The sequence below is a fragment of the Papio anubis genome, chromosome 12 (assembly GCF_008728515.1).
Source record: "Papio anubis isolate 15944 chromosome 12, Panubis1.0, whole genome shotgun sequence".
Taxonomy (NCBI): Eukaryota; Metazoa; Chordata; class Mammalia; order Primates; family Cercopithecidae; genus Papio; species Papio anubis.
In genome coordinates, this window is record NC_044987.1 from 63,448,857 (window position 1) to 63,515,664 (window position 66,808).

At 40.3% G+C, this 66,808-nt stretch overlaps 1 protein-coding gene across 3 annotated transcripts; it reads left to right on the forward strand.

Moving 5' to 3' along the window:
* The first annotated feature begins 9,368 nt into the window (after nucleotides 1-9,368).
* Nucleotides 9,369-30,544, forward strand: LOC101015199 (olfactory receptor 51E1). Of its 3 annotated transcripts, XM_017948695.3 has the most exons (3): nucleotides 9,369-12,431; nucleotides 14,732-14,823; nucleotides 27,528-30,544. In XM_017948695.3, the coding sequence occupies exons 1-3, from the start codon at nucleotides 12,410-12,412 to the stop codon at nucleotides 28,521-28,523; spliced, it is 1,110 nt and encodes a 369-aa protein (XP_017804184.3). In that variant the 5' UTR covers nucleotides 9,369-12,409; the 3' UTR covers nucleotides 28,524-30,544. The 3 variants fall into 3 exon arrangements, with proteins under 3 accessions (XP_017804184.3, XP_021781897.1, XP_003910371.1); XM_021926205.2 differs by lacking the exon at nucleotides 9,369-12,431 and having other exon boundaries at nucleotides 14,025-14,823; XM_003910322.5 differs by lacking the exons at nucleotides 9,369-12,431; nucleotides 14,732-14,823 and adding an exon at nucleotides 17,477-18,979.
* The last annotated feature ends 36,264 nt before the right edge of the window (nucleotides 30,545-66,808 follow it).

Genomic DNA, 66,808 nt, shown 5'->3' on the forward strand with positions numbered 1-66,808 from the left:
ATAAAGTGTTTGTAAAAGGTAGACCCTCTGGTAAAGTAGGCTTCCTGTTTTTCTTTTCAGAGCTATCCATGAGTCTACACATAGAGAATGCTTGGTTTTCTCTATTCCTTAAATGGGCGTCACCCTAAATGCAGTAATTTTAGGTAAAAAACAGAAGCTGAGTTAAAATGACCACCTATGGAACAAAATCAGTCTCCAAAATATACCTTTATGGCATTTGGGTGGCTATTTTGAAATGCTTTTGAAAAGAAATTTACATCTCTAAAGGAACTGTCCATTTGTGAGGGTGTCTGCCTCTGTACACCAAAGAGAGGAAGGACTGAGTCACTAGAAATTCTTACCATTGATTTTCGTTTACATAACAAGTCTTACTTTTGTTTAAGGTGCTTTTCCTGGCTATCTTGTCTTAAGTGGGCTTTTACCTACATGCTTTTTCTTTGGTTTGAGGAAATGATGGTAGGATATTTAGGTCTGAAGTCTCAGCTCCATACTTTTAAGATATAAATTTCCCACCTTGTTTCACCTAGAAGTTATCCCTTTAGAAGTGCAGATTTAGGACTGCCTAGGTAACAGTTGCTTAGGGCAACGAACAGGCCATTGAAAGACTGATAGTCTGAATGGGGAAAATAAAAACTGTTTGGAAGCTGACAAATGAAAAATCTTAATGAAAGCTATAAGATGTGCCTCTGTCTGTTTATATGATATTTCTATGTGATTTAAGATAACATAGAGTAAATAAAACTAGCTTTAAAATTATTGTTAAATTTTGTTAAAATTCCTATTTAGGAATGTCTTCAGAATTGTCAGTATTAAAAGTAATTGAGACAACTTTGCTTAGGTTTACTAGTCAGATAGGCTTATGCTGATCCTCTCCCTTCTCACACCCCAAACCCTCCAACAGGCCCCAGTGTGTGTTGTTTCCCCCATATATCCATGTGTTCTCATCGTTTAGCTCCTACTTATAAGATAGAATATGTGGTATTTGGTTTTCTACTCCTGCATTAGTTTGCTAAGGATAGTGGCCTCCAGTTCCATCCATGTTCCTGCAAAGGACATGATCTCATTTCTTTTTATGGCTATATCATATTCCATGGTGTCTATGTGCCACATTTACTTTATCCAACCCACTGTTGATGGACATTTAGGTTGAATCCATGTCTTTATTATTGTGAATAGTGCTGCAATGAACATATGCGTGCATGTGTCTTTATGATAGAATGATTTCTATTCCTTTGGGTATATGCCCAGTAATGAGATTGCTGGGTTGAATGACATTTCTGCCTGTAGGTCTTTGAGAAATTGCCACACTGTCTTCCACAATAGTTGAACTAATTTACACTCCCACTGACAGCATGAAAGTGTTCCTTTTCTTCACAACCTCGCCAGCATCTGTTGTTTTTTAATATCTTATTGATAGCCATTCTGACTGGTGTGAGATAGTATCTCACTGTGGTTTTGATTTGCATTCCTCTAATGATCAGTGATGTTGAGCTTCTTTTCATATGTTGTTGGCCACATGTATGTTTTCTTTCGAGAAGTATCTGTTCATGTCCTTTGCCCACTTTTTGATGGGGGGGGGTTGTTTGTTTTTTTCTTGTAAATTTGTTTAAGTTTCTTATGGATGCTCAATATTAGATCTTTGTCAGATGGATAGCTTGCAAAAGTTTTCTCCCATTCTGTAAGTCGTTTGTTTACTCTGTTGATGATTTGTTTTGCTGTGCAGAAGCTCTTTAGTTTAATTAGATCCCATTTGTCAATTTTTGCTGTTGTTGCAATGCTTTTGGCATTTGCATGAAATCGTTGCCCATGCCTGTCTCATGAATGGTATTACCTTGGTTTTCTTCTGAGGTTTTTATAGTTTTGGGTTTCACATTTAAGTCTTTAATTCACCTTGAGTTGATTTTTGTATATAGTAATAACAAAGGGGTCCTGTTTCAATTTTCTGCATATGGCTAGCTAGTTGTCCCAGCACCATTTATTAAAAAGGGAATCATTTCCGCATTGCTTGTTTTTGTCAGGTTTGTCAAAGATCTGATGGTTGTAGCTTTACAGTTTTATTTCTGGAATCTCTATTCTGTTCCATTGTGCTTTACAGACAACCAAATGCTGAGGGATTTCGTCACAACCTGGCCTGCCTTAAAAGAGTTTCTGAAGGAAGCACCAAATATGGAAAGGAAAAACTGGTACCAGCCTGCAAAAATATACCAAAATGTAAAGACCAATGACACTATGAAGAAACTGCATCAACTAATGTGCAAAATAAGCAGCTAGCATCATGATGCCAGGATCAAATTCACACATAACAATATGAACCTTAAATGTAAATGGGCTAAATGCCCCAATTAAATGACACAGACTGGCAAATTGGATAAACCCATCAGTGTGCTGTATTCAGGAGACCTGTTTCCTGTGCAAAGACACACATAGGTTCAAAATAAAGGGATGGAGGGATATTACCAAGCAAAGGGAAAGAAAAACAAACAAACAAACAGGGATTGCAATCCTAGTCTCTGATAAAACAGACTTTAAACCAACAAAGATAAAAAAAAAAAAAAAAGAAAGGAATTACATAATGGTAAAGGGATCAATGCAACAAGAAGAGCTAACTATCATAAATGTATATGAACCCAATACAGGAGCATCCAGATTCATAAAGCAAGTTCTTAGAGACCTACAAAGAGACTTAGACTCCCGCACAATAATAGTGGGAAACTTTAATACCCCACTGTCAATATTGGACAAATCAATGATTTGTCCAGAAAATTAACAAGGATATTCAGGACTTTAACTCAGCTCTGGACCAAGCAGACCTAATAGACATCTACACAACTCTCCACCCCAAATCAACAGAATATACATTCTTCTCAGCACCACATAGCACTTATTCTAAAATCGACCACGTAAGTGGAAGTAAAACACTCCTCCGCAAATGCAAAAGAATGGCTGGCTCAACATACACAAATCAATAAATGCAATCCAGCACATAAACAGAACCAGTGACAAAAACAATAGATGCAGAAATAGATCTCAATAGATGCAGAAAAGGCCTTTGATAAAATTCAACATCCCTTCATGCTAAAAACTCTTAATAAACTAGGTATTGATGGGACATATCTCAAAATAGTAAGAGCTATTTATGACAAACCAATAGCCAATATCATACGGAATGGGCAAATGGTGGAAGCATTCCCTTTGAAAACTGGTACACGAGAAGGATACCCTCTCTCGCCACTCATATTCAACATAGTATTGGAAGTTCTGGCTGGGGCAATCAGGCAAGAAAAAGAAATAAAAGATATACAAATAGGAAGAGAAGAAGTCAAATTGTCTCTGTTTGCAGATGACACGATTGCATATTTAGAAAACCCCATCGTCTCAGCCCCAAAACTCCTTAAGCTAATAAGCAACTTCAGCAAAGTCTCAGGATACAAAATCAATGTGCAAAAATCACTAGCATGCCTATGCACCAATAATAGACAAACAGAGAGCCAAATCATGAGTGAACTCCCATTCACGATTGCTACAAGGAGAATAAAATACCTAGGAATACAACTTACAAGGAACCTGAAGGACTGATTCAAGGAGAGCTACAAACCACTGCTCAAGGAAATACGAGAGGATAGAAACAAATGGAAAAAAATTCTAGGCTCATGGATAGGAAGAATCAATATCATGAAAATGGTCATACTGCCCAAAGGAATTTATAGATTCAATGCTATTCCCATCAAGCTACCTTTGGCTTTCTTCACAGAACTAGAAAAACGACTTTAAATTTCATATGGAACCAAAAAAGAGCCTGGATAGCCAAGGCAATCCTAAGCAAAAAGAACAAAGCTGGAGGTATCATGCTACCTGACTTCAAACTATATTATAAGGCTACAGTAACCAAAACAGCATGGCACTGGTACCAAAACAGGTATTTAGACCAATGGAACTGAATAGAGGCCATAGAAATAACACCACACATCTACAACCAACTGATTGTCGACAAACTTGATGAAAACAAGCAATGGGGAAATGACTCCCTACTTAATAAATGGTGCTGGGAAAATTGGCTAGCCATATGCAGAAAACTGAAACTGTACCCCTTTCTTACACCTTATACAAACATTAACTCAAGATGGATTAAAGACTTAAATGTAAAGCCCCAAACCATAAAAACCCTAGAAGAAAACCTAGGCAATACCATTTCAGACATAGGCATGGGCAAAGACTTCATGACTAAAACACCAAAGGCAATTGCAACAAAAGCCAACATTGACAAATGGCATCTAATTAAACTAAGGAACTTCTGCACAGCAAAATAAACTATTATTAGAGTGAACAGGCAACCTGCAGAATAAGAGAAAATTTTTGCAATCTATCCATTTGACAAAGTCTAATATCCAGAATCTACAAGGAACTTAAACAAATTTATAAGAAAAAACAACCCCATCACAAAGTGGACAAAGGATATGAACAGACACGTTTCAAAAGAAGGCATTTATGTGGCCAATAAACATATGGAAAAAAGCTCATCATCTCTGGTCATTAGAGAAATGCAAATCAAAACCACAATGAGATACCATCTCACACCAGTTAGAAGGGTGATCATTAAAAAGTCAGGAAACAACAGATGCTGTAGAGGATGTGGAACACTTCTACATTGTTGATGGTAGTTTAACCATTGTGTAATGGTTTAACCATTGTGGAAAATTAGTTTAACCATTGTGGAAGACAGTGTGGCAATTCCTTAGGGATCTAGAACCAGAAATACTATTTGACCCAGCAATCTCATTACTGGGTATATACCCAAAGGATTATACATCATTCTACTATAAAGACACATGCACATGTATGTTTATTGCAGTGCTGTTCACAATAGTAAACACTTGGAACCAACCCAAATGCCCATCAATGATAGACTGGATAAAGAAAATGTGGCATATGTACACCATGGAATACTATGCAGCCCTAAGAAAGAATGAGTTCATGTCCTTTGCAGGGACATGGATGAAGGTAGAAACCATCATTCTTATTAAACTTGCACAGGAACAGAAAACCAAACACTGCATATTCTCACTCATAAGTGGGAGTTGAACAATGGGAACACATGGACACAGAGAGTAGAGCATCACTCACCTGGGTGTGTCAGTGGGCGCAGGGCAAGGGGAAGGAAAACATTAGTAATACCTAATACATGTGGAGCTTAAAATCTAGATGATGGTTGATGGATGCAGCAAGCCACCATGGCACATGTATACCTATGTAACAAACCTGCATGTTCTGCACATGTATCCCAGAACTTAAAGTTTAATAAAACAAAAAACTACCAAACTATTTTCCAGAATAGTTGTGCCATTTTACAATCTTGCCAGCAATGCATTAGAGGTTGTTTATCTGCATCTTCACTAGCATTTGGAGGTGTCTCTATTTCTTACTTTAGCTGTACTAATTGGTGCATAGCTATAGTCTTCTTTTTTTTTTTGAGACCGAGTTTCACTCTTGTTGCCCAGGCTGGAGCGCAATGGCGCAATCTGGGCTCACAGCAACCTCCGCCTCCCTGGTTCAAGCCATTCTCCTGCCTCAGCCTCCGGAGTAGCTGGGATTACAGGCATGTGCCACCATGCCCGGCTAATTTTGAATTTTTAGTAGAGACGGGGTTTCATCATGTTAGGCTGGTCTCAAACTCTGGACCTCAGGTGATCCACCCGCCTCAGCCTGCCGAAGTGCTGGGATTACAGGCGTGAGCCACCGCATCTGGCCAGTTATCATGATCTTAATTTGCATTTATCTAATGGCTAGAAATGCTGCCTGTTTTTTCTTCTTTTTTTCTTTTTTGTGATGGAACCTTGCTGTGTCACCCAGGTTGGAGGGCAGTGGCGTGATCTTGGCTCACTGCAACATCCACCTCCCAGTTTCAAACGATTCTCCTGCCTCAGTCTCCCAAATAGCTGTGATTACATGCGCCCGCCACCACGCCTGGCTAATTTTTGTATTTTTAGTGGAGACGGGGTTTCACCATGTTGGCCAGGCTGGTCTTGAACTCCTGATCTCAAGTGATCCGCCCACCTTAGCCTCCCAAAGTGCTGAGATTACAGCACTGAGCCACCAAACCCGGCCTTTTCATATGTTTATATGCCATCCATATGTCCTCTTTGATAAAAAAAAAATCTCTTTATGTCTTTCGTCTATTTTCTAATTCCAATTTTTCATCGTTAATTTTTGAGAATTCTTTATTCTAGGTACAAGTTCTTTGCCAGATATAAAATTTGCAAACTCTTTCTCCCAGTCTGTGGCTTATCTTTTCATCCTATTAACAGGGTCTGTCACAGAACAAAAGTGTTTAATTTTGAGGAAGTCAAATTCATCAGTTTTTTTCTTTTCTGGATTATATTTTTGGTGTTAAGTCTAAGAAACTCTTCACCTAGTCTTATATCTCAAAGATTTTCTGTTTTCTTGTAACAATTACACACTTTTACATTTTATATTTAAATCGTAATCCATTTGAGTTAATTCTTACTTAACGTGTGAGGTTCAGGTGGAGCTTGTTTTTGTTTGTTTGTTTTGTCTAAGATGCCCAATCCTCCAGCACTATTAGCTGAAATTTCCCATTTCTGTTCCAAAGTCCATGGGAAATTCAATGGAAATGGCAATTCAATGGAGGAATGGACTGTCTTTCCTCCACTGAATTGCCATTTTTTTTGAATTCAATTTCCATGGAATGCCAACACCACTAAGACAGGGATGGTTTAAGTTTGGCATGAACTAGCACAGTGCTGCTGTCAATGAGTATGTGTTTGAAAAAGAATGTGAGAGGGAGGACTAAGCAGGGGAAGAGGGAAAGATACAGAGAAAAAGAAAGATTAGGCAAAATTTTAGGAGATATAAGTTTCATAATTCATGCTAATACATATGAATTATAATAAATTGGGAAGTAAATTGATGGAAGTTGTTTTTCTCATTTTTTAGAAATGTTTTTGATCTGCAATCAGTTGAATCTGCTGATATGAAACCCGTGGATATGGGATGGAGGGTGGCGAATGTAACGATAACAATAAAACAGAGTGTGCAAATTATATGGGGAAAACTTTCTCCCTGGCCTCTTTCCCATGTAGAAGAATTTCCATTAGAGTAGAGCTCTTGGCTTCTTTCCATTCCCTCTAGCACTGAGTGACATATATAAGTGAGTTTTGGAGAAGGAAGTAGCCATTGTGGCTCAGCGCCGTCCAGGTCCTTCTGTTGAATCTACCTGGTTATAGACGGTATACATTCAGGTCTGTTCCCTGCCATTTCAGGAGGAACTCACCTCTGTGAGGGTGGGGGAGTCCTTGTGATGTTGTACTCTGATTATGACTAGCTGGGTAGGTTAATTTGGATATGAAGAACTGAAAGTCAATGGGTCACATATGAAAACTCTAACCCTCCAAATCAGTATTTTTTTTCAGTTATCACACCTACATTTTTATCTTTATCTGTCTGACTCCTGTGTCAATTGATTCTGGGCCAAAAGAAGGAAGAGGTAAAATATCTTCTTGAATATCTAAAACTTCAATGTGTACATTAAAAACAACAACAACAACAACAAAAACCACTGAATAGAGGCTGAATAGAAGCCAAGTGGGCATTGTCTTTCTGCACAACATTCTGAAAGAATCTCTCAAATTGATCATGCTTAGTTCTTTGTTTTTCAACAAATATATAGAAAGGAGAGAATAGATAAAAGACACAGAGGGCAAATACACATATTCTAGAAGGAAGGAAAGTGGGGATGGGGAAGATGGAATAAAATCAACAGTCAAGAAAATAACTGGTCCGAGACAGGTGGATCACGAGGTCAGGAGATCGAGACCATCCTGGCTAACACGGTGAAACCCGTCTCTACTAAAAAATACAAAAAACTAGCCGGGCGTGGTGGCCCGAGCCTGTAGTCGCTACTGGGAGGCTGAGGCAGGAGAATGGCGTGAACCCGGGGCCCGAGGAGCTTGCAAGTAGGCGAGATCCAGCCACCACACTCCAGCCTGAAGGCGACAGAGACTCAGCCTCAAAAAAAAGAAAATAACTTCAGTAGAAAAGGTCCATGGTTTAGGTCAGGAGTTTTGAGCTGCAAGTGGAGTATGATCAGGCTACTGTACACTAACCCTGGGGGACAGAAATGAGACTCTGTCTCAAAAAAAAAGGAGAAAAGGTTAATAAGCTAAAGACCCAAGTCTTAAGACTTAAGATATGCCATGCTTACTTATTTATAAAATAAAATATCTATTTCTAGATAATTCCTGGTGAAATTTATAAACTACAAGTAAAAAAAACTATCTGGCATGCATCTAGACAGATATACCTACACAGGAAACTAAATCATACTGGCTGGCATGTAAGCTCTACAAAAGCAGGAGTTTTTTTCTGTTCTGTTCATTAAAGTGTTTCCATCACTTAGAAGAGTACCTGCCATATATTAGGCACTCAATAAATATTCATGGATGAATTAACGGCATTAAGAAGTCAATCTTTCCTTGAGGTCATGAAAATATTCTTTTATATTACTTCAGGAAGGCTACTTGGTTTGCCTTTTGTACTTATATGTGCAAACCATGAAGAATTAATTCTTATAAGTAGTGTGAATTTAGGGTTCAAATTTTATTTTCTCCATATGGATATTCAGTTATTGTAGTATCATTTAATAAAAAAATTCTCCTTTTCTGATTGCCTCACAGAATTACCTTTGTCATTTAACAACTGGCTGTGTATGAGTGGGTATGCTTCTGAAATTTTATTTCCATTCATTGGCTCAATTATCTATCCTGAACAAATACCACATATGCATAATTACTATAGTTTTTAAATTTTTGATATTTGGTATATAAAATCTCCCTTTGTCCCATTCTTCTAGAGTTTTGTGGCTAATTTTGGCAATTTACATTTTTATGTATATTTTAATCAAGCTTACCAAATTTTACACAATCACCAATTAGGATATTATTGGGATTGTATTGATTCAATAGAAAAATTTGGGGTCTAATTAAATTCTTCACATTATCGAGTTTTCCAATTAAAAAGAATAGTGTTTTCTTCCATTTATTTAGGTCTTCTTCAGTTTCTTTTAAGGACGCTTTGTGGTTTTCTGTGCAGAGATTCCTCTACATTCTTTGTTAGATTTACTCTTAGACATCTGATTTTTCTGTTATTGTAAATGCTTAAAAAATTTTATAAACAAATATGGTGGAATTTTGTAAGTTGATGTATTCAGCAATCTTTACATACTCATTTTTAATAAGTTATCAATAGAGTCTTTTGGATTTTCTACATATACAATCACTAATCTACAAATAACCACTAATTTCATTTTCTAACTCTCATACCATGTTTCTTTTTCTTGCCTTATAACAGGTTATTAACAAAAGGAATCATTTTATCTTTAGGTACAATTACACTCTTTTTTTCATGGGAGGTAGTAAGGCTTTGTGTGTGACACACATATCATTATCTCGTAACAAAAAACGATGGCATTGGTCATCTGAAAATGAAATTTGGATACTACAGAAACAAGAAAACATCTTCTTACAGGAAAGACTTTCTTATAGAAATAGCACCTAAAACAGAAACTAAAGAAATGTTAGGTTTCAGAGGAGGGAAACAAAGAGGTTGACCATTCCAGATAAAACAAGCATTTGAGCAAATGCTTGGAAGAAAGTGTACAGATAGAGAACTTTAAGGAACTAGGAGGATGCCAACATGGGGCCATATTGAGGGAGAGTTGAGGTGTCATGAGATGGGGCTGTCGAATTAGGCAAGTTCATATCTTTTAGGATCTCCTAAGCCGTGAGTATATGTTTGGCCAAAGCTCTCCATTATCCATTGGCCCTTTTAGCATTCCATTTACATTGAGTGATTTTTCCTCCCTTCTTTCCTTCAAAAAATATTGAAACATAAGTACAGGGAAAATTATTATTTTTAAAGTCATACTGTGGGCCACCCTAATAAGATCTATTCTTAATATCATAAAAAGAGAAAAAAAATGAATGCTTGAAAAGTGCCTGTGGAAATTATGCCAACTAGGTACATAATGTTATTAATATTACTAATAATTTAAGGGGACTGCCCATTAAAAATGCCTCAATTGAAGTAATAGAGTTGTGAGGTATGAGTGCAGATCGACAAGACCAATAATTTTTGCCTTAAGAGTGGATAGAAGAGGACTCTGTACATGTTCCCCTTTATACATACACATTACTGTCCACCATCCCTACAAAGATATGAAGATATGTTCATAAGTATGAAAAATATTATCACAACATTAAATGCTATCAGTAAAACAAAGAGAAAAAGAGTAAAGAGGTCCTGCCAAGATTAGGGGTCAAGAAAAGTCTTTCTAAGCAATGGTGTTTAAACAGAAAAGGCTAAGAATTAAAACTGGGAATGGGATGAATGTTTTTACCAGGGGAAAAATATATGTGAAGGCTGAAGGGTGAGAGAGAGCATGGCACATTGAAGATATGGAAATATTTTGGGTCCAATAGGACTTATGTATGCAAAAAGGGAGGTAAAATGGTTGGAGATGGGGATGGAGAATTGCACTGAGATGGTTTATGGAGTTCCTATTAGCTGGGTTCAGGAGTGTGTTCATTCTACAGGCAATGGGGAATTCAACTGTTCATTCTAAAGGCAATGGAGAATTGCCATGAACTGATTTGTGTTTGGAAGATCACACTGGCCACAGCACAGACAACAGATTGGTAGGAAAGTTCTTCAGTGAGTCTGACCAGTGAACAAGTTATTCTGATGATCTAGGCAAAAGATTGTCTTGGCTTGGAATGAAGAAAAGGTGAAAAAGATGGAGAAAGATAATCAGATTCACAAAATAGATATCTAGTAGATAAAATAAAGAGAACTTGGTGACTGGATGTGGTTGGGGAGGAAGGTGAGAGAGAGATGGGGAGAAGGCAGGGATGATGACTTCTAAATTTTTGACATGGCCAACGGAGTGATTTATATGACAGGGAACATAAAACAGACAGGGAGCGGGGTCCAGACTGAAGACCAGAGATGATGAGCTTAGTTGATAATGAAATCAATGAGCTTAGAAATAATGAGTTAGGTGTTGAGTTTGAGGTGTCTGAAGGACACCTATATCCAATAGACTTCACCATATTTGGAGTTTAGGAGATTGGTCCGGCCTGCTTGGGTGATGAAAGCTATTGGACAAAGTAAGATTACTCATGGTTACTATATAGAGGAGGAAGACAGATTGTCTTCTTGTGCCATAGCTACCAGTAATGTGAGGAGTAAAGGACAAGGACCCTCTCTACCAACTCCATCCTGTTGACATTTAGTCTCTTCTAGTTCCAAAATACACATTTTTAAATCTCTATGGAGCTATAAATCCTCCCAGTATTGTCCATTTCACTCCTCTGTTCACATACAAATATCTTAAAAGGGTTGTCTACATCTACTCTCTTCATATCTTCCTAACACATTCCTCACACTGCTGCATTCAAGATTCCAGCCTCCACCCTGTTATCCAGGTAGACAGTGACCTTTGATTTCAGTCTTTTCACTACTTGATCTCTCAGCAACTTTCTGAACTGCTGACCAATCTTCCTTCTCAATATATTTTTCCTCTGTCTTTTGTGGCACTGTCTACTGGATTGTCTACATCATTGGCTCTTCCATTTGTTTTGACTAATAATAATGAACACAAACATTCACTGGAGACTTGCTAGTATCTCATTTTGCTTTTCACATTAAATACTTTCATGTTAAATGCTTATAGTAGTCATACTAGTAATAAATGGGTGGACCCATGTCTGTTTCCTTCTAGAGCCCCATGTTCAAACAAATATGCCACACAGACTCATTTCTGGAGGGACATCTATGATTAGTGACCCAAGGGGAAGAAAGGGTGGGCTTGAGAGGGTGAGAGGGAGAGCTAAGGGGCAACGTCGAGTAGTGACTGGAAGGAGCTCAGATGCTAGGGTCAGTTGGGTCCTTGGTCCTTAAAGGCATCATCCTCAGAGCCATTGCCCAGGGACGGCCACGAGGCTGCAGATCCCCTATGCGATCACAAGGTGGCAGCATGAAGAAGCGAGAGTCCCTGACACAGCTCCCATCCCCTGGGGTAAGTGTGTTCGGAGCGCTGGTATCCCTGTCTGCGTGCTTTCTGCTGAGTGCCCACCCCTCCATTCCAGCAGCAACTCTCTTCCAGCCCCGTTATTCCTCTTCTCCTTTCCGCCCCGCGACACAGCCTCCCTCTAGTCTCCTGAGCTGGGCTCAGAGGGATAGTGACGGAGCTCAGTCCCTTTGGGCAGGAGTCAAGGCTCAGCTTTCCTTGGGCGTCTGAGTGGAGCGTCAGTGCCAGTGAGACACTACTCGTTCGCTCTCCAGCACTCCTCACACTCCCGAGGGGCCCCAGAGAAGCTATATTTGGGCAGCCTCCATGCGCTGGGGAAGCCTTAATGGTGAGTGCGCCCAGGGAGTGGAGGCAACGGGAAGGTCCGCAGACACAGGCACAGAGGGCTCATTGCGTAAAGAAGCCGGGCCTTGATCGGTCAGCTTGGCTGCTTGGCCAGGACTTCCCGCGTACACCTTTTCCAGCTTACAGTAGCTGGGTTCCTGGACCTTGTTCCTACACAGAGGTATTTCTTCAAGCCTGTGAGACCCATTCCAAGCTTTGCCTATCCTTTGTCCCAGGACAGGACTCCTCAGTTCCTACCTCCTACTCTTCACTTAAGCACGCCAAGGGGAATTACCTTACCAGGAAAAAAAATGTATGAGTGTGTATTTGTGTGTGTATGTGCACGTGTGTGTTGTGGTGGTGGGAGCGTTGGTGGTGATTGATAATGAAGAAGGAAACTGAAGCTGGGCTGGAGAGTTGAGTTAGAGGAACACTGTGAAGGGCCGTCTGCACACTGTGGAATTCTAGTTCTCACTTTTCTGGAAGGCTATGGGAATCACTTGTAACTTGCTCAGCAGGAGCCCAATGTGTCCAGTTTTACTGTTTAGATGGCAGTGGTGTGGAAGGTGGTTTGGAATAGACTAGGTTTTGAGGCAGGGAGGTAAGTTGGAAGGCTCTTTTTATAATCAGGGCAGAGTAGCTAATATAATGAAGTTGGGAGGAGGTGTATTAAGTAAGAGGAATGGCCCTAATAGATTAATTGGAAAAGCTGAATTGCATGTGGGGCAAAAGAGGAGAGGGGTCAAGATGAGACCAGCTGCCCTGACTTGGGTGACCTGGGTCCTGGGCAGTAGCATTCTCTAAGATTAGGAACAGGTTTGAAAGGGGTCCCTGTTAGAGGCAAGAAGAGTGGGAGGCCCATAGGCTATCCAGGCAGAAATATCAAGGAGGCGGTAGATTATATGGCTGAATCTCAGGACACAGGCTTAGAACAGTGTGGTCTGTGGAGAGAAAGAAGTTGAGCCTGGGACGTTGTGTGATCACCAGGGAGAGTAGGTAGAGGGAGGGGTGTGCCTGTGAACACTGGAGTAACAGCAGCAGCACTGGCTGATTTTCTTTTCATGTCTCAGCTGCATCTGATTTCCATGACATGCTCTTCTTGCTGAGCACAAGTTGGGACTGACTCTCACCTGGGGCTTGAGAGATCCTGATGGTAGATGCTGTTTATTGTTCGTTTGGGAGCCGGAAATGGAAATGATAGTCCCTCTTCATTCACCTCCCTGCCCCCAAGAACACCAGAACAACTTTCCCCAAAATTCTCTGATTTAAAGCACAAATTTCCTAGGGGAAAGGGCTTATTTTTTTTTTTTTGTTTGTTTGTTTGATTTGTTTTGTTTTTTTGAGTTGGAGTCTCGCTCTGTCACTCGGAGTCTTGCTGTCACCCAGGCTGGAATGCAGTGGGGTGATCTCGGCTCACTGCAACCTCTGCTGCCCAGGTTCAAACGATTCTCCTGCCTCAGCCTCCTGAGTAGCTGGGATTACAGGCACGCTCCACCACGCCCAGCTAACTTTTGTATTTTTAGTAGAGGCGGGATTTCACCATGTTGGCCTGGCTGGTCTCGAACCCCTGACCTCGTGATCCACCCGCCTCGGCCTTCCAAAGTACTGGGATTACAGGTGTGAGCCACTGTATCCGGCGGGGCTTATTGTTTTTTAAAAAGGTTTCCAAAACCCTGCCCTGGCAATTCTGGTTTTTTGGGCCTGGAGCAGGACCTAGAGGGATGGTGTTTTCAATTACTTTAGATGATTCTATCAGGAAAGTTTGAGAAATGGTATTCAGGCCTAAACACAAACCTCTTTTCAAATCTCATCCCAGACTGAGTCTCTGCTCCCTATCTTAAATTAGATTATAATAGGTCTTAAAGGCAGCTATAGACTGAGCCTCTAAATCTGAACCCAGACCCACCCTAACCTCAGCATACATCAGAAGAGCTGGTCAGTGTGGACCGTTCTAAGCAATCCTACAAGTCTACTCTGATGGGAAGAGGCTAAGAGCAGTGGCCTGGGCAGCAACATCAGCTCTGAAGATGCAGGACTATCTTACATGTTTTACACACTGAGATTCATTGGACAGTAATAGAATCTGCTTGTGCAGCACTGGGGCCTTGGAGGGTCAGGGTAAGGCTCAATGTGTCAAGGAAGTTGTACATAAGGAGAATCAGAGCAGAGAGAGACTAGGGTTCAGAATTACTAGGATGACTTAGTCCTGTTTGCTACTGTCACCACTCCAGTGCTTTTTCCTCATCAGTCCTTTCTCTCCTCTGAGCCACAATTGAATGATGTTTCTACTTTTCCTTTTCCTAGACCTTGGATTTGGGATGCAGAAGCCCCAGCTCTTGGTCCCTGTCATAGCCACTTCAAATGGAACTCTGGTCCACCCTGCATACTTCCTTCTGGTGGGTATTCCTGGCCTGGGGCCCACCATACACTTTTGGCTGGCTTTCCCACTGTGTTTTATGTATGCCTTGGCCACCTTGGGTAACCTGACCATTGTCCTCATCATTCGCGTGGAGAGGTGTCTGCATGAGCCCATGTACCTCTTCCTGACCATGCTTTCCACCATTGACCTAGTCCTCTCCTCTATCACCATGCCCAAGATGGCCAGCCTTTTCCTGATGGGCATCCAGGAGATCGAGTTCAACATTTGCCTGGCCCAGATGTTCCTTATCCATGCCCTGTCAGCCATGGAGTCAGCTGTCCTGCTGGCCATGGCTTTTGACCGCTTTGTGGCCATTTGCCACCCATTGCGCCATGCTTCTCTGCTGACGGGTTGTACTGTGGCCAAGATTGGACTAGTGGCCCTGACCAGAGGGTTTGTATTCTTCTTCCCTCTGCCCTTCATCCTGAAGCGGTTGCCCTACTGCCGAACACATACTGTCACACACTCCTGTCTGCATCAAGATATTATGAAGCTGTCCTGTACTGACACCAGGGTCAATGTGGTTTATGGACTCTTCATCATCCTTTCAGTCATGGGTGTGGACTCCCTCTTCATTGGCTTCTCATACATCCTCATCCTGCGGGCTGTTTTGGAGCTGTCCCCTCGGGGGGCGGCACTCAAGGCTTTCAACACCTGCATCTCCCACCTCTGTGCTGTTCTGGTCTTCTATGTACTCCTGATTGGACTCTCAGTGGTGCATAGGCTGGGTGGTCCCACCTCCCTGCTCCATGTAGTTATGGCTAATACCTACTTGCTGCTACCACCCGTAGTCAACCCCCTTGTCTATGGAGCCAAGACCAAAGAGATCCGTTCAAGGGTCCTCCGTATGTTCTCACAAGGTGGCAAGTGAGACACCCTAGTGTTTCACTTCTACTACTACTACTACGGAAGATGGGAATATTAGGATCCTGTCGAATGCCGTGGTGATAAAGCATCAAACCTATTGTGCTGTCTTCTTCCAGCAATTTAAGTAGGTCATGTATTCTGTCTCCAGGAATGTGTCAGTACTGAACTTATGGCCCTGTCTGGACATCCTGAAGAATGATCGCCCTAGACCCTCTGCTATGGTGGTCTTGCCTTCTCCTTCTCTCTCCACTAGAAAATACATCTAGATTTGACATGGGGAGGCTATAAAGATCACACCTCAAGATTCATTCCAGTCTTGAAGTATGATTTTAATGTTCTTGCCCCCATGTGCCCATGTTGGTGAATTTGCATGGACTATAAAAGTTATTGCAAATACCCTAAAGTGGTTACTCAGCCATAATCAGGGGTTAATGAAGGCATTTGGGGAATAGTAACTGGAGAGACAGCAACAAGACAAGAGGCAGCTCACATGCAATGTTTAAGTTTCTGTATGCAGGAGGGTGTGTTGGCAGATTTCTCAAATTTGCATCTGTGCGACTCTATACGACTATTTGTCCATAAGAGTGCCATGTATTCTGGTTGTGGGTGTGAATCTGTGGGTGTGTTTCTGTGGATACATGTGCTTTTCAGTGTGCGTGTATGTGAGAGAGAGTGCACACATGGAATACATACCGGCTGTGTCCTGGTGAGTGTGGTAGCTATGTCCTGGCACATGTATGTTTCATGAGTCGTGTCTCTGACTGAACATTTGTATTTCTGTGGTATCTGTTAGTTGGTATATATATGTGTCTATGTGAGAATGCTGGTGTCTGTATCTGTATGGTGGGCAGTACCTTTATGTGTATCTGGTAAAAATGCTGCCACTACCTTTTCTTCATATTTGTAATATGTGAATGTAGTGCATGAGTGTGTGGAATGTGTAGTATTGGGATGCATGTATCTTTCAGCGTGTTTGGGCATATGTCTACTGTGCATAATATTTGTGATGTAAAACCATTTTGTGCGGTATCTGTGTTATTAGTTGTAAGTTGGTAAAATGTGTGTCTGAATTCTGTGCGCATATTGTTGGTACTGATGGCATTTTAGTGCATATGTCTGGTATATATGTTTTAAGGCAAACTTTCTTTGTGTGTTGGGTGTGTATTGTGTGATACAAGAGTGGGAACAGCATCTGTATTTCTGAGCATTGATTGATGTGTGGTGTCTGTATGTATCTTGGAATGGAAGAGGGAGACTGAAAAAGTCTGGCAGTGAGCAGCAGAAATAATTTCCAAAGTTGAGAGACACGACTCTAAGATGCCCAGTTTCTCGGCCTGGGGTCAGCCTGGGTGATAGCTCAGTCTGTGGGAATGAAAGGAAACATGGTGCTTCCTCGCTCCACGTTTTCACAGGCCAGACCACACCTTCTTCATCCTGAACACAAAGATTTCAAGGGCTTTTGTTACCTCTTCCCACTTTTCCTGCCTCTGCTATCTGAGGCACTGGCCTCCCTAAACCCTGCCCTCCTGCCTCAATAGCAGGTCGTGGTATCCTCACCTCTCCCTTCCCGTTTTGGCTGGTCTGCCAAGCATGCATAAAAGGCCTCGGTTCCCCATCTGTACTAAAAATACAACAATTAGCTGGATGTGGTAGTGTGTGCCTGTAGTCCTGGCTAGCTGGGAGGCTGAGGCAGGAGAATCACTTGAACCTGGGAGGCGGAGGTTGCAGTGAGCCGAGATCGTGCCACTGCACTCCAGCCTGGTGACAGAGTGAGACTCTGTCTCAGGAAAAAAAGAAAAGAAAAGAAAAAAAAAGCCTTGATTGTAGGGAGTTTCTCCTAATCCCTCTGGGAAAGCAAGGGTGGAGGGGAAGCCAGTCAGTCTCCCTTCTGTTGCCACATGGAAACTCCCTTAAGGCAGGAAGCTGAAAAACTGTAGCGTTCACCTCATTATTCATCTTGTCTCATGTCTCACTGCCCTTCCACATGTCTCACTGTTACTCCATATTGAATGGAAGTAGAAGTCCCTTTGGTATTTTTTAAAGTCTTCGCCATGTCTAAGTTAATGAGGTTAATGGAGGCAGCAGAGATGGCTCCGGGGTTCTGATAGCAAGTGTCAGGCTACAGGCTCTGTAGGCACCAGAAGCTCTTGTCACCAGTAATTTTGCTGTGGTCTGAGTTAGAATGGTCTGGTTTGCCATTATCTATTTTAGCATAGCTTAAGTTAGCATGTCCTGTGTTCTGAATTTAAAACTTACAGTTGTGAAACTGATCAGTAAAAAATGAGAGAGCAACTAAAAATCATGTTGTTCTACTTATAGATGTAGTTTTTACTTATTTCAAAATATGAAGTATTTAGTTTTACATTCAAATTGTTCTCTAACGCTCTAAAATGTTCTCTGACTATTTTTGCCCTTAAGAGACAAACCAGATGTCATTGGTCTTACATGCCTGGTGTTGGGAGTAGGGAGGGTTAAAGAAACCATGTCCTCTGTCCTCAGCCAGAAGTTCAGTAATCCAAGGCCAGAGAGTAGACAGCAGAGGCACTGTCCCTGGGGGCCTTGGTTATAAGTTAGCCAGACCCAGGGATCAGAGCCTGGGAGACAAAAAAAGATGTGGCCCTAGGGCTTTGGGGAAAGGAGGATGGACCCAGTGGATTCCACGCTCAGCAAGGACCTAAACAGGGTCCACCAAAGGAGAGAAGGAAGGACAGAAAGAACACTTCAGGATAGAAATGGACTGACACTTAACCGTGGAGTGTCTCTGCAAACTTCGTTTGCCATTCTCCTGTTTGAGTTTGATAAATCTGAGAAGAGACTTGGAGAAAGACCCTCACGAAGATGCTGGCTACTAATGAGTTTCTTCTAGCTTTTTTCTACTCACTTTCCCTATCTAACTTCACATTGGGAGTTGGCATGAGGATCCCAGTGGCCCATCGGGGAGGACTCTAGAGACCCCTTTCCCCATTGCCCCTCCTCCCCATACCCCCAGGCATATCCTCCCAGGGCACAGAAGCCGAGAAGCAGTCCAGAACCACAGTGGGCTAGTGAGGGGTACCTGCTGATGTACCATTTGGACAGCATTCTGTCCTACCCTGCAGGAAGAAGCAGAAGGAGGGAGGGGGTAAGGCAGAGAATAAATAACCCTGACCAGGGAGGTCCAAGGAAGTAGGCGGAGACAGAGAGGCTGTATTTCAGTGCAGCCTGCCAGACCTCTTCTGGAGGAAGACTGGACAAAGGGGGTCCTACGTTCCTTCCATACAGTTGAGGTGAGTGCAGGAGGCCAGGGGCATGTCCAGGTGCATGGGTTACTTGCAGCTAGGGGTATCCTGTTAGACCTGCTGAGTGCATGAGAAGCCAGGCTGTGAAGAACCAGAAGTGGGAGATGTGTAGGAAGCCCCTGACTCAAAGAACGGGCAGCCTTAGTGATCTCTATGTTTGTGCGATGAACAGAAGCATGTGGGTGTTGGAGGTAGCCTAAGGGTAGTTTTCAAACAGTTTTTCAGCAATTAGTTTACTAGTATGCCCATCTAGAGGCTGGCAGGGACTGATGTGAATGAGGATAGAGGACAGGCTGGGCTGGGGTTAGACTGGGGCTGCATTGGGGTTGGGTTGGGGTTTGGTGTGTGAACAGGGTGAATGTGGTTGAAGCTCAGTCTATGACTGGGGATCAGGCTGCAGCTGGGGTGGAGGTGGGGCTCTGAGTGAGGCTGGGCTTATTCTATGCTGTATATCAGCAGTCAGGCTGTGGCTGAGACTGGGACTTAGTAATCTTCCTGGGGCTCCGATCTCAGCTTGGTCTGTGTCTAGGATCAGGATTCAGTCTTCAGCCCATTTAAGAAGTAGATTAGTGTCCACACGGCAGCACCCCTTGCCTTGTACTCTTTACCCCAGCTACACTAAGTCACTTTCAGCTTTCCAAACAAGATCTGTTCTCTTTCTCTCTGGCTCTTTGTATTAGCCAGGATGTACTTTTAAAAACAAACTAGATCAGGTCTGTTGCTGAAATTCCCCCCGTCACTCAGAATTAAACCAAAGCTCCTTGCCATATTCTGCAAGACCCTGTTACCTGATGAGGTCCTTGCCCTCCTCTCACCTCACCTTCTCAAACTCTCTTGTGCTCTTGATGCTCTGGCCACCTTGACCTTCTTTTCGTTCCATGAATTCCCCAATATCATTCTTACTGGGGGACCCTTTTCTCTTGCTGTCTCCCCCGGTTGGAATGCACTTTCCCTGGATCTTAGAATGGCTGGTGTTTTCTCATCACATGTCACATCCTTAAGAGAGGTTTTTTCTGACCCCTGTCTCCAGTATAAGTGTCCTGCACCCATCTTTCTCTGTCCTATCAGTCTGTCTTGTCTTTCGTGCCCTTATCTTCATCTGAAATTTTATTTGTTTACTTCTCATTATTGGCCTCTTGTTATATGAGCTCCATAAAAGCCATCATCTTGTCTGATTTATCTATTGTTTCTCTCCAGTTTTTGACATTCAATATGCTTTTGTTGTCTAACTGAATGCTGCTGTGCCCCCACCCCATTAACTGCCTGTGCTGTTGCCCCATTACCTGCCTGCAGCAGGTCCTGCAGTCATGGATCAGATGTCACCTCCTCAGGGAAGCCATTGGAGGCTAAAAAGCTCGCTGAGCTATTGTTGTCTTTGCTTCTGAGGCCCTTTTGCTTACCCTTTTCCCAGAATTTATCATAATGTGCTGTGATGGCTGCATATTTGTCTCAATTTCTCCCCACCCTTGGAAGGCTGGAACTATATCTCTAGTACTCAGCGGAGTCTGGCACAGAAGTCTGTCAGTGATTGTTGAAAAAATGAGTGCACTGATCAAAATCCCACTTTGGGCATTTCCCTTGCCTTACATTTGCTTGCAGCCAGAGTAGCTCTAAAGCGAACTGGCAACTAGGCGCAGCTTTGTAGATCTTTAGAACACTTATCTGGTCCTACTCAGGAAGTGGAGGAGCAGAGACCTGAACCCTAGGAACTCTGCCTAGACATGATTTTAGGTGGTCAGGCTGACTTGAGTGAGCAGGGTGGGGTAAGGGCTCACTTTGCTTTCTGGGACTTAGAAATTGCTCTCTCTCATCTTTCCATTTTCATCTTGGCCATTTTAAGAAGAGTAGCCAACACCTTGCAAGAGTTCATCTGCTTTATTAAATACAAGCAAGGTGTGGGGCGCAGTGGATGCAGATAATTTGAGTGGAAGTAATTTTGGGGCTACTACCTTCCAAAATGTTAGGGAAGGGACTCTATTTAAGTATCAATTGACAAGCTCCTCCAGTCCTTGCCAGCCACAGCATTGCCCCTGAGGTCTGCCTTCCCTCTCTGTGCCTGGGAATAGGAGCCAGAGGCTCCCAGGTATGTCTGGGCTTCTCTCCAAGGACATTCTTTTCTAAATATTCCCAGAGGCAGACAGCAGCACCAGAGGCCCCCACTCCATTGCTCTGGGCATGAAACATTCTGTGTGTTTAGCTCAGATAATGACAGTGACAATGAATCTCCTCCTTGTTCTCCTTCCACACTGAACCTTAGTGGGGAGAGCTGGTCATGTGTCCTGAGTCCAAGAGGGGCCCCTGAACTCATGGGTCCTCAGTGTTGGATTCCTGGGAGATTAATATTGAAATAGTGCTTACAAAGCAAAGTCCCTTCTTAAGGAGACATGGAGAGAGGTAGGGCAGTACTTGGCATATTGTAAAGCAATGGATTTAGCACTAAGGGCTCTAACTAACCCTCAACATCCTTATCTGTCAAATGGGATTAATGATATCTGCTTGACAGGTTGATGAGAGGCTCTAATTAGACAACAAGGAAATACTTGGTAGAGGACAAGCCTTTTAATCTCCATTGTGGGGCCTACCCATGTCACAGCCTTTGGAGTTAGGACTGAAAGAGGAGGTGAGTGCCCCAAGTTCCAGGGCAGAAGAGTCCTCTTTGCAGCCCTCTTGGTTTCCCTTCTAAGAGTATACCAGGGCAGCTGTGCTACTTACCAAGCCCTTCTTATATCTCGCCCTTTGGGTGGATTTTATTAGCTTTCAGAAGGTGTAGCAAAATTAAAGGCAGCCTAGAATGAGGGAAAGTGGATAGGCCTTGGTATGAGACTATCTACGTTAAGTTTCTGCATTGCCAGTCACCTGTTAAACTTTGGTTGTGTTATATAATGTCTTGGAGCCTCAGTTTTCTCACCCATAATATAGAAAGGATCCACAGTACTCACCCATAATACAGAGAGGATCCATGGTGCAGCGAGAAGGGATGTTGATGACTTGGCCCTTTGCCTGAAGTTCTAGGTTAATTATGGTTTCTCTGCCTTAAACTTTCCCTTCCTAGCAGATTGAATTAAATACCCTCACCTTCTGCAGAGCTGTCCCAAGCTTAGAGATAATATTTATATAGATGACACTGTATAATTTCTGTCATTTTGTAGGTGCTCAATAATCCATGTTCATATTATAAAAACAAGAAAATCAGGTTTAAAGGTGACCTCATTGTTCTCTTGGGTCAGAAGAGATAGGGCTAATAGGCTAATGGTGCCCCTCTGGAAAACCATCTCACTGAGTTCTGACTACTAACAGCTGCTCAAGCTGGAAGGCCATCTGGAAGTCAGCTGGTCCCTCTGCCTGTCTCGTGGAGGGACTGTGGAACATTGGGACGCTTCAGGGCTGGCCAGTCTGAAGGGTGGCACTTGAGCTCTCTGGCTGGCTCCCTCTCCATCCCCTCATTTCTCTCCTGCTGTCTGGTCTACCACTCTGACTGCTTTTCCATGGGTCTATGAGAAGGAGTTCTAGGGAAGAATGTGAGGATGGGCTGGTGAGGGGGGCTGGGCTGGCATTAGGAGACAGAGTTCTGAAGCCCGGGGGGAAGGAAGGAAGAGGACTGAAGGCCTCCATGTGGATTTCCAGTCTTTACAGCTGGGAGCTCCTGTTCCCCTATTCCGGAGAAAAGGCTGAGATGTCCTTCATAGTTCCCCAAGAAACATTCCTGGAACTTGCTAAAATAGTTCAACTTATTCACAGAAAATCTCAGCACAGGGCTATTTCCTTGGGGATTAGAGCAGTGTGTGGGCTTTCTAAAAAAAAAAAAAAAGTGCTTTGTTAGTTTATTTTTTCTTGATTGTGCCTTACTTTCAAAATAATTTAGTTCCAACTTCCTCCAGAGCTCAAAACCATCTCACTGAGTTTTAATTACTAACAGCTGCTCAAGCTGGAAGGCCATCTGGAAGTCATCTGGTCCCTCTGCCTGTCTCATGGAGGGACTGTTGAACATTGGGACGCTTCAGGGCTTGTCAGTCTGAAGGGTGGCACTTGAGCTCTCTGGCTGTCTCCTTCTCCATCGCTTCATTTCTCTCCTGCTGTAGTCTTCTGGGGTCCAGCCTGATATTTCAGCCTCAGCGATAGCCGCCCATTTTATACTGCCTAGGCACCTCCCTCCCAGGACAGCTGAATCTTCCTTTTTTTGGTTTCTGGTATCTTTATATCAGTGTCCAGTCTTGCTATTGTGAGAAATTGACTGCTAGTAAATATATGTGTGTATGAGTGTGTACATAGAGGCTGAGTGGTGATTAAGGGACAAATTTGGGGAATTAAAAAGTATATGAAATTTCATACATTTTCAGAGACCTTTTTTTTGTGGAAAACAATGCACTACGTGTACTCCGATTTAGTTTTTACAATTCCTTTAGACATGCCTTATCTCATACAATTTCATGGCAGCACTGTGCAGTTATTATTATTCACTACATTTAGCGCCAAGACTTGTGTTCTAAGTCCCAGGATTGTGCTCACCACATCACTCTACCTTCAGAGGCAATATTGTTGCATATGCCCAGCCAGAATGCTTTCCCAGTGTGTTTTCTAAGACAGCACGTTTTTAAAATCCTGAGTATCAACCTGCTCTGCCATGTCTGTTGATGTGAAACTGATGGATGGTATTGATATCTGACCCTCTGGAGTAGCAGAGCCTTCTTGCCAATGTCTCCAGGTGAGGGATCTTAGGTCTATCCTGCTCTTAGGACAAATTGTGCTGCATGTCCACTTTGCATTTATTAGGACCAGGACCTTGCAGCTGCTCGTGTGTGTGTGTGTGTGTGTGTGTGTGTGTGTGTGTGTATACACATACATATATATGTAAAACATTTATTATATTATATATTATAAAAAATATATATATATATATTTCTCTGGCCATCTGGCTCCTTGGGTAAGAAAGGACTTTTCTGTTTGACCCTAAAGATTATTTTTATAAAATTAAAATTACTCTGCACTGACCTTCCAAACATTATCTCATCCTTCTCAAAAGTCTCTCTAGTACAGATAACAGGCAGTCTTATCTATGCCCTTGGCTGTGTTACCCTCACTAGATGTATACTAAGAGATCCTCCTGTTGATAAAACTCATTTTCATCTTCCACAAACATTAACTAAACAATTAATAAATATAATAAGGTTCCTGGTGTTCAGGAGCTCATAATTCAGGGGAAAATATAGCAATAATTATAGTTAGTATTATGAAGAAGGTAAATCAAGAGCCCATGTATATATTTAAAAAGACCTAAATAATGTTCTTTTTGAGCACAGAACAGTAAACATTTAATTATGCCTAGGTAAAAGAGGCTTAGGAAAAGTAGTATAGGAGAGAGACAGTAAGCCAGGATGTGAAAAATGAGTGCGGGAAGTCAGGGAGAAGATCTGTGAGGAACAGTGTTTCTTGACAAAGGGATGAGAAGTAAAAAAGACAGAAAGACACAGAGTCATGGGAATCAAGGCCCTATGTTTGTGAAATAGCATGAACTCCAGTGTGGCTGGATCATAAGGATCATGGTGAGGGAGGAACCCAGGACTGGGTGATGAAAGACAGACCTTTAGCCATGTCATAAGAAGTTTAGTCTTTATTCTAGAATCAACTTGGAGTTTCAAGGATATTTTAAAAAATAATAGGGAGTGAACTAGTTTCATCTGGTTAGATTGTTGGGATTTTGTGGATGAGGAAGGTTACCCTAGAGGTGTGGCAGTCAGGATCAGAGAACCTGGTTTGTATGATGGTTCAGGCCCCCATAACAGAAAAAAAGAAACACTGGAGGAAAATGGTTAACAGCAACAAATATTATTTTTTGCATACTTACTATGTGTGAGGTATTGTGTTAAGTGCTTTACATTTATCATCTGATTTAATGTTCACATTGACCCCCTATTAGGCAGGGACTCTTATAATCATTTTAATGATGAGGATGCTGAGGCTTAGAAAGGTTAAATGATTTACCCCAGATCACACAGCTCTAGAGGTTTTCGACTAGTTTTAGAATGCAAGATTGATTTCAAAGCTCATAGTCTCAATGGCTATATAATACTGCCTCTGAGAGAGTTTGTTTTTTTGAACATGGAGAGTTTGATGTGCTTGAAAGACGATCAGGTGAACCCTTTTAGTAAGTCTTCAGAATTATGAACCTGGATTACCAAAGAGAATTCAGAATTCATTAAATAGGTTTGGGGATCAATTGTTTGTACCAAAAAAAATGGATTTACTGAAGGGGATGAGATGGCCCAGGAAGAGAGTATAGAACAAGAAGAGCACTGAAGATACAATTTTGGAGAGGAGAGTGAAGATCCAGAAAGGAAACCAATAGTTAGTGATTAGAGAGAGCCGAGGAGCAGCAAGAAGGAGGGGGAGAATCTCTAAGAAGGAGGAAACTGCTCCCGGTGCCACATGCTGCAGAGAAGCTGCAGTAGTGAGAAGGGACGTTGATGACTTTGACCTCTTTGCCTGAAGTTCTAGGTTAAATATGGTTTGTCTGCCTTAAACCTTCCCTTCCCAGCAGATTGAATTAAACTCTCTCACCCTCTATTCTACTATTTATGCTCCCATTGTTTTCCCACTAATTTCTGTCTGGTCTGAGGAAACCTCTGGGTGACCGCTTGATGCTGGTACAAAGATTCGTGACACAGCCTGAGCCCACGGAACCTCTCCTGATGCTGGCCATGAACTCTGACTTATACTCAGCTGCTTTCTGGTAACCCATGCAGAAAACCCTACCCCAGCTCTCAAACTTTCAAGGGCCAAATCAATTTAAAAACTACAGTATACATGATCTAATAAATATAGGTTGAATATCACTAATCCAAACATCCAAAATCTGAAATGCTCCAAAATCTGAAACTTTTTGAGCACCAACATGATGCTCAAAGAGAATGCTCACTGTAGCATTTCAAATTTCCAATTTTTGCATTAGGGATGCTGATCTGGGTATGTATAATGCAAATATTCCAAAATAAAAAGAAAAAAAAAATCCCAAATCAGAAACACTTCTGGTTTCAAGCATTTCAGATAAGGGCTACTGTAGAGTTGGAGCACATGGATATTTGTAGATGCAGGAAAGAAAGGGAGGGAGGGAGGGAATCAGTTCACTCTCAACAGAGACATACAATCTGAGATGACCCAAGTCTCACATTTCCCACCGCAGTAATATCAAATCATTCTTATAGTCAGTTTCAGTTCGTTTGCAGACTGAATTCTGCTATAGGATTGATTATGCCTCCAGTGCTTCTAATGCCATCACCCCTCAGGGTTTGTATTCTAGTTGTATCACTCTCACTCTCTTGGATTGGGTGGGTCTTCTAGAAGCAGAACCTGAGGTGGGGGTTCTTGTCCAAATGACATATTGAGGGAGTACATTGCCATGAGAAGAAGAAGGAGGGAATCCTGGAAGGGCAGGGGAAGAAAGCTAAGCAGGACTGTCATCTCAACTGGAGACAAGCCTCTGGCTGGTTCCTTGGGAAGCTCTGAAGTACAAATTGCATCAAAGTGTTTGCTGCACCCAGAGGCAATGGGGCTGGCCTTTGGTACCCCTTATGTCAGGTAGCCACTGGCCTCTAGACGTGCATCATGGGGGCACAGTGTAACCTCCTGGGTGAGGTGCCTCCCATTTGACCAAGGACAATCCTCTGGAAAGAAGGGGAGCTGTGAGCCCTTAGCACTCAGTGCTCATTGTAGATGGGAGATGGTTGCACTGGCTTTGTGAATGGGATCTGGCTGGGACACCAGTGATATCCACTATAGCCATCATTCTTTTTTTGAAATAAACTGAGTAGTCTGGACAAGTGTAAAACTTTGGGTGGTCATTTGGACAAAAAGGTAATGTAGAGTTAGAGTTCAGGGTTAATTTAGTGTCAGTTTTTTATTGGATTACTGTTTATCATAATAAAATAGAATATGAATTGTGAGTTGAATATCATCAATTCAATCTTTAAGATTGAAATGGTTATTAAAAGGTCAAATATTAAGTTAATGTTAAAGTTAGGGTTAAGTCTAGAATTGGGGAGATCATTAGATTTATGATGGGATTAGGTTTCAACATTAACCTGTTACTACTAGTGTTGTTACACTTGGACTGGAATTTTTTCTTAAAGATAGTCTAATGATACACTGAGAATTGCAGTTAGTATTAAGCATAGGGAAGCATAAAAGTAAGCTGGGATAGAGGAAATGATTAGATATTTTTATCACCTAAGATTCTTTTATATTCAGCCAGTAGCCTTTCTTTGGAGAACTAAATGATTTGGAATATGCTTAAATTTTTTGTCTTAGTCTTTCACTTGCTGCCAGGATTAACAATACAGACGGGGTTAGTAAGTAGGACTGGATGAATTTGTGTCTGGTTCTTGAATTATGTTAGATTATGTGAGACTGCATTTAGAATATGATTAGAATTTGCATAAGAAATGGAATTAGAGTTTGAGTTAGAGAACAGGACGTCAGGATAGAGTGAGGTGTGGTATTGGGATTCTTATGGATCTGACAATGGCTTATGTTTGCATTCCAGCCTCTACCTGCCTGGTGCTGGTCACAGTTCAGCTTCTTCATGATGATGGGTCCCAATGGCAATGAATCCAGTGCCACATACTTCATCCTAATAGGCCTCCCTGGTTTGGAAGAGGCTCAGTTCTGGTTGGCCTTCCCATTGTGCTCCCTTTACCTTATTGCTGTGCTAGGTAACTTGACAATCATCTACGTTGTGCGGGCCGAGCACAGCCTGCATGAGCCCATGTATATATTTCTTTGCATGCTTTCAGGCATTGACATCCTCATCTCCACCTCATCCATGCCCAAAATGCTGGCCATCTTCTGGTTCAATTCCACTACCATCCAGTTTGATGCTTGTCTGCTACAGATGTTTGCCATTCACTCCTTGTCTGGCATGGAATCCACAGTGCTGCTGGCCATGGCCTTTGACCGCTATGTGGCCATCTGTCACCCACTGCGCCATGCCACAGTACTTACATTGCCTCGTGTCACCAAAATTGGTGTGGCTGCTGTGGTGCGGGGGGCTGCACTGATGGCACCCCTTCCTGTCTTCATCAAGCAGCTGCCCTTCTGCCGCTCCAATATCCTTTCCCATTCTTACTGCCTACACCAAGATGTCATGAAGCTGGCATGTGATGATATCCGGGTCAATGTCATCTATGGCCTTATTGTCATCATCTCTGCCATTGGCCTGGACTCACTTCTCATCTCCTTCTCATATCTGCTTATTCTTAAGACTGTGTTGGGCTTGACACGTGAAGCCCAGGCCAAGGCGTTTGGCACTTGTGTCTCTCACGTGTGTGCTGTGTTCATATTCTATGTACCTTTCATTGGATTGTCTATGGTGCATCGCTTTAGCAAGCGGCGTGACTCTCTCCTGCCAGTCATCTTGGCCAATATCTATCTGCTGGTTCCTCCTGTGCTCAACCCAATTGTCTACGGAGTGAAGACAAAGGAGATTCGGCAGCGCATCCTTCGACTTTTTCATATGGCCACACATGCTTCAGAGCCCTAGGTGTCAGTGATCAAACTTCTTTTCCATTCGAAGTCCTCTGATTCAGATTTTAATGTCAACATTTTGGAAGACAGTATTCAGAAAAAAAAAAATTTCCTTAATAAAAATATAATTCAGTTCCTTCAAATATGAAACTGGTTGGGGAATCCCATTTTTTCAATATTATTTTCTTCTTTGTTTTCTTGCTGTATATAATTATTAATACCCTGACTTGGTTGTGGTTGGAGGATTATTACTTTCCATTTTACCATGCAGTCCAAATCTAAACTGCTTCTACTGATGGTTTACAGCATTCTGAGGTAAGAATGTACATCTAGAGAACATTTGCCAAAGGTCTAAGCATGGCACAAGGAAAATAAACACAAGAATATAATAAAATGAGATAATCGAGCTTGAAACTATAACTTCCTCTTCAGAACTCCCAACCGCACTGGATCTCAGAAAAAGACTGTCTTCAAAATGACTTCTATAGAGAAGAAATAATTTTTCCTCTGGACACTAACACTTAAGGGGAAGATTGGAAGTAAAGCCTTGAAAAGAGTACATTTACCGACATTAATGAAAGTTGACACACTCTGTTCTGAGAGTTTTCACAGCATATGGGCACTGTTTTTCCTATTTAATTTTCTTATCAACCTTTTAATTAGGCAAAGCTATATTAGTACCCTCATTGTAGCCATGGGAAAATTGATGTTCAGTGGGGATCAGTGAATTAAATTGGGTCATACAGGTATAAAAATTAAAAAAAAAAAGACTTCCTGCCCAATCTCATATTATGTGGAAGAACTGTTAGAGAGACCAATAGGATAGTGTGTTAGAGATATCTTACAGAGTCTTACATTTTCTAGAGGAGGTATTTAATTTCTTCTCACTCATCCAGTGTTATATTTAGGAATTTCCTGGTAACAGAACTCATGGCTTTAATCCCACTAGCTATTGCTTGTTGTCCTGGTCCAATTGCCACTTTACCTGTGTCTTGGAAGGAGAAGTAATTTCTAGGTTCACCATTATGGAAGATTCTTATTCAGAAAGTCTGGCATAGGGCTTATAGCAAGCTATTTATTTTTAAAAGTTCCATAGGTGATTCTGATAGGCAGTGAGATTAGGGAGCCAACAGTTACAATGGGAAGTATGGAATGGCAGGTGTTGAAGATAACACTGGCCTTTTGAGTGTGACTGGTAGCTGGAAAGTGAGGGAATCTTCAGGACTATGCTTTATTTGGGGCTTTGTGTAGTACGGAACAGGGACTTTGAGACCAGGAAAGCAATCTGATTTAGGCATGGGAATCGGGCATTTTTGCTTCTGAGGGGCTATTACCAAGGGTTAATAGGTTTCATCTTCAACAGGATATGACAACAATATGATTCTTAACCAAGAAACTCAAATAACCAATACTAAAACATGTGATCATATATGTGGTAAGAGTCATTTTCTTTTTCAAACCTCAGGTTCCTTGATATGGATTCGTATAACATGCTTTCATCTCCTTTTGTAACGATATCATGTTTGGAAATGCCTATTTAATACTTGTATTTGCTGATGGACTGTAAGCCCATGAGGGCACTGTTTATTATTGAATATCATCTCTGTTCATCATTGACTGCTCTTTGGTCATCATTGAATCCCCAAGCAGAGTGCCTAGAACATAATAGTGCTTATATTCAGTACTGGTTACTTTTCACTAAACCTGATTCCTTCCATCCTGAACACATAGCCAGGCAATTTTCCAGACTTCTTTGAGTTGGGTATTATTAAATTCTAGCCATTACTTCCAATGTGAGTGGAAGTGACATGTGCCACTTCTATACCTGGATCATAAAACCCTCCCATGTGCAGCCTTTCATGTTGACATTAAATGTGACTTGGGAAGCTATGTGTTACACAGAGTAAATCACCAGAAGCCTGGATTCCTGAAAAAACTGTGCAGAGCCAAACCTGTCATTTGCAACTCCCACTTGTATTTGTTCCAGGCAGTCGGATAAGTGAAAAATAAAGTATTAGTGTGTCAAGTCTCTGAAAATGATTTTGTTGTTCTTAAAGCATTCTAGCCTTGTAAATAAAACATGAATTTAATAGTTGTTGAATAAATAGATTAAAAACTAAAGGAAATAATAACTGAAAACTGAAGGGCTCAGGAAAGACTGCTCTTCTTCCATTATGCCTACATAAGAGGTATATTTATACCTACATAAGAGGTATAAATTTATCAAAGAAGGAAGTATTTCCTCACACTAGCGTAAGTATCACAAAGTCCTTATTAATCATTATGACATCAAGCTGTGTCTCATATAGGTTTCTATTAATTTGTTTTGGATCACTTCCATCCCAACTTCTTAGGAAACTTACATTATTGTCTCTTCTCCCTCATGGATATTCAACCTCGCTCTCTCAAATGAATCATTCCAAGCATTTATCATGTTCAAGTCCCTTTCCATATTAAAAGCAACAGTGATAACAACCAGTATAAATCTGTCTAAACTCATATTCCTTCTGTCTCTTTCCATTAATAGTCAAATTTCTTAGAGAAGTTATCTATAACTTACTTTCACTTACACATCTCTCATATAACTCTTCCATTATTCCAGTTTAGTTTTGGCCTTGGTGAAACTACCAAATAACTTTTACTATACATCATCAGGAACCTCTCTGTGTCTGAGGTTTTAGTTTTTATCTTCCCTCATTTCCAAACAACATTTAATACAGTTGACCACTGTCTTTCTTGATACATTTTCTTCCTTTGCCCTTTGTGGCATCACACTTATGGTTTTCTTCTTCTCAGTTTCCTTTGCACATACATTCTACTCTGCCTGGTGAGAGAATATGGTGCAAAAAGGCCTCAAATCAGGCCTCTAATTCCTACACAATTAATACTTGTATTTGCTGTTGGTCTATAAAATTTGAGTTAGTGGCCTCTAATTCCTATGCAATCACACATACACACACACACACACATACACACACACACACCCCACTTACTTTGCCATTTGTATATCAGTGACTTAATTTGTATCTTTAGACTAGACTATTGGGCTAGTCTAGAGCTCTAGGCACATAGGTCCAATGGCCTGTGTAACCCAGACATTTGGATGCTTCCAGCTCACAGTGTCCAAAAATCAAACTCATGATTTTTATGCAATTATATTCATCATTCATGTTTCATATATCAGTTAATCTCACCACCACTTATTCTGATGTGCAAACCTCAAACCTAGGAGTGAATCTTGGCCTTTTCTTTTTCTTCTCTTAACCTTCATATTTAATTCCAAATAAAGTTACATAATTTCTACTGCTTTTATAACTTTGATCCCATATTTTTCTTTATTTGTACCACTACTTCCCTAGTTCAAGCCACAATAAATTCATCTGGACTATTTCGATAGCCTTGTAAGTGGTAAATTTGCATGCATTATAGCTGTAATTCAATCTATTCTCTGCAACACAGTGTAAAACCATCTTTCCAAAGGCAAATGTGCTCATGTCAAAACCACTCTTTCCTCTGTCTAAAATACTGTTAATATTTCCCATCTTTTTGGTTGAACCCATTTCTATTTTTAGTCTTCTCTTCAACCACAGGCTCCTTGCTTACTGACTTCTAGTCCCACTGTCTTTTATTTCATTCCTTGATTTCACCATACTACCTCCTTCTACAAGCTCTTTGGAGACATGGTTTTTTATGCCTAATACTCCTTCTCCTAAACATTCTTTCCCAGTTATTATTATTATTTTTTAACATTCGGACCTCCCCTTAATTACTGTTTCTTGAGAAAAATCATTCCTTACACCTTAGGGCAGGTCAGATACCGTTATTGTATACGTTTATAGAACCATCTATTCTTTTTCGTTTGTTTGTTTGTTTGAGATGGAGTCTTGTTCTGTCGCCCAATCTGGAGTGCAATGGTGTGATCTCGGCTCACTGTAACCTCCGCCTCCTGGATTCAAGCAATTCTCCTGCCTCAGGCTCCCCAGTAGCTGGGATTACAGGCGCCCACCACCACGCCCAGCTAATTTTTACTATTTTTAGTAGAGACAGGGTTTCACCATGTTTGCCAGGCTAGTCTTGAACTCCTGACCTCACATGATCCATCTGCCTTGGTTTCCCAAAGTGCTGGGATTACAGGTGTGAGCCACCATGTCAGGCCAGAACCATCTATTCTTAATTCACTTATTTAGTCATTTTCATAGGCAGAATTCTAAAATGGCGCTACAGAAATATCCTGCTCTGGTTTCCAGAACCTTTGAATATTATGAGATGTCACTCCTGGGATTGTGTTATATGCTGTATTGCACAGCTGGATCTTTATATAGGGATATTATAGCCCAGTGGGCCTGGTCTAATCACGTGAGGCCTTAATAACAAGACATTTCTCTAGCTGGTGACAGAAGAAGTCAGAGATATTCAAAGCATGGCAAGGATGTGATGTACTGTTGCTGGCTTGATGATGGAGGAGCACGTGAGAAGGAATGTGGGCAGCCTAGGGAGCTGAGGGACGCCAACGGAGAGCAATGGAAAAGTGATCCCAGTGGCACGGCTTCAAGGAACTAGATTCTGTTAATAACCAAAATGAAGGTGGAAGCAGTTTCTTCCCCAAGGCTCCCAAATTAGAACCCAGTTTGCTGAAACTTTTATTTTAGCCTTATGAGAACCCAGCCATACTTCTCATAAGGCTAAGAAGCTCACCCATACTTCTGACCTTCCGAATATGAACTAATAAATGGGTATTGTTTTAAGCTGCTTCTTTTTTTTTTCTCTGCAGCAATAGGAAACTAATGCAGTCACCAAATACCTTCTTAGTGCTATTAAAATAAGTGTGAACCCAGCACTCAGAATGCAATGGAGAACAAAAGTGGTTTAAACACTTCTCTCATGGAGTGTACAGTGCCCTGGGGGAAGAGAAGCCTAAATGGATAGTGCTTAATGCTATTGCAAATTTATATTTCTTTGTAAACATTTACTCAATGTGTATTCCTTCCACAAGGATCAAGTCTGGTTTTGGTAGCATTGTGTTCCTGTCCATCATGTAACAGAGTGTCTGGCTCACAGGAGTCACTCAAGAAAAAATAAAAGAACTATTTGTTAATGCATGAAGAATAAAATGCTCCAAGTCAGATTGCTGATATGAATGAGACAGTTGTGACAGAGTTTGAGTAAGTTTTGGTTTCCTGACTCTTAAGCTTGTGTTCTTAAACACTGTAACATAAAATCCTACTTACCCAATGCAGACACTACATACTGAGATCTTGTGAAATCGACCTCATACATAGTGTTGTGGGACAATCAGAGATAGGAGAGACCAAACAGAGTGAGTTCAGGAAAGGTATTTATTAAAAGGTGATCACCTGGCTCAGTAGGACTAGTGTCCAGGAAAGTCTGAGCCCTGGACAAAGAAAGCAGCCACCTTCTAAGCAGTCAGTGGCCAGGAGCTACGTGATGCAGGAAGCATACTTACAGAAGCGAGAACAAAGCCAGTTGATCAGTTTTTTACATTTGTCTATAGTACATGTTCTACATCCTTGGGAAACCATGTTTCTGTATCAACCTTGTAACTTTGCAGCTGCGCTGAGGAGGTGAAGGAGGAACTCGCTGAGCCTCAAGGAAAGTGAAACTGGTGAGTACAGATAAGGCTCGCTGAGCACAGAAGGAAAAACAGGAAGTTAGTATTCTTCTTTAACTTAGACTACGGGGGGCTACACTGCACTTAGCTTTTGAAAGAAAACGTAAAAATTTCTTGGCTGTCTTTGTACTTGTAAAATTCATGAATTCCTTCTTCAGCAGTAGGAGGGGTAGTGGCATAGGTGAAGAGAAAGACACACATGTCCTTACAACTTCACCTTGTAAGAAGGTGCATTCCAGCAGACACACATAAACAAATCTTAGTATTGTATCCCCTAAAGCCCTTTTTCATTTCGTTTTTTCAACAAGAACCCTTTATGGAGTCAAAGTACTTATATCACTGAGGTGTGAAGGTCATCACTTCCAGCAAAAAGGCCCAGGAGACCCTCTAGGGTGAGAAATTAGGGAACTTTTCTTTACTAAGAGAGAATACTTAATTTAGCCAGTAAGTAGTATTGCATCTCTCATACCTTCAGTTCATCTACCCAACATAGCTGAAAACCTTCTCACAATGTTTACAGTTACTTTTATGTATTCTTTTCTCTGAAGGATCAAAAGCTCCCTAGAGGAAGACATCTCCAAATTACATCTTAAATTAAACAACTCATTGCTTCATCTCCTGTTCAAAATAATTTATCATTAAATCTTCAAGATAATTATTCAAAATAATTATTGAGCATCTGCTGTTCCACCAACAGCACTAGGCACTGAGTATATGTTGGCCCCCTTGGGGCTTACTGTCTAGTTGAATGACAGACTATTGTATACATGCAGGAAGCAAACACAGTACCTTGAATAATCTGGAAAGGAGAATTAATAAGACAGGATTTTCTGAGAAATTAGGTTTATACTTTATTTGAAATGAGACACAGGCATGGGGGGAATGAGAATGTTCCAGGCAGCATAAAAGGTATCTGGGAAATCTCTGAGGTCAGATAAGAGGTTAAACTGATGAGTCTTCTGGCTCCAGTTTTGTTCATATGTCCAATGCACTTCTAATCTGCAATTTATACTACTAACTTATAGTAAAAAAATAATGATTTTTAGGTACTAGATACAAACCAAACAACTTAGCATAATATGCACAGTCCTATATAATTTGGTCACCTACTTCTCCATCCCCTACCACTCCCTTTTCTTACCCTGTGCCACAGCCATGTCTATAAAGACTTAAGCAGTAGAGACATAAAGAAGTACAGGAATGCAAACCTTTTCACAAACACTCTTCTTTGTTCAAAACATGGAGTCCTTTTCATGTTGCTCTTTTTTTTCTAGATTTTTCTCTTCCTTATTTAATTCCTACTTTGCATAGAAAAATTCTGAATTTTTCAAGGTGAAATAAAAATTACTATCTTCTTTGTGGAAGCTTGCCACACCTTCCCAGGCATGTTCTGTCAATGACCAATTTGTAATCTCGAGTAATCTTTTGAAAGGAACTTTATTATGGCACTTATTGGTTTATACTCTGGTTGTGTCTTTACTTGCCTTTTTCCTGGCACAAGGCTGTGAGCTTTCGGAGACAAGGGAACACGTTTCATTTATTTATCAGTCTTTCATCCTCATCACTACTTTCTTACAGAGTAAATGCTGAACACAAATTTGTAACATAAACAAACCTTATGGATTTCCCACAGTCTTAGCACAGATTAGGGATTTTCAGTGCTTGCTGGGTCTAACAGGTTTCTGTAAGGCTATAGCAGTCTCTTTAATGTTATCCAGGCCCTATAATATTTTGTAATTTCATCAACCTTGGCTTCTCCCCCTCAGCATCCTGAGCACGGCCTCCCTGATGGGCTTGGGCTTCATACTGTAAATGATGGGATTGAGCAACCTAGGTACACATAGGCAACAAGAGCATGTACAATGTGGGGCAGGTGCCTCCCAAAATGGTGGATCATGGACATGGTGATACCTGGAAGAAGAAGACAAAGACAGCCAGAATGTGGGAAACACAGGTGCTGAGGGCCCTGATGCACTCTCTGGGAGCGGCCAGACCCATGACTGTGTGCAGGATGAAGGTATAGGACAGGATGATGAGCAGGGAGTCTATGCCCCCTATAGATACAACCACATAGAGCTCATAGCATATATTGATCCTGATGTCAGCACAGGCCCACCTCATTACATCAGGGTAGAAACAGAACGAGTGGGATAGGATGTTACCACCAGGGCAGAAATTTAGACGCTTAACCAGAGATGGCACAGGGAAGAGGCACAAGGTAGCTCGAGCCACAATGGCCAGCCAAATCCTGATGAGGACATTGTTTGTGAGGACAGCTGCATAGCGCAGGGGGGTGGAGATGGCCACAAAGCAGTCAAAGGACATGGCCAGGAGCACTGAGGACTCCACCACAGAGACGGAGCGCAGGAAGAACATCTGGACCAGGCAGGCATTGAAACCAATGAGCCAATAGTCAAACAAGAGCACAGCCAAGGTGGTAGGCATTGTGGACAAGGTGTGGCCACATCGGTGAGCACCAGCATGGACAGGAAGTAGTACATGGGCTGGTGCAGGCTGGGGGTCCTCTTCACAGCCAGGAGAATCAGGCAGTTCCCAGGGGGGCCACAGTGTACATGGAGGAGAAGGGATGGTGAGCCAGCCATGAATGGCCTCCAGCCCTGGGATGCCAATCATGAGAAAAGCAGGTGGTTGGAAGAAAGAGATGTTGACATAGGACTGGGAAGGGAGCATCCTAGGGAGGCAGCTGAGGGCTCTGGAGAGATGTGAGCTCTTCAATCTGAGCAGATAGAAGGACATTGACAGGACACCTGTCAGTAGAAAGACACTTATTTGTGCTGTGTAGGCTTTTTCATTGCTTTCCATTGTTCTTAGCCCTTGGTCTGTATTATTAACTCTTCCAGTAATATGCAGACATTAACTAATATGCCCTCAAATGAAATTCAAGTCTTAAGGGATAGTGTCACTCTTCCCTAGTTAGCAAAACATGAATGATAATGGTAGATAAAGAATTTAGTTTTTTTCACTCATGTTTATTTATTTTTTTAAATTGACATGAAAATATGTGTATTTATCCTGTACAACATGAAGTTTTTCAGTATATGTACACTGTGGAACGGTGAAATCTAGCTATTTAGAACAAGCATTACCTCATACATTTATGATTTTTGTGGTGAAGATCAGTTAAAATTCACTCTCTAAGCATTTTCTTTCTCTCCCTCCCTCCCTCCCTTCCTCCCTCTCTTTCCTCTCCTTCCTCTCTTCCTCTTTCTCTCTTTCTCTCTCTCTTTCTTTTCTTTTCTTCCTTCTTTTTTGAGATACGGTCTTGCTTTGTTGCTCAGGCTAGAGTGAGTGCAGTGCCAAGATCATAGCTCACTGCAGCCTCAAACTCCTGGGGTCAAGCAATACTCCTGCCTCAGACTCCTGAGTAGATGGGACTACAGGTCTGTGCCCCCATGCCTAGCTAATTATTTATTTATTTTTGTAGAGACAGGATATCACAGTGTTGTCCAGTCTGGTCTTGAACTCCTGGGATTGAGCAATTCTCCCACCCCAGCCTCTGAAAGTGCTGGCATTGCAGGTATGAGCCACCATACCTGGCCTTAGCATTTTCAAGAATAAAAGATGATATATTGTATTATGGAATTTAGTTGTTGTTAACTATACAGTTTATACTGCTTTCACTTTAACACACAGTGTCTTCACTAAATGAAAGTGTTTGCTAATTTTATTTAAGATGTAACGCACACTGTCAATGCTCATAATTATCATCATCACATCATTGTTGTTTTTGTCCTGGTCCTTACTGTTATTCCACTGAAAATATATGTTTTGCAGTATTCTAAGTGCTTTCACAGTAATTATGTCATTGGAGTCTCACCATTACTTTGCCAGGTATACATAAAAGGAAAACCTTTTTACTAACGTGAGTGGAAAGAAATGCTTAAATCTATCAAAGAAAGATTAAAACCGCAGCCTTCCCCATAAAACAGCTATTAAAACTCCATCGTGGCCAGGCGCAATGGCTCACACCTATAATCCCAGCACTTTGGGAGGCCCAGACGGGTAGATCACCTGAGGTCGGGAGTTCGAGACTACCCTGACCAACATGGAGAAACCTCATCTCTACTAAAAATACAAGATTAGCTGGGCGTGGTGGCGTGTGCCTGTAATCCCAGCTACTCGGGAGGCTGATGCAGGAGAATCACTTAAACCTGGGAGGTGGAGGTTGTGGTTGTCAGGCCTCTGAGTCCAAGCCAAGCCATCGCATCCCCTGTGACTTGCACATATACGCCCAGATGGCCTGAAGTAACTGAAGAATCACAAAAGAAGTGCAAATGCCCTGCCTCGACTTGCCTTAACTGATGACATTCCACCACAAAAGAAGTGAAAATGGCCAGTCCTTGCCTTAAGCGATGATATTATCTTGTGAAATTCCTTTTCCTGGCTCATCCTGGCTCAAAAAGCTCCCCCACTGAGCACCTTGTGACCCCTACTCCTGCCTGCCAGAAAACAACCCCCCTTTGACTGTAATTTTCCTTTACCTACCCAATCCTATAAAACGGCCCCACCCTTATCTCCCTTCACTAACTCTCTTTTCGGACTCAGCCCGCCTGCACCCAGGTGAAATAAACAGGCATGTTGCTCACACAAAGCCTGTTTGGTGGTCTCTTCACATGGACGTGCATGACATTTTCGTGCGTGCGTGACAGTGGTGAGCCGAGATCGTGCCATTGCACGCCAATCGAGGCAGTAAGAGTGAAACTCTGTCTCAAAAAAACCACAAATGAAAAAACCTTCTGTGTGGTGTGTGTGTGTGTGTGTGTGCAAAATCCTGACATTCTCTAGTAATTAAGTCCCATCAATGAGAAAGTTTCAGGGTAAGAATGAAAATAGGTAGTAGGAACGTTTTGGTAAATGAAGTGACGATTTGATTCTTACCGGGTCACTAAGAACTGTCAAAGATATGGAGTCTTTCTGTGTCTTGCCCAGAGAATATTGACCGGGTCACTGGATGCCCTTGCAATTCAGGCTACAAATTACAAGAATCATTTCTTCACCCCATTGACTCAACATTTCCCAGAATTTAGGAATGTCAGACAAATATTTACTTCAGTCCCTTAGCACACCCTTCCTGAAGTCTTTTGTCCTTGAATGTGCCTCCCCCTAAATCGCTTAACACTGTTGTCTTTCCTAACTGGGAGGGCCAAAGCTGCAGGCCTAAGGAGCCTGAGGTTCTCCCCTAAAGTTAGAATTTCCAAAGACACTTGTTAAAACATGAATCATGCCTATGTCCTGAATGGTATTACCTAGGTTTTCTTCTAGGGTTTTTATGGTTTTAGGTCTAACATTTATCCATCTTGAATTAATTTTCACATAAGTAGTAAGGAAAGGATCCAGTTTCAGATTTCTACTTATGGCTAGCCAATTTTCCCAGCACCATTTATTAAATAGCGAATCCTTTCCCCATTTCTTGTTTTTGTCAGGTTTGTCAAAGATCAGATGGCTGTAGATGTGTGGTATTAATTCTGAGGGCTCTGTTCTGTTGTGGGGAGGGGGGAGGGATAGCATTAGGAGATATACCTAACGTAAATGACATTAATGGGTGCAGCACACCAACATGGCACATGTATACATATGTAACAAACCTGCACGTTGTGCACATGTACCCTAGAACTTAAAGTATAATAATTAAAAAAAAAAACCAAAAAAACAAAAAACATGAATCAAAGATATAAATTTAGGCTAGTTTCAATGTTCTGTGGAGTCTGTTCTACTAATACTACTAACGTTATTGTCTGATGCTGGGCAAATAAATTTACTAATGTATCAATCATTCAGTATCCCTTATGTTCCAGATATTAGACTCTTTACATTTTTGATTGTAAATAATACATCTCTGCTTATAAAACAATCATGCAAGGTAGATATTATCATCTTCTTAAAAAGATGGCAATAACAATAACAATAATAATATTATTATTTTAAAACAAATAAAACTAGAGAGAGAGTTTGAGTTCTTCCAGGCCAGTCTAGATGTGACAGTACAAATTCAAATTCAGGTCTACTTCAGTTAAACCTTTCAACAGTCTCAAACTGTCCGCATTACACTAGATGCTAGAGATTGATAAAATGTGGGCTGCTTGGAGCAGATTAGCTGGAAGTCCCTATTTTCTTCTAATGTTTCATGGTGACATGATTTAGGGCTCTGCAGATGCAGTGTTTTTCCTATTTCTTTAAAACTCTCTTTACTCAGTATAACCCTTTTGGTTCTTCATACTATTTGCCTTTTATTGTGCTAATTGCCTCTCCATTTTTTCATTTTCTTTTTACTAATTGAAGTTACATTTCTTCAGAAACCTCATTCAATCCTAATGTCCTGATTTTGGTGATTTCCAAATCTCTGCTCTTTTTTTTTTTTCAGGGACAATCAATGAATGAGCAACTGAATACATTATTGAATAATGATTTCTTTATTTATATAATCCCCTTCCTCTTTACCCCAAGCCCTGATAAAGCCTCCTCTAGTGCCCATGTTCACAACTTTTACTGTATAGTTTGCTTGTAGAAAAGATCAATGACTCCTTCAGATTAATTAAATTAATTGTTATTTTCAGTCAGTCTTATTAAGAGTTACATAAGGTCAATCCAGAAAATAGTCTTTTTTTGTCGTTGGTAACATTAATCAGAATACAGGGTAAATTCTGGACTCTGCATTTAACTTTTGGGAATCTAAGGATAAATCTTCCTGAAGTTAATGTGACATTTCCCTTTCTTCTAGCCTGCATTGATTTATCTGTTCTCCAGTGACTCACAAATGCGTTATCCTAGAACTCTCTGTTGTCTCCTCGTTGACATGCAGGTCCTCTGTAACTCTGGATATTTGATCTATTTCTCCTGGATGTGGTAGAAGGATCAAAATGCTAAGTTTGGTTCAATAGTAGAAGAAGCTGAGCACTTAAAGATATAACTGTACAGTACCTCTTAGAACAAGTTGCCAAAAATTTGTGGCATTTTGTATAATCAAACTAAGTTCTCTCTTATCTCTAGATAATGGTCTTTTCATCAATTTTCATGTATTGTAAATATTATAGTGATATGAGAGGCCTGACACAAGTGAGGAATTCTGTGTATTGAAGTGAAAATTTTTGCTTTTGTTTTCTTTCTTTTCTATAAATACACATTCTAGTAGCCAGCTTGGATTACCATGTTTCTTAGTTCCCATGGATTCAGAAAGTTTAAAGTTAAATCTCTCAATTCTGGAAAGTAGACCAGGTTTGGTTTTCTGCTATTATATCCAGGACAAAAAAGAGTCAAATCTATTTAAAAATCATAACTCTTCCCAGAAGAAGGAGGAAAAATGTGGATGATTTTTAACTTATGTTTATTTTAATACTCTAAGAAACTTTCATGACTGTATGTGTCTGTGAGAGTCAAAAGGAGTGACTCAACATGTTTTATTTCCTCTACCTCAAAGTCAAGTGCTTTCCTTAAAGGCTCTTCTTATCCAGGAGAATATGAAAAACAATCTCATGGCGAAAGGTGACATCTCAAGCAAACATTCAGATCATCCCCATGATGCTACCTGAGATGGGATCTTAAGCTACCCTCACAGAGTTACCCTACTTAGAGAAACCAAAGGGTATCAATCCCCTTGGTCACAGAGTCTAGGTTTCTGAATAATGATCTGAATTGAGAAATCTTTGCGTTCAGGAACATTGCCTCCTTCCTTACTCTCCCTCATCTAGGGGCATGTTCCTGCCATCTATGGAAGTCCAGGCCTCCTCACTCCTTTCCTGCTTCTGACACCTGCTCATCTCTCATCCCACTGGTTCCTCCTTTTGGTGGTAGCTGACAGAGTGGGGATCTCAGACTCACTGAGCAGGCCCCTTCCCTTCTAAATAGTGCAGAAGGCATTGTATCCAGGCCCCGTGTTACTCACCCTGCTTGTTGTCAAAGCCTTCTTCACCTCTCCACATCTTGAAGGAGCTCAGAAAGGCTCTGAAGCTGACATCCCATCTTTATACCCTTGGCTAGATGCCCTGGTGAGGTGCTGTTCCCCAGGGATCCCTGGGGCCCAGGCCACCCAGGAGATTCTCTGCTAACTTGTTCTTGGGCAATAGAAAATGACTGGGGTGTGTGTGTTGGGAAGGAGAGTTACATTTGAGCAACTGAGCTATGGAGCAGAGGAGAGAGCTAGAATCATCATGTCTGTCTCTGTGCTCAAGGTATAGCATTTCCACTCTGCCACACCTGCAGGAAGCTTCACTGGGCACTTCATTCACTTGCTTTACTGTGCTCCTCAGTGACATTGGCTTTTCCATTTGGAGTCACAGAAACCACTTTGTAGCCTCTCTCAGTGACGGCCTTTTAGGTCGTCAGGTCAGTGGTGTCTTCCCTCCACTCCATCTTAGCCCCCAGGGATGGACATCCAGGTGAAGCAGCCCTACTTCCGGTGTCTACTGCTCATGGGCACTGTGGGAGCTCCATTTTCTTCAATAGCAGATATGAATCAGGCAATCTGAGGGGCTAGATGGGGAGAAAAGGGCCCTGAAACAGGGAAAGCTGAATGTAGCCACCAGGTATGTTTATTGGGAGCTCTCCAGCTCTTTGTTTTTTATCTTTAGAGACGCAGAGAGTCATTCAACCTAAGAATTTTTCCTTGCTGTCTTGCAGATCCCCACAGGCCTCCCTTCATTCTTATAATGTGACCTAAATTGAAAACATGAAGAGGCCTCATGGGCTGAACTGCAGAAACAAATTAAGTGAACATTTATATTTTCATACATTGGTTTCTGAATCCTGTTTCAACTTCCTCACTTCCCAGATTTCTGTCAGTGCTCCTGCCAGTTAGGAAAGTGCCTGCCTGAGCAGTCTCTTTGGGAGGACTGTGTAATAAAGTTGTTCCTATCCCACAGAACCTGGCAGAGAAGAAGGATGTGTAATTAAAAGTAAATTCCCTAATATTATACACTCAGGCAGTAGTATGAGGCCAGAGGAAGGCCATTCCTGAGCAAGGAAGTGCCTTTTTGGATCGAGGGTTGCCCATTGGTTCTCCCCCAGTGTAGTGCTACCTTTGGAACATGGTTCCTGGCAGAGAATTGCTTGGTATGTGGTGTGCCCTCAGTAAGAAGGTGTTAAATAAATGAATGAATACATTCCTGAAGCCCTCTTGTGGACAATCCCTCTGCCCAATAATGAAGGCATTCATTGTGAGTCAGGCTTCAGTGCTGCCCTTGAGGAATTAGAATATGAGGTCAAAGCAAAGTATAGTGTGAATAGCACTTGACAAGCTCTCTAACAGAGGGGTGTACAAGCTGCAAAGCATGTAGAGCAGAGAAGAGCAAGGAACAGGAAAGAGGGGACAGAACCTTTTATCTCCTCCTGGGAGGACAAGGGTCTTCTAGATAGATGGAGAAAGTAGTGGAGTCCTAAAGCAGTAAGGAAAACTGACATACCCACTCCTGAGGGCTGTAGGGTTATTGATGGGTATTGAGGGTTGTAGGGTTATTGATGAGTCCATGCCTCTGCTGCCTATATTTGGATTCAATTGGGGGAGGAGTGCTAGACCCTGCACAGAGAGAGACTCATTTCGGAGCAGTTCCATAGACCCTACGCTCCATTCTTTCTCTGTTATCATTCATGCATCTGTTGAAACTTTATTTGTGGTGACCTTGTATGTGCCATGCCTAAGTTAAGCATTAGGCATACAGGTATAACTAAAACATAGTCCCTGGCCTCAAGGATTTCACAGTCTTATGGTGCAATTATTTATAATTACAATATAGTGTGTTAAGTGCATGAGGGAAGCACAGGGTGTTCAGGGGTCACAGTTAAACCTCCTGACTTGGCAAACCCCCTGTTCCAGTCTCAATGGAAATCACATGCTAGTTAGGAAGAAACATAATTATTTTGCTTCCTTTGCATTCTAATTCTGCATTCTTAACACCTGCCAATCAGCTTATCCTGTTTGTCTTGAGACTTCCCCCAGCATTCGGTGCTTATCTAGTAATTATCTGAGAGACTGTCTCATCTTTCTTGAAATATAGGACGATGGAGGATTCTGGCATGAGGGATATATATACACACATACATAGACATATAATTACATACATATACACATATAGTGTGCATCTATATTAAACACATATACACATACACACCTATGTATTTCTACATGCCCATAGGTATTTCCCTACTCACGGCTTTTAGCCTTTATACATTTCAAGTCTCTGAAAAAGTTGAAAGAATAACATAATAAAAACTTGTATTTTCATTATTAGATTGATAACATATTTTTCACAGTTTTTCTCCTTTTGTCTCTCTCTCTCCCTCCATCTGTACAGACACACACATCTGCCCACATCCATGTATGTTTTTATTTTTACTCTCTCACTTGAATGTAATTTTAGACATTATAATCTTTCTCAATCAATATTTAATATGCACCTTCTAATAACAGATTCTCCTACATAACCACAATAATATTTCAAACCTAAGCAAATTATACTAAAGCTAATAATATAATCAATATATAATACATATTCAAAATTTCACAATTGTTCTAATAATGATGGGTTTCTGTTAATAGTTGGTTGTCGTGTCCCTTTAATCTTTTAAAATTTAGATTGATTCTAAATATATATGTGTGTATATATATGTATATATATGTGTGTGTGTGTATATATATGTTTGTGTATATATATAAACTTCCCCCTTGCTCCCCCAGATGGAGTCTCACTCTGTTGCCCAGGCTGGAGTGCAGTGGCACGATCTTGGCTCACTGCAGCCTCCACCTCCTGGGTTCAAGCAATTCTCCCGCTTCAACCTCCTAAGTAGCTGGGATTACAGGCTTGTGCCACCATGCCTGGCTAATTTTTGTATTTTTAGTAGAGACAGGGCTTCACCATGTTGGCCAGGCTGGTCTCGTGATCCACCCTCCTCAACCTCCCAAAGTGCTGGGATTATAGGCCTGATAAATTTTTTATAACACTGCATTTTTAAAAGATTCTAGGCCAGTTTGTGTGTGCATATGTGTAATGTTCCCATATTCTAGATTTTTCTGATGATTTCCTCATGGCTAGATTTAGGCAAAATAGTTTTGGTAGGAATTCCATATATGTGATGTTGTTTTCTTATTGCTCACATTAGAAGGTACGTAAGTTCACAATGTCTCATCATCGATTAAGCTAACTTTGCTCATGTGCTTAGGGTAACAATTATCAATCTTATTTATTATAAAGGTACATTCATTTTTCTTATTTATAATTAAGCTGTACATTGATACATTGAGATTATGCAAATATTCTGTTTCCCAACATCCTTTAAACACTTATTTATCTTAAATTATGTTAAAAACTACAAATGGCGTATTTCAAAATCTATAAACTTTTGCATTTATACATGACATTCCTCTGTAGAGAAGAGTTTTTCTTTTTCCTTTCTCTCTCTCTGTTTTGAGTATCACTATGGACACATACATTTAAATAAACCAATTTGTAGGCTGGGTGTGGTGTCTCACGCCTGTAATTTCAGCACTTTGGTCAGCCGAGGCAGGTGGATCACGAGAGATCGAGACCATCCTGGCTAATACGATGAAACCTCGTCTCTAATAAAAATACAAAAAATTAGCCAGGCGTGGTGGCATGCACGTGTAGTCCCAGCTACTCGGGAGGCTGAGGAGGAGAAATGCTTGAACCTGGGATATGGAGGTTGCAGTGAGCCAAGATCGTGCCTTTGCACTCCAGCCTGGGTGACAGAGCGAGACTCTGTCTCAAACACAAAAATAAAAAATAAAAAAAAAACCAATTTGTTTGCTGTATTGCTGTCAAAATTATTAATACTTTTTAGTATTCCAATTTTTATTTAACTTTTATTTCCATTTTAGGGGTACATGTGCAGGTTTGTTATATAGGTAAATTGTGTGTCACAAGAGTTTGGGGTACAGATTATTTCATCACCCAAGAAATAAGCACAGTACCTGATAGGTAGTTCTCCAGTCCTTACCCTCCTTGCACCCTCCATACTCATGTACACCCCACTGTCTGTTATTCTCTTCTTTGTGTCCATATATACTCGATGTTTAGCTTCCACTTACAAGTGAGAACATTCAATATTTGGCTTAATGTTCCTGTGTTACTTTGCTTGGGATAATGTCCTCCAGCTCCATCCATGTTGCTACAAAGAACATGATCTCGTTCTTTTTTATGGCTGTATAGTATTCCTTAGTGCATATGTACTACATTTTCTTTATCCAGTCTACTCTGTTGGGCATTTAGGTTGATTCCATGTCTTTAGTATTGTGAATAGTGCTGTGATGTAATATTCCAATATTCAATTTGGTAACTCTTTCAAATAGGTTTCTGAGCTTATTGTCCTTGTGTTCTTTAGTTTCAGGCACAGTCTATTCCAGTATCACCTAATGTTTTCCCTGCTCTATGCTTAGAATTAGCTATTTCTTCAAGGATTTCAGGTTATTTGTAGTGAGGAATATAATTAGAAATCAATGAGTGGGTGCTAGCTCTGCTCACTGCTCCCAGTGTCATTGCCTTTGGGCACTTTCAGTGGACAGGGATTGGAAATCTAGAGATACAATTTAAAATGCATCTACTAATATTTTTTTCATTAGGATGACAAATTTGTCATTCATTCTTGTTGTCTTAGATGGTAATAACAACGTCCTGAGCGATTTTCTAGCCTTCTTTTTCTACTCCACTTTCACCTTCTTAATCCATAATACAGTTAAGTCTGTGCAACCTTCTACAGTGCAATAGTCTTCCATGGCAGACTTTTAAGCAAAGAATGCAGGTTAGATGTCTCAATCAGGTGTTAAAGGTCCCAAGAGGTCTCTCCACTGCCAGTCATTTATTGCTTATCTCCTGTTGTTCTTCCAACACAGGCATTGTGCTGAATTACATCTGACTATTTGCTTTTCCACAAGTACACCAAATTATTCTAAATCATTTACAAAGTATTCTTTTTTTCTTTATTAGTTGGCTCCCCACTCCCTGTTTGACAACCCCCTATTTACCTTTCAGCTTCTTTCTCATCTGAATCCTTTCTTATTTCCTCTTGCAGGACCAGTAAACTCTCTTCTGAGTTCCCATAACACTTTGTGTGTGTCTATCACATTCTCATTACATATTACTATAATTGTGCATTTAAGGACTGTTGTCCCCCAGTGAATGACAAAGGCGATATGGTTCACTTTTAATATTTTTAGTGATGAGTACAGATTCTTGCGCAAGTAAACACCAAAGAAAATATCTGAGGTTGGTGAGTGTATAAAGGAATCAAGACTGTTCTTTACCTATCAGTCTGAGGGCATCCAATTGCTCGTCATACTCTTCATAATGCATCTGGGCAAGAGATTTGAGTAAGGGCTTTCTGGGCATAAGATATGACTGGCCATATTTTCCTTCCAGATCTTTAGGTTATTTTCTTATTTCATCAGCCTTGCCCCTTCCTTCTCAGTACTTTGAGCATGGCCTCTCTGATGGGCTTGGATTCATACTGTAGATGATGGGGTTGAGCACAGGAGGCACTATCAGATACACATAGGCAACCAGGGCATGCACAATGTGGGGTAGGTGCCTCCCAAAACGGTGGATCATAGACACACCTATGACTGGAATGTAGAAAACCAGGACAGCTAAGATATGAGACACACAGGTGTTGAGGGCCTGGATGCGTTCCCTGGGAGAGGCCAGCCCCATCACTGTATAAAGAATAAGTATATAGGACAGGACAATAAGCGAGGAGTCTACACCCACTGTGGACAGAACCACATAGAGCCCATAAAGGATGTTGACCGTGATGTCAGCACAGGCCCGTTTCATGACATCTGCATGGAAACAGAATGAATGAGACAAGAGGATCTTTCCAGGGCAGTAGTTCAATTGCTTCAGCGAGAAGGGAACGGGGAAGAGGGACACAGTGGCTCAAACCACAATGGCCAGCCCAATCCTGATGATGACATTATTTGTGAGGACAGCTGCATAGCGCAGGGGGTGGAGATGCCACAAAGCGGTCAAAGGACATGGCCAGGAGCACTGAGGACTCCACCACAGAGAAGGAGTGCAGGAAGAATATCTGGACCAGGCAGGCATTGAAGCCAATGAGTCGATAGTCAAACCAGAGCACAGCCAAGGTGGTAGGCATTGTGGACAAGGTGACGCCTGCATCGGTGAGTGCCAGCATGGACAGGAAGTAATACACGGGCTGATGCAGGCTGGGGGTCCTCTTCACAGCCAGGAGAATCAGGCAGTTCCCAGTGAGGGCCACAGTGTACATGGAGGAGAAGGGGATGGTGAGCCAGCCATGAATGGCCTCCAGCCCTGGGATGCCAATCATGAGAAAAGCAGGTGGTTGGAAGAAGGGGATGTTGACATAGGACTGGGAAGGGAGCATCCTAGGGAGGCAGCCAAGGGCTCTGGAGAGATGTGAGATCTTCAATTTGGGTAGGAAATAAGGAGAAAATACAAAATTATTGGAAGAACACCACCTCTGATACCAGGTGCCATTGGTTCATGCACACTAGCAAATATGACAGATGTGAATCATAATTTAAAATGTACTTCCATCTAAATGAAAAGGGAGAATAACTGTAAATTAAGCTTATTGATGACAAAAGTTCTAGTTGATAGCATGTAACACTGGTTTCTTTTTATATTTAACAAAGTGATACTTTCTTTTAATATACATAGAGTGATCCTGACGAACTTAGTACAAAATGCTGTATTTTAAAGAGGAAACAGTGATCCCGTAGAAATAAATTGCAGATCTACCGTAGAAACCTGAGGGGTAGTAGGCATGGGCTTGTTTTTCTTCTTTTCTGGGATTCAGCTTCTACATTCCCAAACAAACAAGCAAATAAGAAAAGAAAGGACAACAGTTTAAAGGTAGATCAAGAAAAGAGATGAAAAGCAGCCATCCAAATATCTTTAGCAGAGATTTAAAAACCCACCCCAAATAGGTCTGTGAGCTAAAGCAAATTTTATGATGATAGCTGGGTCTCCAGTTGTATCTAGTCAATGTAATCAGCTCACACTGAAGGTAAAAAATGACCAGGAACTGGAGGGTAGGGGAGTTAAGAAGTATTGTGTCTACTGGCCAGAAGATTGTGTATATTTTGTGAAATATTTTAAAAGAATACATAGAAAATTAAAGTTGCTGTTGTTGTCAGTTGAGTTATTATCTATTCTTTCTCTGTTATGCATTACTTTTTGAGTGAATATCAAGCCCTGATGGAACTGACTCCATTTAAAGATGAGTAAAAAACAGAGTAGTTCCCACATAGAATTTATGCAGACATATTTTATAAAAATTAAAAGGGATAAACTAAGTTAAACATATAGTAAATACTCTTTGAAATAAAGAGTTACTAGAGGAAAGAGAAAAATGTTTTATATAAATTTTTAAAAATACTTAAAAAAGTTAAAGAAAACATGAACAAAATGAAATGTTGTAATACTAGAGTGTGAAAATGAGTTGATAATAGAGAAAATAAAAATTATAGACCAAAGAAAATAACCTGGGGCAAAAAATAGAAGCTACTCTAATATTGAAAATATTCTTATTAGAAAAAGGTTTACTGCTTAGAAACTTACCAATATGAAAAATAGAATTGAGAATAATCAAACAAAATGAAATTAAAGCAATGATAAAAGTCATTAGAGAAAATGTAATTGATATGCTGAATAAAACAGTGTAATCTCAAACACAATAGGTATTCCTGAAGAGGAGTAAAATAAGAATAAAAAAAGAAAAATATTCAAATATATAATAAAATATTTCTAAAAATTATAAAAAATCTAAGTCTTTGTATCAACATGCTTATCTACCAGAAAATAAACACTAATGACTAGGCAAATATAGATATATTTAGGTATAATTATTACGTTGCAAGGATAAAAATCCTATAAATACCCTGATGTAGGCAACAAATCTTAAAATGAAAAAGTATCAGATGCAACCCAGAAATCTCTTAAGACCAATAGATCACAAAAAAGGGATTAGTGTGTACAGAAAAAAATGGATATGTAAAAAACATCCATTTTTTACATCCAAATGTGTAAAAAAATGGATGGAATATAAACATTCTTTTTTTTTTTGAGACAGAGTTTTGCTCTTGCTGCCCAGGCTGGAGTGCAATGGCGCGATCTCGGCTCACAGCAACCTCTGCCTCCTGGATTCAAGCGATTCTCCTGCCTTAGCCTCCCGCGTAGCTGGGATTACAGGCATGCACCATCACACCTGGCTAATTTTGTTTTTAGTAGAGACTTGGTTTCACCATGTTGGTCAGGCTGGTCGCGAACTCGCGACCTCAAGTGATCTGTCTGCTTTGGCCTCCCGAAGTGTTGGGATTACAGGCGTGAGCCACCATGCCCGGCTGGAATATAAACATTCTGAATGCATCTAGAATGTTGTCTAGGTGGAAAAGAAAAATAACATACATTAAAGTCAATATTTTTATTATTATTTATAACATGGACTAATATTGTAGGATACATTTTTTGAGTGATTATATTAATGCCTTTGAGACTTTCAGGGTAAGAGAAAAAGAATACATATTTAAAATCAACCAAGTTAATTAAAATGTTGTAATTATAGAGTTAAGTTTGAAATATCAGAATAAGCTCAAGAAATATTTATCTTTTAAGTAATATATATTTTTCAGCTTTATCCTCAGAAAATGACTGGGTAACAAGAACATCTCAGTAGCAAGGAGTACCTCCAATACTTAGCTGTGGCTTTTAGATAACATTTTCCCCTAAAAGGAGTCACATATCTTTTGATAAATAGCTGATTTCAAATCTTGTGCTGGAAATATGCCTAATGATATTGGACATCTTTTAGTACTAGAAGACAAGGAATCATTCAAAGCCAACAGGAATCACTTAAAAAAGACAAAGTAGTCAACTTGAAGAGGCTCCCACTTTCCAAATAGGGCCAATTCAACATCAGTAAGAATGGTAGATGAAAAAGATGGAAACACATTGTGTGTGTGTGTGTGTGAGAGAGAAAGAGATGTACATATACATACACACAAACTCACAACTCATTGGTTAGTGATGCTATTAATTGGAACTCACTCAGTATTCTGAAAACTTGCACATAATCTGCTTTGCTTCTACAAATTGTTGCATGGTTAAAACAAAAAAAAATGCAAAAGGTATCACAGCTAACAGGAAATAATAGAATTAGAGTAACTTTTCTTTACCTAGTGAAATAATGGGAAAAATCATCAAGGGCTGAAAGTATCACAAAATACCAGAGGAAGCAGAGTTAGATGACCAAATATAAGGCTTCTGTAGTCATCCTCCATGCAGGAACACCAAATCTGACAACTATTTACACAAAAAAGCACCTTCATATGAACCAAAATTCAGGTGAGCAATCACAGTACCTGGTTTTAATGTCATATTGCTAAAAGGGGTATTGACTAGGGTAGAAAGACAGTCTTGAATTGCTGTCGCCACCCATATCCCATCCCCTGGCAGTGGATACATTGTGTGGAGAGAGAATCTGAGCATTTAGGGGATGTAGAACACAGTGGCTGTTTGAATTCAGAGCTGCCCTGTCATAGTAGAAATCAACACCAGGCAGAACTCAGCCACTGCCCATCCATAGAGGGAGGATTTAGATCAGCCCTAGTCAGAGAGGAATCACACATTCCAGCGGTCAGAACTTGAGTTTTGGCAAGCCTCACTACCCTGAGCCAAAGTGCTCTGGGGTCCTCAATAAACTTGAAAGAAAGTCTAGGACACAAGGACGGCAGCTTCTAGGCAAGTTCTAGTGTTGCACTGGGTTCAGAGCCAGTGGAAGCGGGTGGGAACATGACCTAGTGAAACACCAGCTGGGGCAGCTAAGGGATGCTTGTGCTACCACCCCTCCCCCAATCCCAGTCAGTGCAGCTCACAGCAACAAAAGTGACTCCTTCCTTCTGCTTGAGAAGAGGATAAGGGAGAGCAAGAGGACTTTGTCTTTCATCTTGGATGCCAGCTCAGCCACAGTAGGATAGGGTACCAGAAGGAGTTGTGAGGCCCCCAGTCCAGGCCCTAGCTCCTTGACAACATTTCTAGACACACTCTGGGACAGAAGGGAACCTACTGCCCTGCAGGGACTGGCCCAATCCTGGCAGGATTTATCATCTGATGACTAAGGAGCCCTTGGGCCCTGAAGAACCAGCAGCAATACCTAGGTAGTATGTCATGGGCCTTAGGTGAGACTCTGAGATATGCTGGCTTTAGGTGAGACAAAGAACATTCCCAGCTCAACCCCATTAAAAAGTGGACAAAGGACATGAACACTTTTCAAAATAAGACATACATGTGACCAACAAGCGTATGAAGTAAAGTGCAATATCACTAATAATTGGAGTAATGCAAATCAAAACCACGATGAGATACCATCTCATACCAGTCAGAATGACTATTAATAAAAAGTCAAAATATAAAAGATGCGATGAGGATGCAGAGAAAAGGGAATACTTATACACTGTTGGTGGAAGGGTAAATTAGTTAAACCATTGTGGAAAGCAGTGTGGCAAATCTTCAAAAGAACTAAAAAAAAACCCTACAATTTGACCCAGCAATCCCACTACTGGGTATATGCCCAAAGGAATATAAATCATTCTCCCATAAAGACGCATGTATGCATATGTTCATTGCAGCACTAATCACAATAGCAAATACAAGGAATCAACCTAAATGTCCATCAACAGTAGAGTGGATAAAGAAAATGTGGTACATATATAGCATGAAATACTATGCAGCCATAAAAACGAATGAAATAATATACTTTGCGGGAACATGGATGGACCTGGAGGCCATTATTCTTAGCAAACCATTGCAAGAACAGAAAACCAGATACTACGTTTTCTCATTTACAAGTGGGAGCTAAGCAATGAGGACACATGGACTGGAAGAGGGGAAATACAGACTCTGGGCCCTACTTGAGAGTAGAGGGTGGGAGGAGAGAGAGGTTCAGAACAATTAAACAACAACAACAACAACAATTATTGGGTACTATGTTTAGTACCTGGAAGAGGAAACAATCTGTACACTAAACCCCCCAATCATGAGTTTACCTATATAACGAACCTTACCTATGTAACAAACATGTATCCCTGAACCTAAAAGTTAAAATATTTAAAAAAATCTCATGTACCCCATAAATATATCACCTACAATGTACCCACAAAACTTAACAACTGAAGAAAAAAAAAACGAAATTAGAGAACACTGTATATTTTACCAAAATTACAAATTTGGGTCGTATCCCACCTTGAGTTTACAGAAAATAGTCAAGACAGCAGTCAAGCAGGCATGTTAAGATACCAAGAAAGGAAGTCAGAAATATTCATATTAAAATAAACCAACTTGACAAAACATTCTAGCTTATTCCATAAATAAATTCCAAGAAAACAAAAAGGAAGAGAAAAATGTAAGAACTGATAAATGAATTCAATAAAGTTGCAGGACATAAAATCAACATACAAATATCAATAGCATTTCTATATGCTATCAGCAATTAATCTAAAAAAGAAATCAAGAAAGCAATTCCACTTATAATAGCTACAAAAAATAAAATACCTTAGGATAAATTTGTCAAGTGAAAGATCTCTATATGGAAAACCATAACACACCCATGAAAGAAATCGAAGAACACACACACACAAATGGAAAGATATCCTATGCTTGTGTACTGGAATAATTAATATTGTTAAAATGTCTTACTACTCAAAACAATCTACAGGCAATGCAACCCTTATCAAAATATCAATGACATTCTTCACAAAAATAGTAAAACACAATTCTAAAATTTGTATCGACCCACAATAAACCCTGAATAGCTAAAGCAATCCTGAGCAAAACAAAAAACAAAACCAAAACTGGAGGCATGACACTACCTAACTTCAAATTATACCTCAAAGCTATAGTAGCTAAAACAAAATGGTACTATCATAAAAACAGACACATAGACCAATGGAACAGAATAGAGAACTCAGAAATAAATCCACACATTTACAACCAACTTATTTTTCACAAAGATGCCAGTAACATACATTGTGAAAGGGACAATCTCTTTAATAAAAGGTGCTGAAAAAACTGGATATCCATATGCAGAAAAATGGAACTAGATCCCTATTTTTTACCATATACAAAAATCATTTCAAGATAGATTAAAAGCATAAACGTAAGACCTGAAACTATGAAACGACTAGGAGAAAACATTGGGGAAATGCTACAGAACACTGGCCTGAGCAAAGGTTTTTTTGGGTAAGACATCAAAAGTACAACAAAGGCAGAAATAAGACAAATGGGATTACATAAAGCTAAGAAGCTTTTATACAGTAAAGGAAACAATTGACAAAGTGAAGAGGCAACCTACATAATGGGAGAAGATTTTTGCAAACTATCCAACAAGGTATTAATAACCAGAATATAAAAGGAACTCAAACAATTCAATAGTGAAAAAAAAAATCTGATTAAAAAGTGGGCAAAAGACCTGAAAAGGCATTTAACAAAAGACGATATACAAATTGCCCGAAGATGTATGAAAAAAGGTTCAACATCACTAATCATTAGGGGAATGAAACTCAACTGACAATGAGATGCCACCTCACCCCAGTTAAAATGGCTTTTATTAAAAAACAAAAAACAAAGTAACAGATGCTGGAGAAGATGAGGAGAATGGGGAATGCACTTACATTGTTGGTGAGAACATAAATTAGTACAGCCACTATGGAAAACAGTATGGAGGTTCCTCAAAAAATTAAAAATAGAACTACTTTATGATCCAGCAGTCTGATTGCTGGATACATACCCAGAAGAAAGAACATTATTAGTACGTCAAACATTATTAGTATGTCGAACCCAGATATCTGCACTCCCATGTTTGTTGCAGCCTTATTCACAATAGCCAAGATATAGAGTCAGCATAAGTGTCCATCAGTGGATGAATGGATAAAGAAATGTGGTACATATACACAATGCGGTATTATTCAGTCATTAAAAAGAATGAAATCCTGTCATTTGCAACACCATGGATGGAAATGGAGGCCATTATATTAAGTGTGATAAGCCAGGCACAGAATGGAAAATATCACATATTCTCACTCCTATGTGAGAACAAAAAAATTGGATCTCATGAAGGCAGAGGGTTAGAATGGTGGTTACTAAAGGCTGGAAAGTACAAAGGGGAAGGGGGACATGAGAGATTGGTTAGTGGGTACAAATATACAGTTAGGTAGATTGAATAAGTTCTGCTATAATATTTGATAGTACAATAGGGAGACTATTAATACTATTAAATTACTATTAACAATAATTTATTGTGTATTTCACAGTTACTAGAGGAAAATAATTGAAATGTTCCCAATAGAAAAAGATAAATGTTTAAGATGCATAACACAATTACACTGATTTGATCATTATACATTGCGTACATGTATGAAAATATCACTTGTACTCCTAAAATATGTACTGTTATTTTATACACATACACACACACGACTTGACTCTTATCAACCAAAAGAAATGCGTGGACCTTGTTAGTATCTTGTTTTGAGCAAATCAAATGTAAAACACGAGCAAACTAACAAAAAGAAACATTTTTACAGGGTAATCCTGAATTGCAATAAATGTGGATGTGAGCTGATGATTGTTGTAGCTGCATATGAGTATATAGAGATCCACTTATTCTCTCTTTAATTTTGGGTATTTTTGATTTTTTATAATAAAATATTAAGAAAATAGTTTTCTTTTATAACAAGTGACAACATTAATGAAAATAGCTTTCTGGTTAAACTTGGTAAATCATACAAAACCTTTCTCTCTCTACTCTCTCCAAATTCCCATTTAAGTGACAGTAAAAATAACAAGTTATTAACTCACAATGACAAAAGCACAGGATAGGATATAAGAGATGCAAATATTATAGTCTATGGGTAAATCAGAAAGAGTGGTGGGAAACTGATAGAAATAAAAGATTAAGTTCTTATAGAAAGGTTGCATCACAGATCCACTGCAAAATGACTAGGGAGTTACAGCTGATAAAAGCAAGAGTGAGGAGAGAAATTGAGAACAGGATGAGTTTATGAGGAGCAGCTGTAAGATCCCCTCTCCTGGATATACCTTCTACCCTGGTAGAAGTCAGATTACTTTCCGAAAACATTCTACCAACAAGGCTCTGGATCCAGAAATGCTTGAAAGAAATGAAAACTGGACAGTATTTAAAACAAGTGATATGAGGAATGGCAAGACTGCCCAGCTCTCCTTTTCTCGCTTGATTCACTGAGTTCTGGTAATCAGGCTTATTCTGCATCACCTGATGGTCACCTTGGGTGCCCACCCAGCAGGAAAAGCCTGTGGAGAAATGCCAGTCCAGATAAGGACAGCTGAGATACTGAGACAGTGCTCAGATGACCTCAGGATGCCAAACAGGAAAAGAACTGGATACATTGTCACATCTGCTCCCTTTTTAAAGAAATTATAAGGAGCATAGTCTTGGAAATATGGTCTTGGATTCCAGTTCATCTCAGAGATATAAACTTCAGGACCTTAGGAAACCAGCCTCTTCCAGCCCATGTTCTTCAAGTGGGGATAGGACTACGGTCTCTCATTGTCCCAGACTATTTCTCCTTTTTATGCTTTATGTCCAACTCCATCCCACCGATGTATCTCCATCTGAGGCTGAGGTGCTGGAAGCCACTCGTCTGAGAATTAGAGAAGGGGATGTGTTGGGGCCCAGATTACTCACCCTAGCTGTGGTCCACGCTGTCCTCCCACTCATATCCTGCAGGAGCCCAGAATGCCTGTGGCAGAGCAACTAAGTTTTATCTCCTTACACAGAGACACTTTGGCAGAAGGGCCTATCTCCAGGGAAGGCCAGGCTTGGGTCGCAGAGGAATCAGTCACTCCACTCAGGTCCCTGGAGAATGGGAAAGTTGGGGCTGGCTTTGGAACCAGGAACAGACAGGTGCTTGGAGAAACTAAACCATAAGAAGGAAAGAGAGACCAGAATCATAGATTCTACAATGTCCCACCAAGTTTAAATTATCCTCAGAAACTATCAACTTCCACAGCTCATCTGAATTTGAAATCTTTCCAGGATGGATGATACTGCTGAAGCCTCCTCTGGGCCAGGCCACAGGATGCATCCTACAGGAGCTCGTAGTCTTTGTAGAGGGGCGGGATATGGAGTGATGTGGTTGAGAGCCCAGCAGTGGCCCACCCCAGCCTGAGGGAGTCAGGGAAGGCTTCCTGGAAGAGATGGAGAGAAAATAGACTTCTGACAGGCCCCCAAACCCTGTCCGAAGCCCTCAGCTCTCATTCTTGGAAGGGTACCAGGACTATGGGCTTGAAGCTCCAGGCTAGGAGTGTGGTACAGATTCTACCCATATTCTTAGCCTGGGACTGACCTGCTGAATCAGCAGACTCAAAAGGAGAGAACTTGGACAGAGGCAAGAACATGAACTTCAGAGGCATCAGATCTGAGTTTGAGGCTCCCTCTTGAACTTTTCTTACTTCTGAGAGAGTTTCCATAGTAGCTCTGGCCTCAGCTCTTTCCTAAATCAATTTGGACTATGGTCATTCACCTGCAACTTCTTTCTATGGACACATTTGACTCTTTCTTGTTTTTGATTTTGCCTGCACCCTCTGAATTGGGTGAATGCTGAATTGGGCTCAGCCTGTCTCTACCTTTCTCCTCCTGCGGTGATAAGTAAACTTAGGAAAAAAATCACACACTCTTGAAAATTTATATCTAAACAAATTTGTGGCCTTTAACCCGAGCTGAGACCTTAGCACTGCTTCACAATTATTTTCTTTCTGTTTTTAAATTGTCACAATTTTTCTCAAGCTCTTTACCCAACCTGCCACCACTCCTCTCATTAGTTAATTTGGTATTGCTCCTAACTTCACACAGAAAATGGAAGCCATCAAGTGGGCCTTCCCTTAGCTTCCTGCCCAATGTATCAGCTATCTGAACTGTTTCCATTTTATATACATACTCTGCCAGAGAGACAATTCTTTTTTTTTGAGACAGAGTCTCATCCTGTTGCCTAGGCTGGAGTGCAATGGCATGATCTCGGCTCACTGCAATGTCTGCTTCCTGGGTTCAAGAGATTCTCGTGCCTCAGCCTCCCAAGTAGCTGGGATTACAGGTGTGCGCCACCATGCCTGGTTAATTTTTGTGTTTTTAGTAGAGACAGGGTTTTACCACATTGGTCAGGCTGGTCTTGAACTCCTGACCTCAAATTATTCACCTGCCTCAGCCTCCCAAAGTGCTGAGATTACAGGTGTGCAGAGAGACCATTCTAAGGAACATGCTGCTTCACATTAACTCTCTCTCCACACTTTTAACTACTTCTTTGCTGGCTGCCCATAACTTACAGCAAAATCAATTCTGAATGCCATTTCATGGATGACACCTAAGACTCTTTAACGTTTTTTATTTTATTTTATTTTTATATAAAGCTTTTAAAGATGGTTGTGGATTCTCATGCAATTTTAAGAGATAATTCAGAGAAATTTTGTGTATATTTTACCCAGGTCCCCCAGTGGGGTGACAGCTTACAAAACAGTGCAATATCAAAATAAGGATTTTGAAGGTACAGAAGGAACGTAAAACAATATTATAAGGACCATACATGGAAAGCCCATGGCTAATATACTCGATGACAATAAATTAAAAGATTTTCCCCTAAGATTAGGAATAAGACGAGAACTCTCACCACGTTTATTCAATATATGCTATTCAGAATATATACTGGAAGTCTTAGAGCAATTAGGTAAGAAAAAGAAAAGATGTCCAAATCCAAAAGAAAGAAGTAAAATTATATCTGTTTGCAGATGACATGACTTAATATATAGAAAACCATAAAGATCCCAACTAAAAAACTGTTAGAACTAATAAACAAAATCAGTTAAGTTGTGAGACACCAAATCAACATAAAAATTGGTTGCATCTCTATGCATTATGAATGAGCTACCCCCAAAAAGAAAACAATTGCACTTACAATAACATCAACAAAAAATAAAATACTTAGAAATAAATTTAACCATGGAAGTGAAATACCTGTTACTCAAAAAAAACAAAAAACAAAAAAACTACAAAAAAATTGGTCAAATAAATTGAAGATGGCACAAATAAATGGAAAAATATCCAGTTTCAAAGAAGAGTTAATGAATTGGTATTGTTAAAGTTTCCGTACTATACAAAGTGATCTATAGTCTCAGTGAAATTTCTATCAAAATTTCAATGATATTCTTCACAGAAATAGAACAATCCTGAAATTCCTATGGCATTAAAAACAAAAACAAACAATCAAACAAAAACAGCAAAAATCCTACTAGCCAAAGCAATCTTGAGCAAAAAGAATAAGGTGGGAAGCGTGACACAACACTATGGTAATTAAAACAGCGTAGTTCTTGCATAAAAACTGATACATAAACTGATATATAAACCAATGGAACAGAGTAGAAAGCCCAGAAATAAATCCACACATTTATGGCCAATTGACACTCAGCAAAGGTACAAGAACACACAGTGGAGCAAGGAGAGTCTCTTCAACAAACGGTTTTGGGAAAACTGGCTATCCATATGCAAAAGATGAAACTGGACCCTTATTTTACTCCATATACCAAAACCAACTCAAAATAGATTAAAGACTTAAATTTGAGATCTGAAACTAAACTACCAAAAGAAAATATAATGAAAAAATTTCTAGATGTTGATCTGCATAACAAATTTTTGGATATGAATCCAGAACGTAGACAACAAAAGTAAAAAATAGACAAATGGGATTACATAAAATTAAAAAGCTTATGCACAGAAACAATCAATTGAGTGAAGAGACAACCCATGTGATAGGAGAAAATGCAAAGCATACATCAGGTGAGGGGCTACTCTCCAAAACATATAGAAAATACAATTTAGTGTCAAAAACCAAATAATCCAATTAAAAAGTAAGCAAAGAACCTGTATAGTTTCTTCTCAAAAGAAGATACACAAATGGCTAAAAGGTATTTGAAAAGATGTTTATCATCAATAATCATTAATGAAATGCAAATAAAAACCACATTATCAGCTCGTACTTGTTAGAATGGTTATTATCCAAAATGAAAAAAATGGTAAGTGTTGGTAAGGAAAGGGGGACCGTTGTATACTATCGGTCAAAATGTAAATCAATATGCTCATTATGGAAAATAATATGGAGGTTCCCCAAAAACTAAAACTAGAACTATCATATGATCCAGCAATCCCTTTTCTGGATACATATCCCAAAAAATGAAATTAGCATCTCAAAGAGATATCTGTATGCCCATGTTCTTTGCAATATTATTCACAAGAGCCAAGATATGGAATTAACCCAAATCCCCATCAACAGATAAAGGGAAAATGAAAAGGTGATACGCACACATGTACACACACACACACACATGCACACACACTATTCAGCCTTAATAAAGAAGGAAACTCTGTCATTTGCAACAACATGGATGAACCTGGAGGACATTATGTTAAGTAAAATAAGTCAGGTACAGAAAGACAAATACTACATGACCTCACTTATAAGTGGAATCTTAAAAAGTCAAACTCATGGAAGCAGAGAGTAGAACGATGGTTTCCAATCGCTGGGGCTCCTGGGTGGTAAAAACAGGGAGGTGTTTAAAAGGTACAAAATTTCAGTTATGTGGGATGAATAAAATCTGATCTAATGTACAGCATAGTGACTGCAATTAATTATATCTGATTGTATACTTTAAATTTTCTAAGAGACCTTAAAAGTTCTCAACACACACAGACGTACAAGGGAACTATGTGAGGTGATTGTTATGTAAATTTGCTTGATTGTGGTAATCACTTCACAATGTATACATATATCAAAACATTATGTTGTTAGTGTAAACATGGACATAAAGACGGCAACATTAGACACTGGAGACTACTAGAGGAGGGAGGGTGGGAAGAGGGTGTAGGCTGAGAAAATACCTATTGGATACTATGCTCGATATCTGGGTGATGGGATCATTCATACACCAAAACCCAGCCAGACGCATTTTTCCCATGTAATAAACCTGCACATGTACCCTCTGAATCTAAAATAAAAGTTGAAACAAAAACACAAACAAAAACACCATACTGTACGCTGTAAACATACACAATTTTTATTTGTCAAGTATACCTCAATAAATCTGGAAAAAATAGGTACTTGCAAAATAAAACAATAAGAATATTAACACTGATACATACAGTCAAGGCATTGAACATTTCCACCACCACAAGGATTCCTCATGTTGCCCTTTTGTATTTATGCTCACTTTCCTCCTTCGCCATCCCCTTCTTAATCCCTGAAAACTACAAATGTGTTCTATATCGCTATAATTTTGTTATTTTCAGACATTATATATTCTAGATACTAGTCCTTTGTTGTATCCTTGGTTTGGGAATACATTCTCCCACTTTCTGGGTCCTCTTTTCATCCTCTTAGCAGGAATTTTGACAGAGCAAAATTTTTAACTTTAATAAAGTCTAATTTATCATTTTTTTCTTGTATAATATGATAAATTTGTGGAACTCACTTAGCTTTAGGGGGTTTTAAAAAATAGACTATTTGAATATTTTTCTATGTATGTAATAATAGGTATATAATATAATGTACAAATAGGGATATTTTATTTCTTTATTTTTGTCTGTATGCCTTTTACTTTTTTTTCCTGCTTTATTGCATTGACTATGGACTATGTTGGATATGAATGATGACAGTCGACATTTTTTCCTTGTTCCCACGTTAAGAGGGAAGACATTCAGTCATTCACCTTTAACTATAATATTAACTATAGGTTTTTGTAGATGCTCATTTTCAAGTTGAGGAATTTCTCTCTGTTCTTATTTTTGTGAGTTTTCATCATAAATGTTTGTTGAATTTTTATCAAATGCATTTTCTGTACCAATTTTATATCATCGTGTGAGATTTATTTTTAATGCTGTTAAAATTACTTGATTTTTGAATATTAAACACGCCTGGCCTTCCTGAAAACAAAACACACTTGGTTATAATTTTAAAAAGTACACATAATGTAAACTTTACTACCTGAACCTGTGTTTTTTTTTTTTTTTTTAGAGACGGAGTCTTGCTCTGTCACCCAGGCTGGAGTGCAATGGCGCGATCTCCATTCACTGCAACCTCCGCCTTCTGGGTTCAAGCGATTCTCCTGCCTCAGCCTCCCGAGTAGCTGAGACGACAGGCGAGCACCACTATGCCTGGCTAAGTTTTTGTATTTTTAGTAGTGATGAGGTTTCACCATATTGGCCAGGCTGGTCTCAAACTCCTAATCTCGTGATCCATCCACCTTGGCCTCCCGAAGTGCTGGGATTACAGGCGTGAGCCACAGCGCCCGGCCCAACCATTTTTAAGTGTACAATTCAGTTGTGTTAAGCATATTCACATTGTTGTACAACTAATGTCCAGAACATTTTCATCTTGTGAAACTGAAATTCTATACCCATTAAACAAATAATTTCCCGTTTGCCCCTTCCCCATCTCCTGGCTACCACTATTCCACTTTGTTTCTAAGAATTTGACTACCTCATGTAAGTGACATCATACGGTATTTGTCTTTTTGTGACTTTCTTTTTTTTTTTTTTAATTTATTTATTATTATTATACTTTAAGTTGTAGGGTACATGTGCATAACGTGCAGGTTTGTTACATATGTATACCTGTGCCATGTTGGTGTGCTGCACCCATCAACTCGTCATTTACCTCAGGTATAACTCCCAATGCAATCCCTCCCCCCTTCCCCCTCCCCACGACAGGCCCCGGTGTGTGATGTTCCCCTTCCTGAGTCCAAGTGATCTCATTGTTCAGTTCCCACCTATGAGTGAGAACATGCGGTGTTTGGTTTTCTGTTCTTGTGATAGTTTGCTAAGAATGATGGTTTCCAGCTGCATCCATGTCCCTACAAAGGACACGAACTCATCCTTTTTTATGGCTGCATAGTATTCCATGGTGTATATGTGCCACATTTTCTTAATCCAATCTGTCACTGATGGACATTTGGGTTGATTCCAAGTCTTTGCTATTGTGAATAGTGCTGCAATAAACATACGTGTGCATGTGTCTTTATAGCAGCATGATTTATAATCCTTTGGGTATATACCTAGTAATGGGATGGCTGGGTCATATGGTACTTCTAGTTCTAGATCCTTGAGGAATCGCCATACTGTTTTCCATAATGGTTGAACTAGTTTACAATCCCACCAACAGTGTAAAAGTGTTCCTATTTCTCCACATCCTCTCCAGCACCTGTTGTTTCCTGACTTTTTAATGATCGCCATTCTAACTGGTGTGAGATGGTATCTCATTGTGGTTTTGATTTGCATTTCTCTGATGGCCAGTGATGATGAGCATTTTTTCATGTGTCTGTTGGCTGTATGAATGTCTTCTTTTGAGAAATGTCTGTTCATATCCTTTGCCCACTTGACTTTCTTATTTCACTTAGCATAATGTCCTCAAGCTCCGTCCATGTTGTAGCACCTGTCAGAATTTTCTTCCTTTTTCAGGCTGAGTAATTTTTCATTGTGGGTATATACTAAATTTGTTTATCCATCATCTGTCCATTGACACTTGGCTGCCTCCACCCTTTGACTATTGTGAATAGTGCTGCTATGAACATGAGTGTGCAAATATACTTTCAAGAGACTGGTTTCAATTCTTTTGAGATTACTCAGAAGTAGAATCACTGGAACATACAGTAATTCCATTTTTAATATTTTGAAGAACTGTGACAACATTTTACTGTTTTACATTTGTATCAAGAGTGTTAAAGGATTCTAATTTCTCCACATTCTAGTAGCCATACTGAGTGTTGCACACTGTGAAAAATGTTTGTGTTTATATCTGAGAGATATTAGCCTGTAGTTTTTTTTTTGTGTGTGGTTTTTGTACTGTTTTTGTTATCAGAGTAATACTAACGTTACAAAACATATCGGAAGATGTTTTCTCCTTTTCCATTTATTGGAAGAGATAGTGTAGAATTCTTCTTTTAATCTTTATTAGAATTTTCTAGTGAAACAATCTGGACCTATGGATTTCTTTTTGGGGATTTTATAAATTAAAAATTCAATTGTTAATAGTTACAGGGTTACAAATTATATATTCATATTTTGGGAGTTGTGGCAGTTTGTGTTTCACTAGGAGGTGGTCCACTTTTCTAGGTTGATATTTATGTGTGTAGAATTGTTTGTAGTATTTCCTTATTATTCCTTTGATGTACACAGAGTCTGTAATAATAACCTCTGTTTCATTCTTGTTATTAATTCATGCCTTCTTTCTTTTTTCGTTGTTAGTCTTGCTAGGAGCTTATTAATTTTATTGATCTCTTCAAAGAATCAGCTCTGTTTCAAAGATTTTATTTATTTTTTTTCGTTTTTAGTTTTATTGATTTCTTCTCTTATCCCTATCATTTCCTTCTACTTGCTTTGGGTTTTGTTTTGCTCTTCTTTTCCTAGGTTCTTGATGGCATAGCCTAGATTATTGATATGAGACTTTTCTTCCTTTTTAATATATTCATTTAAGCTACAAATGCTCTTATCAGCACTGTTTTGTCTGTGTTATACAAATTTTGGTATGTTTTATTTTCATTTTTGTTCACATCAAATTATTTTTGATTTCCATTGAGACTTCGTTTTGTTATCCATTAATTATTTAGGAATTTCCACGTTATCTTTCTGTGATTACATTGTATTTGAAGAACATATTGTGTGTAACTTTTATTCTTTTAAATTTGGTCTCTGTCGTGAAACCCCGTCTCTACTAAAAAAATACAAAAAACTAGCCGGGCGAGGTAGCGGGCGCCTGTAGTCCCAGCTACTCGGGAGGCTGAGGCAGGAGAATGGCGTGAACCCGGGAGGCGGAGCTTGCAGTGAGCTGAGATCCGGCCACTGCACTCCAGCCTGGGCGACAGAGCAAGACTCCGTCTCAAAAAAAAAAAAAAAAAATTTGGTCTCTGTCGATACTGGTGGTGGGGGATTTGTTACTGCTAAGTGAAGATGGGAATTTTCTTCACATTATCTTTATGATAACGTGGTGCAAGGGCCCTCATTACTCTTGGGTGATGGTGAATATCTTGATTCTCCACTAGGCCTGCTCTGCCATCATCCCATTGGGGATGGGATGGACATCTCATTACTGCCCAGAGAGGGTTGAAATCCAGGCACCCACATGGTTTCCACTGACACCATGGAGAAAGGGGCTACTCATTACTGGCTGGCAGGAATGACAGTCTCAACTGCCTATTCGACTTTCTCTGACACCACCACCCTGAGGAGGGTGTTGGGTGCCTCATTACAGCCTCATGAGGTTGGAAGTCTGGGTTCTCCATTTGGCCTTTGCTGACATGAGTTGGGGAGCCATGTGGTCACAGGTTTTTTTTTTTTTTTTTTTTTTTCCTGCAGTGTTTTGCTGGAGTAAAGTGGTTTTTTGAAGTCTTCTGCCTTGCTAGGATTCCCCTTTCATTGGCTAGAGGGAGCAGGCTTTTGAGAGGGCTTTTACTGTCTGTGCACGTTAGCATTTCTGTGTTGTCAGTTTCTTCAGCTCCAAGTCACATATATGAGGTAAGAAGAAAATCCAATCATTAAGGATGACCACTATGTCATTCCTCTATTTCATGATGTCTTTCCTCATATCCCAAGCTCCTTAGATGGTCTGCCTCTTGTCTACCCTTGGAATTTTGTGTTTGTTTTATACACAGTGCCCAAGGTTTTTAGTTGTTCTTAGCAAATAAATAAAAACATGTTCTTAGCAAATAAATAGGAAAATATGTCTATTCTGTCTTCCCCAATGTGGGAGGAGTCTTAAAGCTTAAAGGATTAGTCTAAAAATCTTAAAGGATTTTTAATTTATCTATTCAGCCTTGGCTCCTGAGACAATTGTAAATCATTTAAAAGCCCTGCAATTTCAATTCCTATTTCAGTCACTGCTATGGCTGCCAGTTCTGTGCAGGCACGGCCTGTCACAGGCTCATCTGGGCCCTGTGCCATGCGTCACCCCCTTCTCACCTGGGGTTTCTCCTTTGATGCTCTGTCATGGGGGCCCATGGGAACCCACTGAATACTCAAGCATAGGCAGTCTGCCAGTATTGGGAGTTAATGCTCTGTGGAGCAATTCTTAACTAATTGAATACAGGAGGAATAATTACTTTTCATTTACTTCCCCAGGAAGAAGACTATGGGCAAATCCTGCAAGATCTGGCAACAGTCTCCTATTATGTGGACAACTCTACAATGCATGTTTGTTTGGGGTCTCCCTTTTCCCTGCTCCAAACTCCCTATCCCTGACTTTTGCTCACTGGGTCCAGTGCCCAGTAGAGTAGCTGCTCTTAGGCTTTTGTCTTAGGAGAACTCAGGGGAACACATGTCCTATGCTCTGGCAGTAAAATCTTCTTGCATTGTCAGAAGTCACCTCACTATTTGATGCCTCCATGTACTCCCTCTGCTTTAATCTCACTTACTTCTCCCAAACCTCAATCTGGCACCTGTTTAAATGTCACCTGTTCATGAAGCTTTCCTTCTTCTCCACAACAAAGCTGTTTTCTCCCTTCTCTGTGGCTGCTGTACCTTGTTTATTCCTCCATGGGGGCACTGGGGGCTCTCAAGACATTTGGTTTTATATCTGATACTCATTGTAGTATCCACTATTATTA

Coding starts and splice junctions, on each gene's coding strand:
- LOC101015199 (XM_021926205.2), top strand. CDS start 14,704: ATGATGTTTCTACTTTTCCTTTTCCTAGACCTTGGATTTGGGATGCAG. Junction 14,824..27,527: donor ACCCTGCATACTTCCTTCTG/GTGGGTATTCCT, acceptor TTTGCATTCCAG/CCTCTACCTGCCTGGTGCTG.